The following is a 72,089-nucleotide window of genomic DNA, read 5'->3' on the forward strand; positions in this document are numbered from 1 at the left end:
ACTTTTCAGAACACTTGGACCTCACCTCTGCCTGTGACCAAAGTTGTTAAGGTTAGACGGTACCATCATGATCATTTAGTCCAGGGATAGGCAACCTTTGGCACATGGCCGGTCAGGGAAAGCCGCTGGCAGGCTGGGACGGTTTGTTTACCTGCAGTGTCTGCAGGTTCAGCCCATTGCAGCTACCACTGGCTGCGGTTCACCATTCCAGGCCAATGGGGGCTGCAGGAAGCGGCGTGGGTTGAGGGATGTGCTGTCCGCCGCTTCCTGCAGCCCCCATTGACCTGGAACGGTGAACTGTGGCCAGTGGGAGCTGCAATTGGCCAAACCTGATCTAGTCTGACCTCCTGCATGTTGCAGGCCACAGAATCTTGCCTGCTCACTCCTGTAATAGATCCATAACTTCTGGCTGAGTTCCTGAAGTCCTCAAATCATGTTTTAAAGACTTCAAATTACAGAGAATCTGTCATTTACATTAGTTGAAACCTACAAGTGATCCATACCCTGTGCTGCAGAGGAAGGCAAAAAAAAAAACAAAACCCCAAACCCAGGATCTCTGCCAATCTGACCTGATGGAAAATTCCTTCCCAACCCGAAATATGGTGATCAGTTAGACCCTGAGTATGTAAGAGAGACCCACCAGCCAGACACCTGGGAAAGAATTCTCTGTAGTAACTCAGGCCCTCCCCATCTAGTGTCCCATCACCTTGGCAACCCTTCTTCAGCAATCAGCATCCCATGTAGGGAGGCAATTGACAGCCTCCTGCATGTCCTGTGCTTTGCACTCAAGCTATTACGTAATAGCTTGATGCTGCTTTCCCTGAAGTCAGACATGAGGCTCTTCCCAACGAGCCTGTGGGCCCTGTGTCCACTGCATGCTAATCACAGGTGATGCAGTTGCAGGTTAGTCAATGTGTGGCAGCCCAACCTCCATATTGTCAAAGTAAGCACAAAGTCCGTCATGCCCTGGCTCCTTATCTGGCCCTTATAGGTACTACGGCTAATGGGGAATATATCCTGAGATTCATTGTACTACTCCCTGCGTCGCTCTGTGCTCATGTTCATAGGGTGTTGTGGAGCAGCTTGTCTGCCCAGTGTGAATCAAGAACCTCTGGATGCCCATGGGAAGAGGGCACGAGGATGTATAGTGGTACAGGAGTCCCCTGGGTTCATCAAAAGAATGTCATGTAAGGTCTCTACTGAAAGTCTGTGTCACACTGGTCATAACCAGTATGTATGGTGCATATGTGCAAACTTATGTATATATACTTAAAAAAATTGTTCTCTAGGGCTGTGGTTAAAGGCAGGTCATTCAAAGATAGCGTATCTTGAGACAACTCCTCTCGGCAGCGAGATTGGAGACTCTTAGCTCCAGGGTGGACCATTGTGTATTGTATGTCATACAATAGGAGTCTATTGGCATTCTGCATCAAATGCTAATGAAGAACTGGACTTGAGAAGGAAAGTAACAGGAAGCGGTAAGATGCAGGGGAGGAAACTTATCTTGATGTGAACAACAAAGGGCTGTTCTGGTATATTTGGGGGGTGACATCCTTCACCTAGGAAGTCAGTTGAATCTGTGAAAAAGGGATCTCAGTCAGGCTTGGCTGAAACCACTGGAGAGAACTTTGGGTCAGATAAACATCTTCAGACAGGAGGACAACTGGTTAGTTAAATTTAGGCTTTGAATGCATATTATGGTGGTGGTGTGTGTCACCATTTGTGTCCATCTCTCACACTGGTTTTTACTTGCATCTCTATTGTTCCTTAAATTAATTCTCTTTTATACTTGAATTCAAGTGCTGTGTGTGATACAGGAGGAGTGGACTAAGGTAAAACTGGTAAACTGTGGGGAATGCTGTTCCAATGCTGTCCGTTGGGGAACAGAGGATCTGGGATTTCTTGGAGTATGCAGTGATCTGGGGCTGGATACCACAGTGGGACATGTTCAAGGGACTCAGGGCTGGGTGCATCTGTTGTCAACCTGCAAGGGAAGGCCAGGGTTGCTATAGTAGCCCTGAGGAGAATGCTTGAGTGGCTGACAGGCTGGTTGCGTTTGGGAGCTAGCACCCTGCTAGAACAGGCAAAACTCCCTTGCGCTGGAGGCAGGTGGTAACAAGGTGACTCATAGCCATGGTGGGGATTGTGGCTGGATTATGGATGTGGCCTACCCCTGGGAAATTTATTTTCTGGCAGGACCCAAAGTGGGTGTGGTGGTGTGGTGTTCTGTGCCAGAGGTCTGGATCCCGCTTGCCCTAATATCCGAGACCAACAGCTGCTGCTTTTTATGGAGCAAATGTTTCTTTTTCACACCTCTGCCGAAGCTGCTACCAAGAGACAGTGGTGGGTGTTTCAGAGGCTGCTTTTGGCCCATAGAAGACAGACAGAAGCTTACAAGCAGAAGCCTAACAACCAAATGACAGAGCTGACCCTGTTTTTCATAGCAGACCTCACCCAGACAGGTGGCTGCTTCTGGACCAGGACCACAAGCACAGAGTGGTAGGATCACGTCCTGATGGAAATTGGGTGACTAGCAGTAGGCCCAGAACTTTTGAATGAGAAAAGCCACATTCCTGGAGCTGTGTGAGGAGCTCACCCTGGCCCTTGGCACAGAACACCCAGATGAGGTGCAATAATGGTCCAGAAGCGCATTGCTATCACCATGTGGAAGCTGGCAATAACAGACTTTTACAAATCTGTTGGTAATCAATTCAGGGTAGGCAAATCCATGGTTGGCACAGTGGCCATAGAAGTTTGCAAGGCAATTAATGCTGTGCAGACCCCCACTGTTGTAAAAATTGGAAGTATTCCCAAAATTACTGCAGAGTTTGCACAGATGTGCCCCCTCGATTTGTCCCTCTGGTTCTCGAGCCTGAATAAGTTTCTGAAAGATATCCCTGTGAAACTCAGTTTATCACGTCCCTGTCTCATGATCATAGCATAGATACTCTGCTAGTGGGTTCTCCTCACATTCTTTCTCCTCCTACCTTTGCTTCTCCTTACACTCTATGTGCTTTCCTAGTCTGATGGAGTAGTCCATAGGCAACTCAATGATTGAGTCATTTGCTATCCTCTGTCATTCTGACCTCAAATTCGGAGACCTTCCAATGATATTGAGTGCTCTCCTAGTTGGCCTCCCATCCCTGGAGCAGTCTAACACAGCCTCACTTGGTCCTGACAGATAGAGGAAAAAGACATTGGTGAATGCCCATGACTTCCTATAATTTCATACTCATTGCTGGCAGCTGCAACTAATTAAGTAGCAATTATCTCATAAGAATGCCATTCTCTTGGCTGACTCCTTTGCCCAGCAAACTTTGGCCTGTGGTGAACCTCTGTAAAGGCGTTTTCTCAGGAAAAGAAATGGTGAGATGATTTTACTTTTCAGCTGTCCAGAAAATGTCTTTTTGGGAAAGGCTTGTGGGCATGTGGTAGGGGCAAGCCCTGGGAGAGACAGCTGCAATCATGATTATGTTGAACCCAACTCAGGCTGCTGTAACCCTATTACATAGTCAAATTCCAAAATGGAATAGGGACCAGTTATTCCAGGCCTGAGAAGGAGCTTTTCCATGTATACAAGAGAAATCGTACCGTGTCTTGTGGCAGAAGAACTGATAAGTGACTGAAGAGGGACTGCAAGTTACAACAGTGGCAGAGGGAGGCTTGCCTTACCAAGGACTCTCAGAGACTGCCTGGAACGTTTACTGAGTGAGAACTCTATATTTTATTACTTTCCAGGAATGGCCAAAAATAAGCTCAGCAATAAACTGTCGTCTGCACTAGTGGGAGGGGGCCTTAGCAGGGGTATTTGGCTGGATAGTGCCTCTAAGGACTATGTTATGGCAAGTTACATTTTGTCTGGGCTATGACCAAAAAGGTTTTTACTTTTGGATTAATGCTTTTCCATTTTAAACTTTTTTACTGCATTCAGCCACTGTAAACAGCCAGTTTGCAGGGTTTTTTTTTCCTCTACTTGTCTGCCATTTAAAGCAGCATGGTCAGGGTATAGGGAATTGGATCAGTGTAACGGCACAGCATATGCCCTCGACTTAAGTGCCACTGAGAATTATAATGTAAAACCCATCCAAATAGGTCACGGTATCCTTCATAATAATATCAAAGATGGCTGTGCCCACATTACCTGGCTGAGATGCTGTGTCCTCCCCAATGCTTCTGTTTGGGGCCCCTCAATCCCACTGCACTCTCACTGTTCCAGATTAAAGAAGAGTTCCTGACATGACTAGGAGCTGGTGTCCTTTTTGAGGATGGTGTCTCCCCCCATGCCTGAGCTGTCTGTCTGGTGTGTGTGTGTGGGTGTCTTCACAGACATCCAAGTTCTGAATTTACACCTGTCCTGGCTCCAAAGGTGAGTCCATGCTGGAATGGGGCTTTGTGTTTGGAGCACTGCTCAAAAAACACTCCATTTCATCATAAAACAGACAGGTAGCCAGGCCAGCAAGATTTCTTATGGTTATCTTTGGCCTTTTGGTACCTCACCTTGAGCCCCTTTATCTTCTCCCTGTACCACTGCCTGGTCCGCTTGATCCCGTGGTCGGCCAGCAGCTGCTGAAAGGTACCATCATATAGTTGGAAATTCCTCTTTGAGGAATCAAAGTCACTGGTTTTGTACAAAGCTTCACCAAGACTCTGGTGTGATCCTTCAGCTGGTGGTTGCACTCTGATACATGGGCTTATTACTGCTGTAGGTATTCTTCTGCTGTAGCAAACACTGGAGATAACTGAAGCAGGAGAAACCACCAGCAGGGTGGAGCTAAGGACCCTAAGCAGAGGCATGTGAAGGTGGGTGACTTCCACTGAAGGGTCAGAGCACAGAGAGATGGGAAGGTGGTACACAGGAGTGGGTGCAAAGGGGCTTGTGGGAAAGGACTGGTGGACCATCATATTAATTCAGGTGATTAGCTATTGCTGCTCGTTTTCACGACACTTACCTTAGGTCAGAAACATGCTGGGCAGGCTAACCTCGGGGTCGACCTCATGCCTCCGGGCATGGCGGATACCTCATGGGGCAGCACAGATAAACGCATGTGGCTGTGTGAACGCAGAGCGTGTGAAAGCGAAAACCGGTGGTTGAACCCGAGTTAAGTCTGCAGTGAAGACTAGGCTCCAACTAACAGTCCCAACAGTCCTCTGAGTAGCAACTATCTCATAAGAATGCCATTCTCTTGGCTGACTCCTTTGCCCAGCAAACTTTGGCCTGTGGTGAATCTCTGTAAAGGCGTTTTCTCAGGAAAAGAAATGGTGAGATGATTTTACTTTTCAGCTGTCCAGAAAATGGGTATTGTTAAGAAAATATTTTATGGACAATGGTACAGTTAAAAAGAAAATAATAAAATAAAAGATACCCACAGATAAATACACTTGAGGCAAAACACTAGAGAAAGCATCTCTAGTCTGGCACTAAGTTTGGGTTACAGAGTATTGAAATGTAAAACATCTGAGAAAAAAATCTTTGTCTTGTCTCCAGCTCCCTAGCTATCTACCCTCTCTCAGTCCAGGTTACATGCCCTTGCTACCCATGTGCAAGTGTAACCAGAATGCCCTTTCTTTACAGCCCAGGTTGGTTGTGTGAATAAGCATTATAGCTAAATTACCATTGTGCTATTACATCATTCCCCAACCTCATTCCTTTCTGAATACCAGCTTCAGCTCTTTCGTCTTTCTTTCTATGCTGCTACATTTTAATGTCAGTCCAGCTGCTCTCAGGGATTCTCATCCGCCATGTTCTCAAAGGCTTCCCTCAGTTGAGTTAATTGGGCAGTGCCTCCAGGGTAACTAGCAATGTTGAATAGCTCACAGCTAAAGTAAACAGCTAGTTGAACAAATAATACCAGAGAAATTACTTAGCTAAGAGACAGCAATTATAATTTGAGATCAGACATAGGTTTATACACAGATCAGAGGTAAGTAAGATACTTGCCCACTCCATTGGGGTTCGTGAGACTAATTAACCTTTGCAAAGAGCTATGAGGTTCTCTGTTGAAAGGTATAAAGTATTATTTAAAGAATGGTCAAAATAACTTAGTGCACACATTGGTAGCATGTGTTGATTTGTTTTCTGGTTTTGAGTCATTCTTAGCATCTATGCCAAGAATGCTTCAGGTAGCTGCAACACCTCCAATTAAATGAACTAGATGTATTTCTTAACAAAAACTTCTTAGGTGTAGTCTCCTATTATTATGATCACATTTTTTCTATACTCTACAGAAGGGCTAGATCCATGTTAAGGATTATTTTCTTAATATAGTGAGAAGACTAGGTAGAATTCACCCTCAGTGACATACCCTCTATTTAACAATCCACCCTGTTAAAAAACAAACTGGGAAACTGACAAGCCCAAAACCCAGATGGGAAATAGAGTAAAGAGTCCTAACATGGGTAGGAGTCATCCTTTGGAAAGTGTTTTCTCTTGTAAGCCTTCATGAGCTTCCCCCACCTCCCAGGAGGTCTTCAGACTCTGCTCCCAGCTGGGAGCTGAATCCTGGGCAGTTTCGGACCCCGCTCCCAGCTCGGAGCCAAGGTGAGAAGCCACAGCAGCCCCCTGCCCACTCCCTGCTGGGAGCCGGGCAGCCTTCTCAATTTCACAGTTTGGCCATGAATTGACAAGGCTGCTCAACTCCAGGCAGGGAGTGGGCAGTGGGGGCCTAGAAGCCAGGGCAGCTGGACCCTGCTCTCTGGTGGTGAGACGCCCCAGGCAACTTCCCCCCCGCTCCCAGCAGGAAACAGGAGGGGCAAGAAGCCCTGGACAGCTTCTCCCACTCCCTGTGGGGAACAGGGAGCAGAGGTGGGGGCAGCCCTCTGGGAGCCCAGGAGCCTTTGGGGCAGCAAGGCTCCTGGAAGGGAGCTGCCAGTGGAGTTGAGAGACCGGGCTCTCAGCTCCCCACACTGCCGTCTTTGGTTGGAGGAAGCGCTCCTGGTGAGGACACACATCACCAACTCAAGGAGGGTAGTGTGGACATGCACTATCACAGTAATTACTGCAGTGGCTGTAAGTTGACCTAATATAGGTTTTTAGTGTAGACATACCCTTAGTTAAGCTAAATAGATTGACTCAAAGACATCAATCAGTACAATGTATGTTTTCTAATCCTTTAATCATTCTCATGGCTCTTCTCTAAACCCTCTCCAATTGATCAACACCCTTTTTGAATTGTGGACACCAGAACTGGACACAGTATTCCAGCAATGGCTGCACCAGTGCCAAGTACAGAGATAAAATAACTTTTCTACTCCTATTTCATATTCCTATTTATGCATCCCAGAATCACATTACCTCTTTTGGCCACAGGATCACACTAGGAGCTCATGTTCAGCTGATTATCCACCGTGACTCCCAAATCTTTTTCAGAGTCACTGCTTCCCAAGATAGAGTCCCCCATCCTGTAAGCATGTTCTTTGTTCTTTGGTGTGCTCAAAAGAGTGGGGACCATGAGGCACCGTGTGCCTGGCAAAGTGTGAGACTTCCCAGAGCCACTTTGAATTGTAGGGTGTCACTACTAGGGAAGCCCCATGGAGTGACAACAGCTGTGGGCTCACAGCTGAAGAACAGGGGAGAAAGAAGAACTAGGTGGAAGAAGAAGTAGGCAACCAAAGGAGTCCTGGACTTATAAAAGCGTTTGGTTTGAGGGATGGGTGAAGGTTCATGCTTCTGGTTGTATAAGTTTTCCCATCTTTAATAGCAAATGGATTCCCTATGCTCATATCTTCCTTAAGGGCACATTTTCAGAGCATTGCACAAGGCTTTAGTTATGTGACCCCTGTAATAAGCAGCAGAACAGCTTACACAACCCTTGGAAATCTTGTCGCTCATGGTCATACTCGTCTACAGGAAGGTAGATGGGCCCCTAGCTCTCTTATGCAGGCAAAATTTTCATTGAAGTCAATGGGCAGTTTGCCTGAGGAAGGACTGCAAGGTTTCCCTATGAAGGTTTACCTCTAAGGCCAGCTCCCACCCCTTGAGCAACACGTTGCAAGTGGATACTCCTTCCACGCTTGCACAGAAGAAGCCACGATGGGGACACTGAAGAAGCCACTGCTGCTGTTAGCCATGAAGACCCAGTGTATTACTGACATGATGTCATGGAGGTTTAAACTCATGTAGGAGACTAAAGTCTGGATTCTCTGATGTATCCAGTTCCACTGGTGCAATTGTGGGCAGTGGGATGGGGAACGAACCACAAAGTTGAGGCTCCTTGATCCTGAGGCTGGTTCTATACGAGACCCAGCCGTGGTCAGCCTGAGTGCTGCTCTAATCTACATTGACTGGATATGGCCCCCAAACTGGGGCTTGCTGAAGTGCAATCCCACTCTGCCCCAATACTGTGGGATACAGAGGGGTGACATATTTGCCCACCCAGACCACACCAGCTCTACACCCAGTGGGGCTTCCTATACACTTGGGGAATCCTCAGATGAGAAATCCCACCAGAATTTGCAGTGACGGGGGATGGAGTGGGGCAGAAAATCTGGCCCCAAACAGACAATGCAGCAATGGAGGCTGGAGGCTGGGCTGTAACAAAAAGGAGTGCATAAGGCTGCCCAGCAATTTAGCTTAAATTCTCACCTATTTGCTCCTTTCCAGGCTTCATAACAGAGGGAGCACTGGCTGCTGAATAAGGATGATATTGGAAGTCAGTGGGCGTTTGGGGGGCTAATAACCAACTGTGCCTTTGAAAATCTCCCCCTTAGCTTCTGGTGACAATGGGATTTAAGTGCGCATCTCCCCCTTGCTGCATGAAGGAAGCTAAGCTACGCAGAGGAGTGTGAACCAGCTGGAGGGAAGCAGTAATGCACCATATGAGCAAGTTATCACTGTACCCCATCCTTGCCTGTTCCCCTGTTATTCTTGGTCACCCCTTTGCTGGGGCAGGTATCTAACATGGTATGAAAACAACACAAATAATAATGGATTCCACTGGTTCAAGGAGACACACAACAGTCTGTAAGAACATAGTTCACAGTCCTAGGCATGAGAGTAACCAAGGCCCCTCTCTCAAGGCTGAGCTGGAGTTTTCCAGCATATCACAATTGTCAAAGCTTAGATTTTGCCGGGAAGGCCTGGGAATTTTTCTGAGCTTTGGAAGCAGATAGTCCTCTGGCCCATAGAGACTGGATTTGATGTAGGAATGACTGGATGAAATTCTATTGCGTATGCTATGCAAGAGCAGATTGTGACATTGATTCCTTCTGGCCTTACAATTTATGCATGTCATAAATTTCCCAAGATGGGATCTCCAGCCTGGGCCAGCTGCCTCTTAACCTGCTCTTGCCTCCTAGGAACACAGCACTGTTTGGGTAACAGCCCTCAAATTCCAAAGAGGTGCATTAGATATAACTAAAATCATTTGTTGTGCTATGTGGGTTTCAGTTGCATCTATAGGGTGTCAGTGTGAACTGTCAGCCTTCTGTGGTTTCCATTAGCAGACCATCCTCCGTTTCACGTATAGGAAAGTGACTGCTTGGCACCATGGCTCAGGGGTAGGGTGACCAGACCTCCCAATTTTATAGGGACAGTCCCGATTCTGGGGGCTTTTTCTTATATAGGCATCTATTACCCCCTACCCCCGTCCCGATTTTTCACACTTGCCCTCTGGTCACCCCTCTCAGGGGTCCTTTGTGACCCCTTGCTGGTGCAGTAGCTACACAGTAACTGAACTCCTTTCAAGGGACTGAAAAGGGTGAGGGACAGTCCCATTTCCCCAACGCAGTCATCCACTGAGCTTCTGCAAAAGACGCGTGTATTCTTATACTCTGCCAACTCTTGGTTAACTCAGCCGTCCTTGGCAGCTCACCTCCCTGCAGCCGAACAACCATGGCTTGGCTCAGAGAATTAATTAAAGGGAGTCCCCATGGCTGCTTGTGTTATTTGGAAGAAGTTATCCTGTATCTTGGCAGCAGAAACCTCCACTGTCTCCCTGGCTTAAATAGTGGCTCTGGTGCTAGTACACTACAGCCCCTGCTGGGCTGCTACAGTGCACTGACATTACAATGAAAGGACTGCAATGTTAGCCTGCACCTGATATAATGAGAAGCCTAACAGGTGTTTTTCCTACCGGCAAGCCAGGAGTTAAAGCAGCAGTCCAATGTAGGATGCAAAGTCAAGGGTAGACCTTGCCTGATGTTAATGACTCAGCTTTACAGTCAGTATCTAATTGTAAAGGACTTGAACCGCAGGCAGGCAGGCAGCTGGCTGGCAGAGTGAAAAAGGGCCATTTAACTTGCCCATTTGTGTATTCATAGCTTAAATACTAATGTGATGTAACAGCTACAGCCGTCAATCACTCGTGGGCCTGCCAACAATCCACAGATCATTAAATATAAATGCTTGTTAAGGTAAAAGTAGTTTGGGAGTGGGTAGAGACATATATCATGTCTGAAATAAGCCCTAACACTTTCCCTGGTAAAGAAAAAAGGTTCTAAAATGATTTTAAACAGTACTTGAGTTTAATCTGATAATTAATGTTGGCAGGATATAACCACACGGGGTTTTGCTACTCAGGAGCAGCAGTGGCTGTGCTGTGGAAGGCTCCAGAAATAAGGACAATTTTCTCCAGCTGATTCAGCAAGAGCATTCAAGAGCCCATTCAATTTTTAATTAATGACCCAAATAAAGTCACTAGATGCAATGCCAAGCTCCAGAAAGTCATGAAGAAAATGGGAAGGTGGCAAGCGCAGGCAAAAAAAGATTTCTCTCTTCTCATCAACACCTGGCTTCACTTGATTCCATAGTTTTCAACTCACTCTTTCTCCCATCCACTAAAAACATCAAAAACCTATGGTGCAACCATCTAGGTCTATAGCTACAACCACAAATGCAAGGATAGGGTCAACAGCCTGTCTTCAAATGTGACATTTTGTTTAGGTATCCGTTTTCCCTATGTGGAAAGATTCCCACCATCTGTCAAAATTCTTTATGCTGTCACTGGCCTCTATCATGGTATTTTCAATCTTCAAGCTGTTATCCCTCCTCCTCCCTTTTAAAATAATTGAAACAGTTTTGTCTATTACATAGGGCCCTCATTTGGGAGTCCGGAGACCTGGATTCTCCCACTGATCTGCTTTCTGACTTAAGGCAAGTCAGATCACCTCTCTCTGCCTGTCAAACCTTTCCACCCTTCATTTGTCTTCCTATTTAGGTGCCGTTGTGGGACAAGGAGCATCTCTCACTATGTTTGTATGAGGCTTAGTACAATGGGGTCATAATCTTCAGGCTTCTAGACACTACGATATCATAAATAGTAAGGTAAACTGCTCATGACAGGAACTCAGTTTTTGCACAGCACCTATGACAATGCAGACCAATTCTGGCTGGGGCTGTTGGGCACTATATTTTTAGAAAGACCCAAATACTTAATGGAAATGGAGGCACAGAGAGGTTAAGCAGCTTGCTTCAGGTAGCACAGGAAATCTGTGTCAGGAACTGAACCTAGACCTCTTAAGTCCGAGTCCTGTGCTGCAAACACAAAGCCATACTTCTTGAACCTAATCCACCCATCTGCCTTGACATTTATACCACACTCATTACTTTGGTCTGTAAAAATGAATGTGTCTCAACCATGTTTTCCAGGTATGATGAAGGAATCCAACCATTTTGGGGATATGGACTCCTGTACATGTGAATACCTGCCTGATGCCACAAAATCATTTCACATAATCCACTGAGCAGCCATCAGCTGGGTAAGGATTTGCTGGGTGCAGGTAGGATGCTGATGGAAAGGAAAGTGGTTTGGAAAGCACAGTGGGCATTCTATGGTCATCAAACAGGGAAGATACATTTGTCCAGGTCAATTTGGATTAGCTTTCAGAGATGCAAGGCTATAAAGCTTCTGCAGCTTAGCAGCCATTAAGCCAGTAGGTTAATTATTTGATCACTTGAGGAGCAAGCCCACTGAAGTACAGCTACTTTGTAAAATAAAATAAACAAATCCTTTAGAAAATTCAAGTTGAACTGATCTCACTTTTCATATAAAAGTGGCTTAGCCCAGATTCAGTGGCTTTTGATTTTACTGTAGCACCAGTCCCTGCAAGAGATGCTTGGTACGTATTGGTGAGTCTATGGTTAGACTAGGCTACAGTTGAGCTGTCTCCTACCTCTCTGCAGGTTTTCACGTACTCCACTGAAAAGCATGCAGAAATAAGTAGTAATCAAATCCAATCGGATGAAACAGAGCCATCTGCTCTGTATCTCAGGGATCAGAAGTTAGAGAATACACTACATTTACAAAACAAGTGTCACTGAGGTTGCATGTTTGGTTTTTTAAATAAATTTCTCAGGAACGCTGATGTCAGTGCTGCAGCAGAAAGCCTGGAGATAAATGTTAACTGAATTATGAGAAACAGGTCTGTCATCTTATTGATGAAAACCATAAGCAGTAAAAAGCAAGTAAAAACACTGTACCATCCAGTTAATTGATTGTGATTACTGTGGTTTTCCATTTACTGGAATATTTGGCTTTTGATCAGAAATGTCACTGTCGCATCAGAAAAGAGCCTTCATTGTCCACTCCCGAGATGGGCATTTTAACATCATCTCTGGCACTTAAGATGCCAATCTTCTTAAATAACTTGTAGTAACATTGCCCCATTGCCTCTCAATCTGTGCCTGCTAGGTAGGATAACCTTTTCTCACATATGCAACTGGAAGGCGTAGCAGGTATTGGAGGATACCACTAAGTAACATCCCAGCTGATATTTCATTATGAAGCTTCATAGAAGCCCTAGGAAACCATTCTGTTCATATTCTTGAAATTTTTGGCGTCCCCCTTTCCTTCACTACATTTTGAGGTAGATCTTTGTTCTACATAGAAATACCCCACCCATCTGCCTAACACTAGTGCTGTAATGGTCATCCACACAAGCCAGGGGGAGGCAGATGTGGTCTTTGCTTCTGACCACTTTTCACACTCTCTACTGCGAAGGGAGACTACAGAGCATGACCCCTTTTTGGTGAAAGTTCAGGGTGAGGCATGTTCTACTCCACTGTTCCCTGACAGGCCATGGATACAATGCATTGGGTCTGAGGCAGGAAGTGAAAGATCTTGATAGGATCTCCCTTGAAATTAAACAGCAACAAAAGGAAGCTAACTTTACTATTCAGTGCTTAAGCCACACAGCTGGACTTGGGGGTGATGTCTTAAGCAGTAGGGTTAAAACATCTGTTGCAATAAGAAAGTATCAGCATTCGAAGAATTGGCCAGAAGGGTGTATCTGCATGGCTCCCTTTGCAGGATCGGGGTCTTAGAGACCAAGATTGGGCTTTTACTCCTATGGTACGTCCCTCATTTTAAAAAGTGAGGATTTTTTCCAACAGAAATAGGCCTCAGTCAAAAACCTGGATTCAAAAACCCCACACTCTACCCAAGGGTGAGAGAGAAATCTGGATCAGCCTCTAAAAAAATAATGGAAAAGAAAAGCCAGGCTGTAACAGGTAAAGCTCCAACTGTTTCAATATGCAAAGTATCTGGGATTTCCCTCTGCTGTTTGGGCTGGAACAGCTTGCCAGTGGATTGCATCAGCTTGCAATATGTTGCCTTTAATTTCACTTTTAATTATAAAAAAACTGCTTTAGGGACACTATATATATATAAGATTACAAATGGAAGTTCAGGTTACTGTGTTTGCAATGTAAAGGTAAATAAAACACTATTAGCGAGAGAAGTGATTCCCCAGTTTATCATACATTAAAGAGAAACATTACCTTCTATATGTTAAAAATAATTTTAAACTTTATGAAATATAATGGCAAGGAGAAAGATAACAGTGGTCTGGGGATCAGACTATCTGGGGTTGATTCTGGCTCCACCGCTTACCATATTTCCTATGTGTCTTCAGTCAACCTTCCCCTGCCCTCCACTTTCCTGTCTGGAATACTGGGGTGGACAAACTTTTTGGCCTGAGGGCCACATCTGGGAATAGAAATTGGGTCTGAGGCAGGAAGTGAAAGATCTTGATAGGATCTCCCAGGATTGCTCACAAAATTGGGGTTGGGGTGGGGAGGGGTTTGGGGTGCAGGAGGGTGCTCCAGGCTGGGATCGAGGGGTTCAGAGGGCAGGAGGGGGATCAGGCCTGGGGCAGGGGATTGGGGCACAGGGAGAGGTGCAGGGTCTGGGGCAGCGTTTACTTCAAGTGGCTCCCAGAAGCAGCAGCATGTCCCTTTTCCGGTTCCTAGATGGAAGTGCGGCCAGGTGGGAAATAAGAAACCACAAGTAATTTTCAGCATTGCTATTATGCCAGGCTATTGCCACCATGCTGACCTGCTTTTGATCAACTGGCACTCAACCTTTCTTAATGCCCTTTGAGGCATTTGTTATAAATCAATCCTGATAATGCCTGTTTGTCAGGTGCTGCTGCTGATAAGGACAGCACCTGCACAAATCACTAAGGTAAATGAGAATTGATTCTGGCACTGTGAAAGTCACTGTGTGAGTCATGCTGGTGAACTATTCCTTTCTCAAGCTGCCATTGGACGGCAGAGTCGGTAGTATCTTTGACCTTGATGAATGAGTGGTTGTAACTTTCACAAGGGAATAATTAACAGCCTGCCCCAAGTCAGATTTATGCTACTAGAACTTCTAGTCTTTGAGGGATGGAGGATCTTACACAGCTATTGGTAAGCAGTTCCAATTGTTAAAAAAATTGTACTCTAATTCCAGTTTTAATATTTCTAGCTTCAACTTCCAGCCACTGGACCCTGGTCTATACTTAAAATTTAGATCAACCTAGCTAGGTCACTCGGGAATGTGAAAAATTCCCCCTCCCCCGAGAGTTGCAGTTCAGCTGAGCTAACCCCCAGTGTAGACACAGCTAGGCCAACAGAAGAATTCTTCCGTCAACCTAGCTACAGGTGCTCGGGAATGTGGATTACCTACAGAGATGGAAAAACCCCTTTCATCACTGTTGGAAGTGTATACGCTACGGCATTACAGTGGCATAATTGCAGTACCATCTCTGTGCCACTGAAGTGCCTGTAGCAGAGACATGCCCTGGGTCTTGTTATGCTTTCATCTACTCCTCTATTATAATGGTATCGTCTCCAGATGTTGGTACTTATGGACCAGGATCAAGTCACCCCTTAGCCTTCTCTTCAGTAAGGCCCAAGGCCTTATTCAGGACATCCCTATTCAATACAGTACATAAGCACAGGCTTAACTTTTAAGATTTACCTTGAATTCAGTAGGACTTCAGTATGTGCTTTAGTGCTGCCCTGTATAGGGATGAACTTAAGCACATGCATTCCCAGTTTAGGTGATGTGGTCTTTTATTGTAAGGTGTGTTTTCCAGACCTTGAAATCATTCTTGTACCTCTTTTTTAACCCTTTCTAACTTTTCAATATCCAGTTTGAAATGTGGATGCCAGAAGTGGACACTATTCTCATAAATGGTTTCACCAACGCTGAATGCAGAAGCAACAGCACCTGCTTACTCCTATTTAATGTTCCCCGCTTATCTGTCTGAGGAATGCATTGATTTTTTTAATCTACTACATTTCACTCGGCGCTCCTATTCAGTTAGTTAACTCCAGTGACTCCCTGTAGCTGGAACTAGGCTTTCACGTGAAAGTCTTTATTTTGTTGCTGATTATTTTGGCTTGATAAAAGTACCTAGCCTATTTTAATAAGATTGATTTAGGGTAATTAGAATGTTTAAGGGTAATATATGCACTTTCCTTGAAGATGTTAAAAGTGTCACCAATAATTTACTGCTACTGCATTGACAGAGATTGGTGCAGCGACTGGGCATGGGTGGTCAGGCAATAACAATATTTCTGTTTTTCCACCTTGGTTTAGATTGTAAACATTTTGGTGTAGGGACCCTCTTTTACTAAGTATCAGTACAACATTAATGCAATGGGGCCCAAATCTCATTTGGGGCCTCTAAGAGCTTCTATAATATTTAATGACTACTGTAGATAATGTTTCTTCAAAAACAATATACAGTGGAAGTTGTTAATTCCCACAAAAAATTGGCCTTTTCTCCCCACCTCTCAGTAAGATTTTATAGTAGAGGCTGTAATGAGTTTATTAAAGCTTGATCCAATTCCCAAGGAAGCCTACAGCAGTCTCTCAAGCGACTTCAGTGGGGGCTGGACTGGGCCTTTAAATAAGTCTACTTATTTTACCAAAATATGTGAAAGAACTTTCCCCTGTAAATCTGACATGGCCCTTAGAATTCTTGTGGCAGAAAATGCCTCAGGTTCTTTCTCTGCTTCCTTCCTATTTTTTAATGATTTAATTCAGTGCATAGTGAGAAAATCTTCCTAACATTCGCTAAAAATAATTGTTTTCAAGCACAGATAATTTGTTTTAAATGTGCATAGCACAAAGAAGACACCAGAATAATCCTTATAGAGCATCCACTTTACAATACAAGTCTTCAAAAATATGACAACATAGCAGAGATTAGATCATTCCAGTACAAATCCAGCCTCGAGGCTAAATCAAGCCATGATTTGGATGAAATAAATACCTTTTGAAGGTATAAACAACAATTTACATTTAACATTTTAAGATCTTGAAGGAAGACTGTTCAGTCTTCCATTTTTACATGCAATCCCCATTGCTCCTTGAATTGCAGGAGATACGGTTCTTGGTTTTCTGATGGCTCATCAGACGCCTGGCTCTCATAGAGTTTGGACAAAAGCCCCTCTTTAGCAGGCTGATCACACACTTCATGCTCAAATACTTCTTCACGTGTATCACTCTCAAAACTGGACAAAGTAGGTATATAAAGTCTTCCAGTATGAGGATCCCAATCTACTAATATGGTCTGTTCATCCTCCTCTTCTACCTCTGTTGTCCTAGTTTGGTCTTGGAGGCTCTGTGTTATGGTTTTTAACTGGGGACAGTAAGACTGTCCTATTTTTTCAGTACCCAAATCCGTCTGTGGATCATCTAGTAGTTCCTCTGATGCAGCAGCCTCCTCCTTCCAATTGAGTTCTTTTAGTTTCTGCACCGAACACATGTCTGTAACCTGCACATCAAGCTGCGGACAGTATGGCTGTCCCATTTTATTGTCAGTGAAATCCCTCAAAGTGATCTGTGGCTCATCTAGCAGTTCTCTTGGTGCAGACTTCTCTGTCAAACCACATTCTGTTAGGTTTTGCACAGGAAAAAGGTCTGCAGGCCTCACATCAAGTTCATACTCTACAACCCCTTCATTCCTTTGACCCAAAGCATAGTGGAATCCATGTTGGCATATACCATATTGCTCCAAGACAGGTAAAATGTTCACATCTTCAGAAGTATCAACCGAGTCTTTCACTTCCAATGCTCTTTTCAGAGGCTTATCATCAACTCTGCTTTCGTCATGAATGGAATTGCAACTGTGGCTGGTCCTGCCTATTAAATTAATGGTTTCCTGGGAAGTCTTGTACTCACCCATCATATTAATAGTGATGCAGTTAACCACTATTTTTTCAGAAGGGATAAAAATCCTTTCATCACGTTTATCCGTGTAGTGCAATACCTGTAATGGAAAGATATTTTGATTAAAAAAAAAAAAAAGAGATACCATCTAACTGCAACTTATTTGGCATCTACTTTTAAAATGTGCAGTTAGGTCCCATCTGGTCAGGGTTCAGGAGGAGAGGAAGGGAGAAGTGTAAAATGGCCCATTCTCTTTAAGCAGTGACAAGAGGAGCTGTAAGTCCATTGGTAGGATCATTCAGAAAGCTTCTACCTTAAGGCAAAGTTCACAGTGCATTCAGTAATCAGGCTTAACTTCACATTGGAAGTTGTGGGTTCAAACACAGGACTGAGAGTCCAGAGATTTGTGTTCTACTTTCAGTTATGCCACAGAGTGCATTTGTGACCCTGGGGCAAGTTACTTCACCATCTATGCACTCCATCTCTCCATTTGTAAAATGGGGATATCACTAGTTACCTACTCCTCACAGAAGTTGTGTGTGTCATAACTTGCTCATTAGCATTTGCAAGGTGATCCAAGATCTTCCAATGGAAAATGTTACAGGATTGCAAAGTACTAGTTAAATTACAGCTGTACTTAGGTTTCTTCCAGTTTGAGAGATATTACTGGTGTCTACCAGCAATCCTCATTTAAGTACAAAGAGCCTCTCTCCAATCAGCAGACCCTTTCAAATGCATTAAGTGCAGCCACTGTAAATAAAATATACCCGGGGGGAAAAAAAACCCCAAACCAGAAACCATGAAGCTGTCTTTTTTATTGTAAGTGTAGTGCTTTAATGCTCAGTAAAATGAGAGACTAAATACCACTAATCTGAGAAAGGTGTAGTGTAGCACGAAAGCTATTTCAGAAAGTTCTCCTAATGCTCTTCAGTTCTGACTTGAAACATCTTGGGTATTCCACCTCCCCATGGCTGGAGACTCCCAACCTGGGGAGGAGGTTTGCAGATGTGGCCAAATGGTGGTTGGGATATGGACTAATTTTCACTTGTTACTTAAGTCATGATTTTAACCCAGATGTCAAAAGCGGGAGGTTGCAGAAGATGTACCTTCATGGGGTCTGGCCACAGCAGCAACCCTAAACTCCCCTGAGTGCAACGGCTGCCCTATGCTAGTGACACTGCCAGGTCCAGTCTCCCCAGATGAAGCTGGCTCCATATAAGACGGAAGGAGTGGCACAGTGGTGGTCCAAAAAATAGCACAATGGTTGCACTGCCCCATGGTTTTTGAAAGTATTGCACCCTCCTGAGGCACAATCACTGCAAGAACTCTTGTAAGATGCTGCACCTACAGCACTAACCCTGCTATGGGCTGGCTTCTTTCGGATTTAATCCCATCATTCTCTCTACCTTCTTCAAACCCTCCATGCCATCCTCTGTCACAGAGAGTGAATTAACATCACAAATGAGAACCTACAAAAGTAGGTTGGCTTAACTATATGGCTCAGGCCTGTGAAAAATTTCCCACCCTGTGAGATGCAGTTAAGACAATCTCAGTCCTGTGTAGACACTGCTAGTTGATGGAAGAATTCTGCTGTTGACCTAGTTACCATCTCTCGAAGAGGTGGATTTACTACAGCAATGGAAGAACCTGCCTGTCGCTGTAGTACGTCTACACTACAGTGCTACTGCAGCTGTGCTGCCATGGCATTTCTAGGGTAGACATACTCTGAGTAAGGTATTTTTTTTTATGATGGGGCATCAGTGTTTGTGCAACTTGCTGTGCAATACCCAGAAGACAAAGTTACGCTTTTAGGGATTAAAAATGAAACCTCCCACATCCCACCCTATTCTTTTAAAGATATTTTCTTTAAAAAATTGTTAACATAATAAAAAGAAAGAGGAAAAACTTGTAAATGCTTTTACATACATCTGTGGGCTATCTAATTAGTAGTACAGTTGGATGCTAGTACAATAATATACAAAAACAGACCTAACTGAGACTGTACTGTTTTTAAAATACACTAAAATTGAAAGTTAAGTAATCTGCCCAGTGCAGACATGCTAAATCCTCCAGAAACATAATTAAACAGTGAACTGGAGTAATATCTAGTCATAGTCCAAGAGAGCATCACTATTTAATTTGGTCTTGACTTTTTCCATTTTTAATTCTCTCCTCTATTTGGTGATGAATTAATCCAATTAATAATTTTTGCTAATTGAATCCTCTCCATAGGGCTCCCTGGGTAAATATAGAAATCGTGCCAGCTTACTAATGGCATTTGCCTCAGTGCACCTTAGTCCTTGCTTATAGCAATGACCCTTTCCAAGACTAAGAGAATAGTTCCATTTTGATGTTCAGTAACTTTGGGCATCTTTTTAGCAAAGACTGCCAGGCAGTCATGCCTAACACAGGCACAGCTGTTAATATAAGAAAAACAGAAGAATTTACAACTATTTACAAAAATTATTTACAACAATTTACAAAAATTAACAACCAGCACGTGAATACTATGTACAGATGTGGTCCCCTCATCTCAAAAAAGATATACTGGCATTAGAAAAGGTTCAGAAAAGGGCAACTAAAATGATTAGGGGTTTGGAATGGGTCCCGTATGAGGAGAGATTAAAGAGGCTAGGACTTTTCAGCTTGGAAAAGAGGCGACTAAGGGGGGATATGATAGAGGTATATAAAATCATGAGTGGTGTGGAGAAAGTGAATAAGGAAAAGTTATTTACTTGTTCCCATAATAGAAGAACTAGGGGCCACCAAATGAAATGAATGGGTAGCAGGTTTAAAACAAATAAAAGGAAGTTCTTCTTCACTCAGCGCACAGTCAACCTGTGGAACTCCTTGCCTGAGGCGGTTGTGAAGGCTAGGACTATACCAGGGTTTAAAAGAGAACTGGATAAATTTATGGAGGTTAAGACCATTACTGGCTATTAGCCAGGATGAGTAAGGAATGGTGTCCCTAGCCTCTGTTTGTCAGAGGGTGGAGATGGATGGCAGGAGAGAGATCACTAGATCATTACCTATTAAGTTCACTCCTTCTGGGGCACCTGGCATTGGCCACTGTCGGTAGACAGGATACTGGGCTGGATGGACCTTTGGTCTGACCCAGTATGGCCATTCTTATGTTCTTATGTTCTTTTCTTGAGATGAGTGGGACTTAAGGCACTGATCCTGCAATATATGGCATGCAGGCAGGCTGTAGCGCCCACATGGAGTCTTAGTGAATTCAATGGGGCTCCGCACAGGTGCAGTGTAAATGGCAGGAATGGGGCCTTAGTGAGTAATGAGGAGCACTTACCAGGTTAGCTGGATGCTTTTGCTTGCTGACATGAATATACCTGTGCACATAATAGCCTGCCATAGAGATAATGACGCCTGTTAAAATGATGGGTAGAATACATCCATATACGATTGTTATAGTCTGCTCTACTGTTGGGTCTGTTAATAAAACAGAAGTTATTGAATTATGTAATTTACTTCTTAATATTATGAGCTGTCACAGGCACCTGTCACACTGCTGTCTGGATGGATGATGTGAGTGTGATGCATTCAGGGATTTTTGGCATCTCTAGGGGATGAAAATGGTGACATTTGATCCGGAGCCCAAATTTGGATAATTCCACTTGTCTTTGCAGGTGGAACTAGTTAACCTGGTGGAACTAGCTCACCCTCACTGTGAGAAAAATGCTTACTGAAAGAACAGTTTTAATTCTGATTTCTCTCAGATACAGAACCCCTTTTCTTCCGATAAAGCATTGTTTTACCCAAAGACCCCAGCTACACGTAGCAGAGCTGAACAGTTTGCTGTGTTTCCTGCTGCTACTGGTGTCAGGCATATTCCTGTATGCTCTGGATTTGAAGACTGGGTGGGTGGGTAAGGAGGGAGAAAGAGAGAACGTGCATGCACACAAACGTATTCCAGAATCCATTAAACTGCAACAAAGACCATAGGGCTACCGGGGGGAAAGAGAATAGAAGGTGATGAGCTTTATGCCCTGAGGAACAGCCTGTTCACAGATGAAATTATTTCATGTGAGCCCCAGTGAGTAGGACCACGTGTATTTTGCAGCCAGGGAAAAACATTTTGGGAGATTCTTCATCAGTACAATAGATCAAAATCTGGTGGGGGAAGAGAGAAGGGGAAACTTTCCAAAATCAGAATTGCCCCTTTCATTTGGCACCCTAGGCAGTTCTTACCTGCACCTATTCTTAGAACTGTCCCTGTTTTAACAAGACATATAACTGTGATAGTTTCAAACTCTGATCTAAGTTTCATTCTCTGCACATGTTGCAGATTTGTACATACCTTTCAGAGTAGCAATGCAATGTTCTTTGGAAAATCCACTGAGCAAAAGTGGTGTTGTAACATATGTCTGTACACTGACACAGTAAACTGTATTGGATTCCAACCGGGGCACAAGCAGTGTATTGTTTTTAATGGAGAAGACCCACTAGAAAAAAAGAACATGGTAACTTTTATTTAGCACCTACCCTAAAACACAGATGATGGATTTTATTAAAAACAAACAAAAACAACTTGGAAAGAGCACTATTCTAACCATTATCATGAGCGAGAGCATGAATCCTAAATTATTCCATTTTTCTGAACACTAATGAAAACAGAATTAGTTTTACATTACCTCATCTGAGCATGTTACCTTCTATTTAACGTAATATTCTGTAACATTACTGACCAATTCCCCCTTTACAGAAAGGAGAGAAAATGGAACACTACTAGCATATACTCAGATGGATAGCGTGATATACCAGAAACATCTCTCTGGTCTTTCTGTAGGGCATCCTAACAAGGTCCAATAAAGTTACATTTAGTTTTCATTTTAGGTAAACTCACTGAGGCCAACCCTTCTTCTACCAGAGTTAATGAGAATTTTAACTTTGACTTAAATAGGAACAGAATTAAGCCCTCTCACTTCTCTATTGGCTTGGAAAGCCAGACCATTATTGAACAGCACTGGTGGAGTCCCACTGCTTTAAAAAAGCAAACTGACATCAGAGCAAAAAAGGCTGCTAAGAATGTCTCTCCATAGTTCATCTGTGAAATAATTGTAGCTTTTAGGCATTTTAAAGAAACAGCATAATATTAATATGGCGCAGCTGATAGGGTAGTGTAAAGAGTCATGATAGGGTAGTATAAAGAGTGTAGATTGGTAATAGTAGTCATGAATGGTGAATTATGCAGGACAGCTCAAATGAGTATTAATCGAACCTTCACACTACACCCTTTATTCTCTACGTGCCACATGTTACAGGAAGACTGCTTAAGACACGTATTCAACTTTTACAATACTTTTTTTAAAATTAGAATAAGAGTTTGTTAAACTCCGCTTGTTAAACTAGGTGCCTGATGTTGGAGGCAAATTAAAAATAGCGATTACATTTAAAACAGGGGCAAAGAGATCTAAAAATAACTTTCCTATATATAAAATTGTTATAGCATCATTGGCCAATATTTTGGCATTTTGCAGAGCTTGCAGCTAGATATGTCCCCTTTGAAAGTTGGGCATCTCTCCTCTCCAATGATATAATGCACCTGTTTCTAGCCCTGCAAAACTGTGAGAAATTGGACCTTGCCAGTGACTACATTTGCTTATCCTGCACTTCATGGCATTGTAATTTGGAAGAGGTATGTGTGTGTGTACATGTTGGGGGTGGGGGAGTGGTAGAAATATTTTTATAGCAAGTCATTGTTTTTTCTTTTCTCATGTGCCTGATTGAAGCTGCTCCATGATTTGGAATGTTAGATTGAATCAGGTGAGATGGATTGGTGGGCAGTGTTCAGATGTGGTGGTCAAAGGATGTTGTTTATCACATAAGTTTTACAGCCAGATGTGTGGCATTGTGATGGGGTAAACTAGGCCCAGAGGGAGGCCTCAGGGTCCCGCCACACTCGTCCCAGGAAAAGAACAGTGGAGAGGTCCTCCAAGCAGGCTAGAGTGGCTGCAGGGAAAGCAGCCAATCATGGCTCAGGAGGGCCCTATAAAAAGGAGCTGCAGTGGCAGAGACAAGACAGTTCCTGGCTGGAGTTAGAGGAGTGTAGATGGTGCTCCTGGCTGGTCAAAGGAAACTGCAGGACAACAGACAGCTCAGTGGTAGCATGGACTGGAGGAGCAAGGAAGAGCTGGCTGGCTGCTGGGCCTGAGCTTAGAAGAGTAAGGGTAAGGCACTGGTGAAGGGTGGGGCTCCAAGGAACTGAAGGCAGTTTTGCTAAGGGGACATGGTAGTGCACAGCTGCTATTCTTAGGGTCCTTGGGCTGGGACCTGGAGTAGTGGGTGGTCCCCCCCCCCCACCATAGGCCTCTGGGGAAAGGCCTACAACTGGACAGCAGTAAGTCCCCAGAAGGAACTCAACTGTCAGGAGGCCCATCTGGAGAGCTAGGGCCAGAACAGATTAAGAGGGAAAAGCAATTGTCTCTGAGGAGGAAGCCCTGGGGGTATGGCCCGATACCAGGACTGGGACTGGTTTAAAAAAAATGCAGATGCACCTAGCCAGAAAGGGGTGCTAGTGAGAGGTGGGTGCCATGCCTTTACAGGCATGTACAAAATTATATTTAAATAAATGTGTTAGCATATAAGCCTGAGATAGAATTTTGGGTTTGACTTTTTGATATTCTTATATCTTATACTACTATTTGTGAAGAACAAAGACACCGTGTGTTGCACTTCCCATAACCAGATGGGACTTTTAGTACAACGAGAAGAAATAAGGGATAGAGCAGTTAAAGTGTTATGGTGGGAGTGTAACACATGAGCATACACTGGAAGGCTGCCTGGCTCTTCTCTCAAGGCAAGGTCAAGCAACCAGTTGGGAGGGGCAAGGGGGGCTTGGGGAGAGAAGGTATAAAATACTAAAAGACCAAAGAAATGCCTGTCCCTGACCGAAGCACAACCTCACTCCTTACCCCTCCCACGGGGTACGAAAGGGGTGGGACTGTGGGCGAGCCTTGCAGGTATATTTGGGCCTCCGGAGGAGGAGGAGGTGGGAATGGGGAACTGGAACATAAGCAAGACTCTGTGGCATCAGAGCTGGGAAGGGGGACATGGGGCAAATGCTCTGCGGTGTCACAGCTGAGAACGGACCATTGGGAAACAGACTCTGCTGGTGTGTCGAGCTATGGATATGTTTGCTTGGAACTAACCCCATAAACATTGCATTGCCTGCACTTCGGACTTCCGCTTTCTGTCTGTGTGACAAGAACCAGGAGAGAGGATGAACGAAAAGCCCTGTAACAAAATGAAGTAAACCGGCTATGCTATTACTTACAGTGCAAGTTCCATAAACACGTGAAAAGATTTAACATGTACTCTTCTATGGCCTTTTCAAGCTTACCTTTTTCTTTGTTTTTTTGTTGAGTACAGACACGTTATATTGCAGGCCAGAGTAGACTTGATACAAAGATATAGATTCCTCTACAGGGGTTCTTTTCCATTTCTCAGGAGCAGTCAAAACTATTGATATAGATTTTTCAGTAGAAGACACAGTAACTGCTGGTGGATCAATTTTAGCTGGAAAGATACATTTATACACTTACATAAAGCAATTTCAGACAGCAAAGGTACATTTGATATGACTACTATGATATTAAAATTTTCCAAACAGTGGATAAGTTTCATTATAGATTTTTGGGACTTAATATAAAAGGAATTACTCTAAGTTACAGTTATCTGGATAAGCAACCAAGCCTTAATATCAACAGTGTGGATACTACTGGATGGGGAGTTTGGGTTAGGAATCCTTGTGCCTAGCAGACTAAAAAGCCTTGAAATTTACATGACTTGACTTATGTCAATGTGCATAAGATTTCAGCTTACTAAAATGAGCTAGATAACTGGGAATTTCTGGAGAGCACGCAGATTGGCTGTCTGGCACAGATGAGAAACATGGCACTATATGTTATTATTCTGGCTGCTGCCTGGTTAGTAGGAGCTATAATGGAAAAGTATTATTATGGATGCAGAACATTTTTGCTTCTTAATAGGTGTTCTCCAAACACTACATGCACTGCTGCAAGCTTTTCAAGTAGAGTGAAATATTACCATACCCTCAAACACTGGCCACCTATTATTCAGCACACAGATATTTCCAAACATACTCAATATGCAATTGGCATAGAAACTCAAATTCTTATCAGATACACTCCAACTAGTTCTGCCAATAGCAAAAACAATTTTGACATGCTATGAAATTTCCTTCGTTTGCGCTCGATGGCGAGCATGCAATGTTAATAAATGTTTCACGATATAATCACAGCTATGAACCCCTAACTTTATTGTCTTTCCTTACTATCAGTGAGAGGATTGAACCGTGCAGTTTCTGTCCATCTGGAACAGTTGCCATTGAAAAAGGCTTTTACACTTGCATAGTATTGGTCCTCGTGGTTATACGTTTCATTGGAGAGGTCACACGATGTTCTACTGATGTTCTTGCATTCTGACTTTTTAATCCATTTACCTATGCCGTATCTGCGTGAGAGAGAGAGAAAAGAGAGAGCTGAACAAGAACCATGGCCAGAAACATAGTAGTCACCTGGTAAACTGCACACATGAAGAACAGAACTCGGAACCTTCTGCTCCCAAACCTCAGGCAGCTACCACTTGTATGGAGATTTCCCAGTAGCTGGTTGTAATTACTAAGGGTTTACATCTTCTTAATAAATCAGTGCAATATAATTGCTTACCCGGCATCCAACAGAGAGCAGTAGTGAACATACACACTAGCTTACGAACTATACTCCAGAGATGTAATTAAGGGTATGTTATTGCTCCCCTGACAAAATCCCTATTTTAAGGGGTTATCATTTGGATGCAAAACACAGAAAAGAGATCTGTTTACAGGACTACAAAGTTCTGCTCCTTGGGTCCTGTTTGTCAGTCTGGTTGGGCCATTTTGTTCCTGAAACCCAGCTTAGCCAACCACTTGAGGATCTCACTACACTGAGGGAATCCTGAAACTACAAAGGCCCAGACTCAAAAAGGTACTTAGGTGTCTAAATGCCAGATTTAGGTGCCAAAGTCTGTTTTAGGCTAAGATTCACAGAACTCCCACCAAACCCTGTAGCTGCCTAAACTGACTCAGTGCCTCAATTTTCAGGGTAAAAGTTCCCTGGGTACCTAAGTTTTTGCCTTTAAGCACACACGCTGTCACATTCCTCTAGGCATCTAGACGCCCATTTGAGAGGCTGCCTACCGGATTGGGTCCCATTCAAAAATCTGGCTGCTGGAGGAGCTTATGGTGCCTGCCTTGCAACTTTTAGCCCAGTGGTTAGTACACCCAGCTGGGATGTGGGAGACCCAGGTAAGGTTCAATTCCCCGCCTCAGGCAGAGGGGGAAAAAGGATTTGAATTTGGGTCTCCCATCTCTCTAACCACTGAGCTCTGGCATATTCTGATAGGGATCTCTGTAAGTCTCTCCTGTTGAAGCTCTTCCTCTTTGGAATTGTATTTAAAGAGCCATTGGGCCAGAGAGAGAGAGAGACAGAGAGAATGACTGTAGTCTGGTGAGCATCACAACACCTAAATACCGAAGGGTGTGTCTACACTACAAAATTAGGTCAAATTTATAGAAGTCGGTTTTTAGAAATTGTTTTTATATAGTCAATTGTGTGTCCCCACATAAAATGCTCTAAGTGCATTAACTCGGTGGAGTGCTTCCACAGTACCGAGGCTAGCATCGACTTCCGGAGTTTTGCACTGTGGGTAGCTAGCCCACAGTTCCTGCAGTCTCCGCTGCCCACTGGAATTCTGGGTTGAGATCCCAATGCCTGATGGGGCAAAAAACATTATCGCAGGTGGTTCTGGGTACGTCATCAGGCCCTCCCTCCCTCTGTGAAAGCAACGGCAGACAATCGTTTCATGCCTTTTTTCCTGAGTTACCTGTGCAGACTCCATACTATGGCAAGCATGGAGCCCGCTCAGCTCACTGTCACCGTATGTCTCCTGGGTGCTGGCAGACGCGGTACCGCATTGGTACACAGCAGCAGCAACCCATTGCCTTGTGGCAGCAGACGGTGCAATAGGCCTGAAAAACCATCCTCACTGTGTCCAAGGTGCTCCTGGCCGCCTCGGTAAGGTCGGCCAGGAGCGCCTGGGCAGACATGGGCGCAGGGACTAAATTAGGAGTGATTCGACCAGATCATTCTCTTTAGTCCTGCAGGCAATCCTATTGTACCATCTTATGGTGAGCAGGCAGGAGATGAGGATGACTAGCAGTCCTACTGCACTGTCTGCTGCCAGCCAAAGATGTAAAAGATAGATGGAGTGGATCAAAACAAGAAATACACCAGATTTGTTTTATATTCATTTGCTCTTCCCTCCCTCCCTCCATGAAATCAATGGCCGATAATCATTTTGGTGAGGTCTGTTAGGGGCACCTTGAAAACTTTAATGGCGATTCAGTCCTGCCCGAAATACCAGAGGGAGGAATAGCTTAGTGTGTTGAGCACTGGCCTGCTAAACCCAGGGTTTTGAGTTCAATCCTTAAGGGGGCCATTCTGTGTGACAGTTGTTTTTATTTCTCCTTGATGTAAAGCCACCCCCTTTGCTGATTTTAATTCCCTGTAAGCCATGTCGTCAGTCGCCCCTCCCTCCGTCAGAGCAACGGCAGACAATCGTTCCTCGCCTTTTTTCTGTGCAGATGCCATACCACGGCAAGCATGGAGCCCGCTCAGATCACTTTGGCAATTAGGAGCACATTAAACACCACACACATTATCCAGCAGTATATGCAGCACCAGAACCTGGCAAAGTGAAACTGGGCGAGTAGGCGACGTCAGCGTGGTGACGAGAGTGATGAGGACATGGACACAGACTTCTCTAAGTGCGGGCCCTGGCCATGCAGACATCATGGTGCTAATGGGGCAGGTTCATGCGGTGGAACGCTGATTCTGGGTCTGGGAAACAAGCACAGACTGGTGGGACCGCATAGTGCTGCGGGTCTGGGACGATTCCCAGTGGTTGCGAAACTTTCGCATGTGTAAGGACACTTTCATGGAACTTTGTGAGTTGCTTTCCCCTGCCCTGAGGTGCAAGAACACCAAGATGAGAGCAGGCCTCACAGTTCACAAGCGAGTGGCAATAGCCCTGTGGAAGCTTGCAACGCCAGACAGCTACCGGTCAGTTGGGAATCAATTTGGAGTGGGCAAATCTACTGTTGGGGCTGCTGTGATGCAAGTAGCCAACACAATCAAAGATCTGTTGATGTCAAGGGTAGTGACCCTGGGAAATGTGCAGGGTCATAGTGGACAGCTTTGCTGCAGTGGGATTCCCTAACTGTGGTGGGGCCACTGACTCGGTTAGACCTCAGCGAAACCAATATTCCCACTGTTATTACTGCTTGCTGTGCGCTCCACAATATCTGTGAGAGTAAGGGGGAGATGTTTATGGCGGGGCGGGAGGTTGAGGCAAATCGCCTGGCTGCTAGTTACGCGCAGCCAGACACCAGGGCGGTTAGAAGAGCACAGGAGGGTGCAGTGCGCATCAGAGAAGCTTTGAAAACCAGTTTTCATGACTGGCCAGGCTACAGTGTGAAAGTTCTGTTTGTTTCTCCTTCATGAAACCCCCTGCCCCTTGGTTCACTCTACTTCCCTGTAAGCTAACCACCCTCCCATTGCTTGCAGAGGCAATAAAGTCATTGTTGCTTCACATTCATGCATTCTTTATTCATTCATCACACAAATAGGGGGATAAATGCCAAGGTAGCCCAGGAGGGATGGTGGAGGAGGGAAGCACCGGGACGGGTGGTGGAGGAGGGAAGGATAAGGCCACACAGCACTTTAAAAGTTTAAAACTTTAAAACTTATTGAATGCCAGCCTTCTGTTGCTTGGGCAATCCTCTGGCATCTGGGTGAGGAGGCTATGGAACTTGGGGAGGAGGGCGGTTGGTTACACAGGGGCTGTAGTGGCAGTCTGTGCTCCTGCTGCCTTTCCTGCAGCTCAACCATACGCTGGAGCATATTGGTTTGATCCTCCAGAAGCCTCAGCATTGAATCCTGCCTCCTCTCATCACGCTGCCACCACATTTGAGCTTCAGCCCTCTCTTCAGCCCCCCACTTCTCCTCCCGGTCATACTGTGCTTTCCTGCACTCTGACACTGTCTGCCTCCACGCAGTCGTCTGTGCTATGTCAGTGTGGGAGGACACCATGAGCTCAGAGAACATTTCATCGCAAGTGCGTTTTTTTCGCCTTCTAATCTTCACTAATCTCTGGGAAGGGGAAGATCCTGTGATCCTTGAAACACATGCAGCTGGTGGAGGAAAAAAAAGGGACAGTGGTATTTAAAAAGTCACATTTTATAGAACAATGGGTACATTCTTTCACTGTAAACCTTGCTATTAACATTACATACATAGCACATGTGCTTTCGTTCCAAGGTCGCATTTTGCCTCCCCCGACCACATGGCTAGTCCCTCCTTCCTCCCCGTGGCTAACAGCGGGGAACATTTCTGTTCAGCCACAGGCAAACAGCCCAGCAGGAACGGGCACCTCTGAATGTCCCCTTAAGAAAAGCACCGTATTTCAACCAGGTGACCACGAATGATATCACTCTCCTGAGGATAACACAGAGAGATAAAGAACGGATGTTGTTTGAATGCCAGCAAACATACACTGCAATGCTTTGTTCTACAATGATTCCCGAGTACGTGCTACTGGCCTGGAGTGGTAAAGTGTCCTACCATGGTGGACGGTACAAGGCTGCCCTCCCCAGAAACCTTTTGCAAAGGCTTTGGGAGTACATCCAGGAGAGCCGCAAATGCCAGGGCAAATTAATTATTCAACATGCTTGCTTTTAAACCATGTACACTATTTTAAAAAGGTACACTCACCAGAGGTCCCTTCTCCACCTGGCGGGTCTGGGAGGGAGCCTTGGGTGGGTTTGGGGGGTACTGGCTCCAGGTCCAGGGTGAGAAACAGTTCCTGGCTGTCGGGAAAACCGGTTTCTCCGCTTGCTTGCTGTGAGCTATCTTCTTCTTCGTCCCCAAAACCTGCTTCCGTATTGCCTCCATCTCCATTGAAGAAGTCAAACAACACGGCTGGGGTAGTGGTGGCTGAATCCCCTAAAATGGCATGCAGCTCATCATAGAAGTGGCATGTTTGGGGCTCTGACCCGGAGCAGCCGTTTGCCTCTCTGGTTTTCTGGTAGGCTTGCCTCAGCTCCTTAAGTTTCACGTGGCATGCTTCGGATCCCTGTTACGGCCTCTGTCCTTCATGCCCTGGGAGATTTTGACAAATGTTTTGGCATTTCAAAAACTGGAATGGAGTTCTGATAGCATGGATTCCTCTCCCCATACAGCGATCAGATCCCGTACCTCCCGTTCTGTTCATGTTGGAGCTCTTTTGCGATTCTGGGACTCCATCATGGTCACCTCTGCTGATGAGCTCTGCATGGTCACCTGCAGCTTGCCACGCTGGCCAAACAGGAAAATTGAAATTCAAAAGTTCGCGGGCGTTTTCCTGTCTACCTGGCTAGTGCATCTGAGTTGAGAGTGCTGTCCAGATCGGTCACAATGGAGGACTCTGGGGTAGCTCCCGGAGGCCAATACCGTCTAATTGCGTCCACAGTACCCCAAATTCGACCCGGCAAGGCTGATTTCAGCGCTAATCCCCTTGTCGGGGGTGGAGTCAGGAGATCGATTTTAAGAGCCCTTTAAGTTGAAAAAAAGGGTTTCGTCGTGTGGACGGGTGCACGGTTAAATCGATTTAACGCTCAACTCCTAGTGTAGACCAGGGCTTAGTGACTCGAGGACAAGGAGCCTATGCTATCCCTCCTGCTAGCACAGAAAGTCAGGCCAATGAAAAAGGGGCATGGCGTGGATTCTCCTATGCCTGGTTGCCAGAACAACTCCTGGAGGCCTTTAGCAAAAGGCTTAAGTACAGCAACTTGTAGGTGGTCTGAATTTGGCTTCATGTTATGACAAAGTTATTACAGTAAGGAACAGGTAAAGTCACCTAGTAGCAGGGGCTAAGACAGAAGTACTGTGACCATCATCAATACTATTCAAGGGCCAAATTCTTCCACCATCATTCACATTGAATAGTATCTTAATACACAAATGGTAACGGTGCTTCTTAATGTGGGTAAGGGTAACCAGAGTGTGGCCCTAACCAACATTCTTATTCATTCTGGGTCAGATATAATCCTTCACAGATAAAAGCCTGATTCTGATCTCACATATATTGATTTTACACCAGCATAATTCCATTAATTTCAATAGAGTTACCTTTAATTTCCAAGTGTATAGATCAAATTTGGACCCTTAGAAAATTCTGAAGAACAGGCACATTCTACCTTCCATCAACTATCACATCCTATGCACAAATGTTAAGAATTTACATAGTTCTTCTATGATTTGGAGCCAGCCTCTCTATGGCACAATCTCCCTTCATCTCATATCTCCACAATGCCCCCATAAGCTCTTATTTTATATCCTTCACATATTCCGTCCTCACACTTCCTTTAACTGCATCTAAACTAAGTAATAACAAAAAAAAGTTTCAACCATTTATTTTTATTTACGTCTTCAAGCCCTGATTCATTCTCAAAATTAGTTTTCCATCCCTGGCTTTGCATAAAGGTGCCTTTACTTAAACTACTAGAATGGGGAAAGAGACAATGAGCAAACTTACATCAAATACTTCACCTTATAGAGTACTCCCTCTCCTAGTTCTTCTGGTGACGACCAGTGCAGGATATTCTTCAGGTTTTTAGATTCAAAATGGACATTTCTAGGACTGGGCAAAGAACAGTACAGATCTGCTGGAAAAGAAAATTAAAAAGGAACAATATACACTAAGAATCCCAAAAGACATTTGCTTCAAAGCAAATTTATTTTTTAAAGAAACCCTAAAATGTGCAACACTTTTTTTTTCTTGCCAAAAAGCAGAGCTGTATTGGTCATGAAACCTGGATTATTTTCTGACATTGTCTCATAGGAATTGCCCTACTGGATCACACAAGAGGTCCACCTAGTCCAGTATCCTGTCTCTGATAGTGGACAGCACCAGACATTCAAAGGAAAGTGTAAGAACAACACAGTATGCACATGTGGGATAACCTGCCTCTCCTATTAGGTCTCACTCTAATCTTTAATAGTTAAAAGATGGCTTAAACTCTGAAGCAATTATTTCAACCTATTTGCCAGGAAGGCTTACTGTTCTGTAATCCTCTGGAGCCATTTTAAACCCCCTGGATCCTTTTTAAAAATATGGGTTACAACTCATTCTGGCTCATTGAAAAATTCAGGTTAGAGAGGCTTTTTTTAATCTGCAGTCAGCTATTTCCCAAAATATTGTGTGTGTGTAAGAGCTCTGTGTAATCCCAAAGCTAGTCTCTCTCATCAACAGAGGCTGGTCCAATAAAATATATTATCTCATCCACCTTCTCTCTCTAATTGTTTGCTTTTGTGAAACAAAACTATTCTGCGTGAAGCCTGTGTGGAGAGTTCCTATGCAATAGCAGCCTTTCTTGGTTAAAAACATTGTGTTGAGTGATGCTGCTGCATACCCTTATTATAATACTGCTGTAGACTACGATCTCTTATTAATTATTATTATTATTATTATTACTGAGACAGGCGTGATCCAGAATAGTAGGCTTCTACTGTACAGTTGTTGTGATAGTAATAATTTTGTTACGTTACTGTTTAAAATGGGATATTACCTTTAACGTTACTCGCTGACACTTTGTCTACACTGGAACTTCAGTAGCAAAACTTCAGGTGTTTTACCGCCCCCCGCCCCAGCCGAATGACAAAAGTTTTGCCTATGAAAAATTTTTGCTCTTCTGCCGACAAACAGCAGCTACACAGCCGTGTCGCTAAAAGCTGCGTAGTGTAGACACAGCCTGAGGTTACAGTCAAGATTCTGATCTTACTTACACAGGTGTATATCTGTATATCTCCATTGACGTCACTGTCTGTATTCACCCAGACATAAATGAGATCAGAATCCAACTCTATGTTAGCTACAGGAGTGTTACTCAGCTAAATTACTACTCATTGAGCCAGTTCTTGAAATAAAGGATTAAACATGGAATTTAGTTTTGGTCTAATATGGGCCTCAGTTCAGCAAAGTACTTAAGTAAGTGCCTAACTTATGTCATATTTCCATGTCAATGGGAAAGCTCAAATGCTTACATTCCTTGCTGAATTGGGGCCTTAATAAGGCTATCATAACCAGGGGCCAAACCGTGCACCCTTTACTTACAACTCAATCCCATGTGCCTCCTGCCAGGAGTATTGTTTGACATCACTGGAAGCTGAGGGCACTCAGCAACACTTAGGATCAGGCCTGAAATTTCTGAAGTTGAACAACAGCACAACTGTTTGCATTATCTCTTGTCATAAGTATGAGGCTATGAGAACATAAGAGGAAATTAAAAAAGGGAATCTGTGGCCACTCTGGACTTTTCAAGGCCCCCTAAACTCATCCTCTAGCAATATAGTTGTAGTTCTTCTTTAGCTGAACAAAGAACCAGAGGAATGAGGAAGTAAAACATTATAATGTAACGAACAACAGGAACCTAACAGAAGGGTTAGTCCTTGTGGTGAAACCCGACCTTGTTACTGCCTTAAATGGCCTTAAAGAATTATTTGAAGTTTATTTCAGTATCATTTAAATATTTATTCTCTGGATGTGTAACTCTGAAACCATTAATTACACTTGTGGATACTGGTCTATAAATCAAATCAATGTCACCACTGCTCCCTTAACAGACTTCTCTCTCCTAAGGATATCCTAAGGCCAAACTGTAAAAATGAAAAGAAGGAAATATTCTCAGATTGATTTTTAGAAAGTATTATATTGTTGCAATTCTGCTGGGGCAGAGTTAAGGTTACTGCTTTTATTTGAAAGAGACTTTCTGGTTTAGGGTGGAAATATAATCTTAACTCTGAATTTTCCATTCTTCAAAATATATATAAACATTTTTGAAAGGTAATATACAGTCAAAACACTGGTATGTACCTACGTGCTTAACTTCAGCTTATAAATATCCTCCACAAATCTCTTGATTAATGTTGCCCTTTTTGGCCTGAGCGGTAAGCCAATATTTGGGGCCTTGCAAGATTGTCGCAGTTAGGTAGAGAAATTAATGATATGAGTTATGTATTTCTTTGGTGCAATCCTGTATATTTACAAAGAATGTACACAAAAGCCAAGTACCCTTAATGCAGTAGAGACAAACCAACAGCAGGCAGTTTCTTTGCTCTCTCTTTCCAAGTCTGCCTTCCTAGTGATTTCTGTGCCCAAGAAGCAGTGCCTCTCTGCTCCCTCTCAGGGCCACATTAGGGTTGCCAGGTGCCCAGATTTTCACCAGAAAGTCTAGTCGAAAAGGGGACCTGGCAGCATCTGGTTAGATGTACTGACTGGACACCTAAAGTCTGGTTACTGAGGGTGGGAGGTGCCGAGTCACCGACCTGCACCAGCCCATGCTCAGCTGGAGCTGCCTCCTACCTGCATCTCGTGGGCAGGCAGGCAGGCAGGCTCTGCATCAGGCAGCAGCTCTGGAGCAGAGGGAGCCTGGCAGGGTGGGGAGAGGGAGGTGGAGAGGATCCAGCTATGGGGAAAGGGGAGAGCAGCAAGTGACAGGGGGAAGGGAGGGAGGGAGTGAGCTGGTGCGAGGCCTTGATGGAAGAGGTAGAGCACGGGTGGGGTCTCAGGGGAAGAGGCAGGGCAGGAACAGGGCTTCAAGGGGAAGATGCAGGGCAGGGCGTGGTTGTCATCAATTAGAAAGCTGCCAACCCTATATTACACTCCTGACTGCTTAGCTTGCTTTCTGCTGGCTTCTTCTTGCTTTTTTGTCTCTCACACACATCTTACAGATACATGAGCTATAGGATTATTAGGCAACCACTCCCATAGAAACCCCTCTTAATCTTCTAGGGTTACCTTTTGCTCAGACCTTGCCAGGTGGCCCACTGCCTTGTGTGGTTGCTTCTAATGTTTCCAGTGATCTCACAACATAAAGAGGCAATTAATTGCTCCTTCCATTTAGCCTGAAAGAAAGGTGCTTAGGATACCCACTTGTATTAAGCAGCTCTGTGATTTTATAGATTAAAGACCTGCTTGATGGTTGCCATTAACACCTTCCAGCATAATAAGAACAATCAGGGATGACCTGGTTTGGACAAAATAATCATCAGGTAGATTTCCGAAGATACTTAGGTGCCTTACTCTCATTGAAAATCTACCTCTCAGTCACAGGTCTCAGTGGTAGCCGTGTTAGTCTGTATCAGCAAAAAAACTGAGGAGTCCTTGTGGCACCTTAGAGACTAACAAATTTATCTGGGCATAAGCTTTTGTGCGCTAGAACTCACTTCATCAGAAGTAGAAGATACAGGAGCATGTATAAATACATGAAAGGATGGGGGTTGCTTTACCAAGTGTTAGGTCAGTCTAATGAGATAAATCAATTAACAGCAGGATACCACGGGAGGAGAAATAGCTTTTGAAGTGGTAAGAGAGTGGCCCATTACAGGCAGTTGACAAAAAGGTGTGAGTAACAGTAGGGAGAAATTAGTATCGGGGAAATTAAATTTAGGTTTTGTAATGACCCAACCACTCCCAGTCTTTATTCAGGCCTAATCTGATGGTATCTAGTTTGCAAATTAATTCCAGTTCTGCAGCTTCATGTTGGAGTCTGTTTTTGAAGTTTTTTTGTTGAAGAATTGCCACTTTGAGATCTGTTATTGAGTGACCAGAGAGATTGAAGTGTTCTCCTACTGGTTTTTGAATGTTATGATTCCTGATGTCAGATTTGTGTCCATTTATTCTTTTGCGTAGAGACTGTCCGGTTTGGGCAATGTACATGGCAGAGGGGCATTGCTGCTCTGTGACTGTGCTCTAAGTCACAATTGGCCCTGACCCTCTTATTGAAAATGCCCATTTCCACCCTCCACCTTCCCTCCATTGTCTGTCTGGTGCTCAAACCCCAAAGTCCCCAGCTTCTCTCTATCTTTGAAGATCATAGTGGAGCCCATCAGGCATGATAACATCATAGGCCAGGTCTACACTATAAATGTACATGGGTAGAACTACATCGCTCAAAAGGTGTGAAAAATCTACACCCCTTCAGCAACGCAGTTCTACTGACCTAGCCTTTGGTGTAGACAGCCCTATGTCTATGGGAGGGCTTCTCACCTGAACATAGCTACTGCCTCCCATGGAGACAGATGAACTATGCCAACAGGAGGAGCTTTCCCTTTAGCAGAGTAGCGTCTTCACTGAAATGTTACAGGGGCGCTGCAGTGTTTTAAGTGTAGACCTGCCCCTAGCCGTGCTGTGCTACTGTGTCTTTCACATTTCCCAGCACTCTGATGCATTCTCGTTAGGTGTCTGATGTCGAAGCTCCACAGCACACAAGATTCCAACAATCAAATGCTACTTGCCCTAGATCACCTTGTCAGAGGCACAAAATGCACTCTGGCATGGGTGGCGCGTCCAATAGGCTGAGGAAGGCTGTGCCTCCCCAAACAGCCCCACGTGGTCCTGCCCACGCTCCCCCAAAACCCCTTCCTGCTTGCCCTTTCCCCCTTGGCCCCAGCCCAGGCAGGCTGCTCCTCTTCAGTGCTGATGGGGCTGGGGCTAGGGCGGCCAGGACTTGAGGGGCTGGGGCTGCCCAGCGCTGGGGGGCCCCTGGGTGCTGGGGCTGTGTCGCCCAGTGCGGGGGCTGGGGGGGCAGGGGCTGGGGTGGCGCACACCCTGCACTTAGGGGGTTAAGTTTGGTTAACGGTAAGCCTAATGCTTACCAGTTAACCGTTTAACATTTTACATCCCTACAGAGGATCAGTAATTATATCCAGATGAAAAGGTGAAACTTCCTGACCAAGGGAACCAACTAAGCTGCACAAAGCTGGAAAGAATGATTAATATGCGAGAGCTGCATCTAAAACACCAATATACATATCACTGCAAAGAAAAAACAAAGCCAGCAATAAACTAGTCTGCTAAAGACGTATGCCCACAACCATCACAAGCAGGCTACCTCACTGCAGTGAAATGTATAAAGCGAAGGCAAACTCTCAGCAAAAACAGAACCAGTGACCACAAACAAGAGCTGAAAATTGGGAGCAATCTTACAAAAGAGCGATTGTGCAATCTATGTAACAAAGGACAGATTGAGAGACAGAGGCACTTTTCATGACAATGCTCAAAATACGAGGAAGAGCAAGAAAGGGATTTTCTCAAATTACCCGGAATCAGAAGAGACTTCTCACTAAAAAGCTATGAGGAAAAACTGTGCCTGACTCCCGGAGAAAGATGGTAGACATGGCATCAGACTGCGAATCAACCTGCCACCAGATCATGAATGGATGCCACTGACAAACAGACCCCAGGGATCAAACTCCAAACATGGCGTTAAGACCTATTCTAGGTGGGTTGTAAACAAGTTTGACATATCCCAAGGGGTCAACTAGTCTTTTAAATAGCATATTTTGGCAACACTTGTATACTAGTCAGGCCAATAAAGTCTCATTGAATTGCACCAGATAGAGAGAATCAGCTCTTGTTGCAGACACAGGTGATACCAAAACCTATGGAAGTAGAGCATCTGAATTTTATTTGCCTACCTGAACCTTTTGAAAGTTCATCACTACATGAAAGTATGTACATTTTCCCAGCATATTTATGCAGCAGATCTGAGTCACGTATTTGTTTACTACACTAAAATATCTTAAATATACTAAGTGTCAAGGTGGGGGTTTCATTTCATGTTTTGCTTCCCTCCGATGTGGTTTCTGTAAATTGAGGAGTACTCAAGACAGAGCCATCGCCTCATCTGCTGCAGGCGATCTCCGTGAGCAAAACACCCAGAACTTGCAAGAGAAAGGCTTTTCTTTAAAGAAAGTCACACTCCCGCTCCCCTTGAAGTCAATGAGAATTATACCATTGACTTGTAAGATGGAAAGAGTAACTTTAACTTACACACTAAGGTAATGCAACTGGATTGGGATTCAGGAGATCTGGTTTCTATTCCTGTTCTTGGCTCTGTCTATATTTGCCATCTAAATCAATACAACAGTGCCATTGGAAAGCCTATGGTAATCTAATTTACAATTATATTCCAAGATTTCTATTGAAGTTAATTAGCATATATAACTCATTTACTAGCTGCTTATTTCAGTTCCTGTCTTCTCTCACACACACACACACATACTTTGAGCTCATTTACACCAATGAGAATCGGGAGTAAATCCACATATTTCAATGGGGTTGCCTGCATAACCGAGATCAGAAGTTGGTCATATACTCAACTTGGCAAGATTCAATACATACATTAAAATGTTCTATTTCATAGGAAATGTTTGCAATGACCTTTATCACTCCCCATCATAATGAAGCCACTTTCTGTATTGTCAGCAGCCCCGTGCATCAGCTCCCCCACCCGCTCCCAGCGCCTCCCTCCCACTGGCAGCCTCACCAATCAGTGCCTCCCGCTCCCTCCCTGCACTTCCTGATCAGCTGTTTCATGGCATGCAGGAGGCTCTGGTGGGGAAGCAGGAGGAGCAAGGGCAGGGCAGGCTCAGGGGAGGGGGCGGGAAGGGGTCGAGTGAGGGCAGGGCCTGTGGCAGAGCCAGGGGTTGAGCAGTGAGTGCCTTTAGCTCCAGCCCCGGAGTCAGTGTCTATACAAGGAGCCGCATATTAACTTCTGAACAGGCTGGCCACCCCTGATTTAAGGCATAACTGAATTAGAAGGGAAGAACAAATACAGAATAATAAATTTAACCACATCAAATAACAGTCAAACAATGACCTTAGAGTAAGCTACTGCAGAATTAAAATATAGATACTAAGCCAGAAACCTCCCTTTCTCAGGTGTGCAGTCCTTAAACAAACCCATTGAAGTCAAGGAGACTACTCCCATGAGCAAGGGTTTGCAGAGCAGGCATATAGATTTGAAGTTGCCTTTCTTTACATAAGATTTTGTTTGGTCTAGAAAGCTGGTTAGCTTTAATTACAGGTCACCACCATTTCTGCACTGTGCTAGAATCATATCTTTTTATAGTGCAGTTATGGTTAGAACAGCGATCAGGTAAAATGTTGCTTGTTCAATAGATCAGATCCTCGTGCATAGTTAGAGTCACGTCTTTTATTTTAGTGAAAAGTAGCAAGCGTTTAGTGCCTTTTGTTCCTATTAGTGCTGCAAAGCCAAGACAGTCATGAGAGACTATGGGATTTTATCTGGGCATGCGCCTCATCAAGAGGATTGATAAAGTTCCTATTACAGATTTATTATTGCTGATGTGTGAGCCAGGAGAAAATCAGTTTGACATTCATATTTTAAGCTGAGGTTGAAGAACTGGCATTTAGAAGACATTTGTTTCCATGTGAGCAAAGAAAATTTGACCTGGACACCACTGAAAGCTACCCCAAAAATTGAATTACCTGTGACAACCAATGGCAGCAAGAACCAAAGCCTTCTTGAAAGCTGGCCTAGAGTCAGAAAGTTGCCTTCTGAAAGAGCTAAGAACCATTACAGATTTCTCTGCCTTCAAAACAAAATAATTTATTGTTTGTATTACAGAATCATAGAATCGTAGGACTGGAAGGGACCTTGAGAGATCATCTAGACCAGTCCCCTGCACTCATACCAGGACTAAGTATTATCTAGACCAGCCTTGACAGATGTTTGTCTAACCTGCTCTTAAAAATCTCCAATAACTGAGATTCCACAACCTCTCTGGGCAATTTATTCCAGTGCTTAACCACCCTGACAGTTAGGAAGTTTTCCCTAATGTCCAACGTAAACCGCCCTTGCTGCAATTTAAGCTTCTTGTCGTGTCCTCAGAGGTTAAGAAGAACAATTTTTCTCCATCCTCCTTGTGACATTTTATGTATTTGAAAACTGTAATCACGTACCCTCTCAGTCTTCTCCAGACTAAACAAACCCAACTTTTTCAATCTTCCCTCAGATCATGTTTTCTAGATCTTTAAATAATCGTTGTTCTTCTCTGGACTTTCTCCAGTTTGTCCACATCTTACCTGAAATGTGGCACCCAGCACTAGACACAATACTTCAGTTGAAGCCTAATCAGCACGGAGTAGAGCGGATTACTTCTTGTGTCTTGCTTACAACACACCTGCTAACTAATACATCCCAGAATGATGATGTTTTTTTTGGCAAGTGTTTCACTGTTGACTCATATTTAGCTTGTGGTCCACTATGACCCTCAGATCCCTCTCTACAGTACTCCTTCCTAGGCAGTCATTTCCCATTTTGTATGTGGGCAAATGATTGTTCCTTCCTAAGTGGAGTACTTTGCATTTGTCCTTATTGAATTTCATCCTATTTACTTCAAACTATTTCTCCAGTTTGTCCAGATCATTCTGAGTTTTAATCCTTTCCTCCAAAGCACTTGCAACTCCTCCCAGCTTGGTATCATCCGCAAACTTTATGAGTGTACTCTCTATGCCATTATCTAAATCAGTGATGAAGATATTGAACAGAACTGGACCCACAACTGATCCTTGTAGGACCCTTCTCCATATGCTCTTCCAGCTTGACTGTGAGCCACTGATAACTACTCTCTGGGAATGGTTTTTCAAACAGTTATGCACCTGCCTTATAGTAGCTCCATATAAGTTACAGTCCCCTAGTTTGTTTATGAGAAGGTCATGCGAGACAGTATCAAAATCCTTGGTAAATTCAAGGTATACCACATCTATTGCTCCCCCTCTACCCACAAGGCTTGTTACCCTATGAAAGAAAGCTATTAGGTTGGTATGACACAATTTGTTCTTGACAAATCCATGCTGTTACTTATCACCTCATTATCTTCTAGGTGTTTACAAATTGATTGCTTAATTATTTGCTCCATTATCTTTCTGGGTACTGAAGTTAAGCTGACCAGTCCAATTCCCCGGGTTGTCCTTATTTCCCTTTTTATAGATTGGCACTATATTTGCTCTTTTCCAGGCCAATGGAATCTCTTCCGTCTTCCATAACTTTTCAAAGATTAATTGCTAATGCGTCAGCTAAGTCTTCAGTCAGCTCCTCAAATATTCTAGGAGGATGTATTTCATCAGGCCCTGATGATTTGAAGACATCTAACTTGTCTAAGTAATTTTTAACTTGTTCTCTCCCTATTTTAGCCTCTGATCCCACCTCATTTTCACTGGAGTTCACTCTGTTAGACATCCAATCACTACTAACCTTTTTGGTGAAAACCAAAACTCATTTAGCACTTCTGCCATTTCCACATTTTCTGTTTTGTCCCCCTCCTCCCATTGAGTAGAGAGAGTAGCCAATGAACGACTTGACAGGGGGCGCAACAGAAACTGCTACCCAGGCAGATCTGAACTTGTGATCCTTGGTTTACTAGGCCAATTCGCTAACCCCTGAGCTATGGCACCTAAAACTATGTTTAGGCATTTAAAAAAGTGACCTGATTTCCAATGGAGTGGAGTTGGTCTCCTCTATGTACTAATGTGGCACTGCCAGACCAGGCACCAGCTCATGCCAAGGTTCCCATGTCTCAACTGGACAGTGACAACTACACAGTTGGAATCTGGCTGGCTCACTTGTAGGTTAATATAGAAAAATAGGCATTAGAATGATAAGGATGTGTTCAGTATTTAGACTCTATTGCATGCTTTAATCTTACTCATAATATTTGTGTTCCATATTGTTATGTAATACTTAAGCGATTGTATTGTGAGCCTCTGTAATTGTATGCATCGCCATACAGGAGAGGGACATTAATTAGTGTGAAGAGCTGCTTTTCTACATAAATTGTTATGCCCCTCCCAAAAGAGGAGGCCAATCAATAACAGGCAGGTGATGGCTGGATCTTACAACTGGAAACTCTCCACATCTGGATAGAGGAATCATCAAAAAAAGAACTCAGACTCTTTTTGTTCTGCTCACCTCCCCGTGAAGATGAGTCATGCTAGTGGACTCCTTCCATCAGCTGAGTTTGCAGCTCAGAGCACATGGAAGGAGGGGGATATAAAACCCCATACAAAAGTAACTAGGGATCTAAATGCCGCTTGGACTCTGGATGGAAGGCAAGGTGTTTCTAGGCATAAGCAAGAGATCCCCAGCTGCTTAGCCTGTCTTAGCCCTAAAGGTCAAACAGCACTTGCTGATTATAGAAGCCTATATATAGTAGCTTTTGAAACCTAGGACTGTAACTCATTTGTGTGTCTAGGTTCACTTGTTTTAACCTTTAAATAACTCTCTAATTTCCTTTTCCTATTTAATACATCTTCATATAGCTTATTATAGGATTGGCTACAAGCGTGGTCTTTGGTATGAGACCTAAAGTGCAATTGACCTGGGCTAAGTGACTAGTCCTTTGGAATCAGGAGTAAACTGAATATTTCTGTGATTCTTGGTGTATGGAGCAATCCTATCACAGAGATACGCTCATGTGGATGGCAAGACAGACCGGAATATCCAAGGGGACTGTCTGAGACTCCTTGTTAAAACTGCTAAAGAGCCTGCAGAGCTTGCAGGTGGTGGGTGAAATCTCAGCTTACAACTCACAACCAATTAGGGGTTTATGCCCTGTTTTTTTAATCAATCTGCCCTGAGATTGGTTCTCATGCTTTTGTGTCACCATCGGGAGCATTACAAGTGGCACTCTCAAAAGAATCCAGTACAGGACGGGAGGAAGAGAATGATATGTAGCTTGTAGAAGTCATAGCGCAGCTATATCTTCTCTCATGTGCTGCTACAGTTCTGTGGCTGGTAAATGAGAAGGCAGGGACCAAAACAGAGTTATAAGGCCAAAGACCGAGGCCAGGTCTACACTACAGACCTATACTGGTATAACTATGTCGCTCAAGGGTGTGAGAAACACATCTCCCTGAGCAATTCAGTTATTCTGACTTAACCCCCCTCGGAGACAGCGCTTTGTTAAATGGAGAGCTTCTCCCCGTCGACACAGCTACCGCTTCTTAGGCGGGTGGATTAACTACACAGATGGGAGAAGCTCTCTCATCAGCATAGTAGCATCTTCCCCAAAGCGCTGCAGCGGCACCGTTACTGTAGCACTGTATGTGAAGACAAGACTGAGCAGCGGGAGGAGGCACTGAAGCAATAGCAGGAAAAGAGCTGGTGTAAAGGGAGAGAGATGTTGGAAATCAGAGAGAGAGGGGAAAGGTGTGATGCGGCAGAAGGCCTAGAAGGGGGAAGACAAGCACAGGATTTGTGATGAGAAAGTGGAAGAAGGCAGAGGAGGGCTCAAAGTTCTTTGCTTCAGCAGGGCTCCAAGATATGGAGACACATGCTGGGGAAAGGCAGCATTAGTTGAGGGGCTGCTGACAGACTCCAGGGCAGTGTGGGGTCATCCACAGGCCAGAGGAGAGAAGAAGCCAATGCATCCAGCCCTCTGGAAGGGTTGCTGGGACTGGCTCCTGGGGAGGTGGTGGTGGAGGCAGACATCTTGGAACCGAGGCATGACTATTCTTTTTGGCTAACTTTGCTGACAGGGTGAAACAAGCCGATTGTTTGTCACTGCACTTGTCATGTTTGCTCCAACTCACTGGCAGGGTTGGTTCAACCAAACCCTAGGCTGCCTGCAAAGTCATTTGCTTGAGGCACACTCGGTAATTAAGGGGTAATTAAGGGGAAAGTTGTTATGGTCAGTCTCTATTGCTTTATTTTGAATTCAAGTGATGGAAAGTCAGTACTGGCTTCAGACTAGTTGTTGTAAAATGTAAAGGGTGTTTGTGTGATATTAAATACAATGCTCTTTTCAGATTTGAGCAGTTTCACATTCAATGTTGGCAAAAATGACTTTTTGCAATGGAAAGAGCTAAAACTGAATTTCTGTATGTTTTAAAAGCAAAACTATTTTTGCCTAAAGATAAATAAAAATGGCCCATTCCTAAAAAAATAAGTCTTATACACCAGCAGTTTTTCAGAAAAAGGTTTATTTTGAATTTATAACAAAATGTGAAAAAAAAACAACCCCATGTAAGTAACCATTTATGAATATTTTTCATACCTCTCTCAACTACACTTAGCATTGCCCCTTTATCACCACTAACAACATCCAAAAACATGAGCTTCCAGTGCCCCAATACAGGACACCACCTTCTGCTACCAAAAACACAGATTCAGCCAGGAAACAGAAAGGTTTTGTGTGAGGATGTCTGAACTTGGAATAATATTTTTCAAAATTCTCAAGGCTGGAACGAAGGTGTGCTTCAGGAATTAGCTTGTGTTTTGCACTTTTAGTGAGCAAAGAGTTCGAGTCTTCATGAAAGTTATAATCTGATTTTTGAACATGGATCTGCTGGACCACCTCCTAAATTATACATATGGGGCACTAGAATGAGCCTCTCTTTGCACATGTCCTCAGCAAAGAATGGTTATGATGCTCACGCTGCAGAGCACTATTATCCATTTAGCAACAATGGTCCAGTTAAAATTGATAACTTTGTATTTATTGCCTGAAGGATGTTTCTGACCTTATTATTTGACCTATTAACAAAGCTTTCTCTGGACTAGAGTTTTTGCTCCTGTGAAATTAGAGTTAATTTATCGAGTTAAACTTCTATGCCTGAATCTCCACCTGTTCCTCGACCTAGGATCAAGCTTCTGGATGGTACGTGAGACCTTGCTCCCCACCCCCCACAATTCTCCAGGCTCATTGCTCCTCCAAGGTGTCAGTTCAATACTCCTCTCTAGCTTAGAATCCCAGAGACAAAAATGGCCCATAAGCCTAACTAAGGCTTCTCCATCTCCTGACCTATTGCAGGCAGCAAAACTATCAGGTCAGTCTGGTATGCCAGGTTGAAAGACAGCAAAACAATCTCCTTGAGCATCTATCTCCAGCCTCTAGCTAGGCTTGCAAATGGCAGGATACTATTCTGGGAGACAGCAACTCCCTCCCTCTGATCCAGCCCAGCAGAGCAGAGCACTCTCAATTCAGCGTCTGCAGGGAACATATACGAGCTAAACATCTATCAATTCTCCTAAGGCCAGCAGCCAAATAGCAGGTAGTGCAAGAGGAACCACTGCTCTGTGTCATTTTCAACCCAGAGAATTAGTCCCAACACCTTCCTATCTCCCCGTCTGTCCCAGAAGAGCACTACAGTTTTTTCCTACACGGTGAGCTCAACAACTTTGTTATGTTGTGATCTCTCACATGAAATTAGAGGCCAGCTGGAAGTATCCCAGTAGATTTGAAAGCATCATCCTTCAGTTCATAACATCAGGGTGCTTTTCACTGTTCGATATGCACACAACTCCTTTCTCCTCCTTGTGCCTGACATTCAAGCTTCCAGACACATGGAGCATGTGACACAATCACATCTGGCAAACCTGGTCCCCTCACCCTCAAATCCAAGTCCCCCTGATGCCTCAGGTTTGTCAACTTGTCTGAACTAGCCTTGCTCACTGGTGCGGTGAAAGGTAATTGTGTGAGAAGAACCTGGGTTGCCACATAAGCCTCAAGGAAAGGAGTACTGAATTCTCAGGTTAAGCAATTGCTCTCTGATAACACGCAGGAAAAAACTGTTGAGGTGTCCAAACATTCATTTCATTCTGCTGCAGGGAGGAGTCCAGGGTGATCTGAGACACTAAATGCTTCTGTCCCTGCTGCTTTATATAGCAATATAACGAGCCATCTATTTATAGCTGAAGCATTGTTTTTAGCAATGTATATGAAAAGTGGATATTAAAAGTGCTTTACGATTATTTTTATAATCTGCTGCTGTTTTTAATTAGCCCACAGTTTTAAGTGACTGTTGCTGAACATGGAATCATAAACGGGGAGGTATTTAGCCTAAACCATCTGCTTCTGTTACATACAGATACTAGAGTAACAGCAGCAAAAAAATACCTTTAATAAAATAAATCTATACAGTAGGAGCAGAGAGAATGTTTTACACTGACCGGGGGTGGTCTGAGGGCAGGGTACACATATTTCAGTTACTTTCCAGACAAAACCTTAACTACTGTACTTGCTATGATCAGTAAAAGGCTACGATTCTTGGATGGTGAAACCTGAAATACTGCCAAGTCTTGTCTATAAAGCTATCCAAGGTTGAATTAAATTTGGAGAGTTGAACAGCTTCATCCCCACTTTGGTCTGCCACCTTTTTATCCAGGGACGGCAGGTTTGTATAATTTTTGGCGGTGCCCAGAATAGGTCCACGTCTCCTCCCCCCCCCCCCCCACACCTGCCTTGTAAGCCAATATATTTTTTTTAAATAATGTAAAAATGTGTGGGCTCTGGGGTGGGGCTGGTGATGAAGGTTTCAGGGCATAGGAGGGGCTCAGGCAGAGGGTTGGGGTGCAGGGGTGAGGACTGCAGGTGGGGCTGGGGATGAGGGGTTCATGGTACAGGAGGGGGCTCAGGGCTGGGGCAGAGGGTTGGGGTGTGGGGCGATGAGGGCTCTGGCTGGGGGTGTGGGCTCTGGGGTGGGGCCAGGGATTGAGGAGTTTGGGGTGCAGGCAGGCTTCCCCCAGTCTGGGGCCCGAGAGGACTCCCCCCGAGCAGCAGCGAGGTCCGGGGGAAGGGCCCCCTCTCCCCTCCCGGAAGCACATTCACCTCACACCACTGTCAGTGCATGTGCTCCCAGGGCCCCTCTCAGGTCCAGGAAGCCCCCTCGCCCCCCCTGTGGTGGGTGCCGGGGGGGAGGGGAGGGGCTGCCATCACATGTGTGCCTCCTCTCCTGCTGCTGCTCCTCACTGTAGCCTCACTGGGGATAGGGCTGCCCCTTGCCCAGAGTGGGGCAGGACTGGTGACTGTGGGCAGGGGGACCCCTGTGCTGGTGGAGGGTCCTGCCAGAAAAGGGAAGGGTCCATCCGTCCAAGGTGGAAGGGCAGGGGCAGGGTCAGCCTGCCCTGGCACTAGTGGATGGGGGGCACTAGGACCCTGCGGCGGCAGTTGATGCCAGGAGCCGGCAGAGTGGAGCACAGCGCAGAGCTGCAGGGGGCAGTTGCCCAATGCCCAGGGTGCAGGCAGGGACGCTCGGGGCAGGTGTGCGGGGGTGGCAGGCAGGGCCAGGGGAGAGACCTGGCCCCGAACATTGCTGGAGCCGGGCCCCCGTGCCCTGAATATTGCTGGAGCATGGGCACCACGGGCCCATATAACTCACCGCCCCTGTTTATGTCCAAACCTCCATGAGCAACCACACGTGCCTCCGCCTTCCTAGAGCATAGCCGCTTTTAAACATTTCTGATCTACATCCTGTACATCATCAGTTCAAACATTATACACTGCAAAAACAGGATACTGCTGTACTTTCAGATGAGACAGCGAACGATAAGTTAAGAACAGTTAAGTCTTATGCAAACCACAGGCAAGAACACTTACTACCTTCACAGTGTCTGACAGTTCTTGGAATCCCCTGAGAATCTAATAGAAAAATGATCTCCTTTTATCTAAATGCTCAGATCCCCATTCCTTGATGTCTATATTTTCACGTTGTACTCAAGCTGAAATATAGAGATCGCTGTAAGCGGATTCAAGGTTCTATACACCCAGCAAAGTAACACTCTACCAGTCTGATCTCTCTTATGCCATTCCTATGCTCAGCCTGGGAACAGAGGAGGAAAACGGAGGGGGCAAATAGGGCTTTATGTCACCTCTGTGCTTCTTATAGTCCAAGTTCATCCAAGGGCTTGCCTGTGGCCCCTGGTCAGAGTAGCCTCAGGAGCTGTGGGTAGCAGAGAAGAACAGGAGTCCAGTGTGCTCTGGTCATGCCCCCTACGCTAAGGGCTGGGAGAAGCGTTGGGGTAGAGCCATTCTATCAGTCGGGAAGTGCTTTGTGCAGGCCAGGCAGATTGGATAAAGCCCCTTTACATTGCTGGAGCAGCTAGTTCAACACAGAATCTGACCTATATATCTTCTAAACAAAAATCTTCAAACAAAGGCTTATTTAAATCTAGAAATATATACACTGAAGTGTAAAATCCAGATACAAATCTGAGCTTCTTCAGTTTGGTCTGGATCTGGAGCTTTGTTTTGGATTCCCATCTTTACTTAAAACAGGTGTTTTTCTCTCTCTTAATCATTGGTCACATATTATTAGTAGGAGTTCCCCAAAAGTAACAAAATCTCCAACAGCAATGACATAGTTTGTAAGTTTTCAATATTCTCTTGTAGAGGAACAATAAAAATGAAGTTCCACACAAGTCACAATCATAAAAACAAACAGAACTGAAACCACTACAGAAAAACAAACAAACAAACAAACAAACAACTCAAATACCATATGATCATGCTTGTCTTGGAATTAAGAAAAGCCATCACATTAGAGAGCAATACTCCAGGGAGAGTAAAGTTAGCAACTGAAACTGAATGTTGACACGTGAAGCTGCAATACAAATCCAGCTTTCTTATTTATTCCACACCTCACTGCTATTTTATGTTTCTATGCCTTCTATGCTCAGCTACTTCTATTTCAAATGAACAGAGTAGTTTGTGTGTTTAGTTCTGGAAATCAGAGTCAAAAGCATGAATCACACCATGAACTGAAACAGTTTCATATGAGAAATATATAGATTAGAAGGTAACAGAGAACAGCTTGATTGTATTCAGAGAGCATTTCTTTCTTACATAGTTTCCCTTATGCCTACACCTCTTTACTTCTTGAACCCAGCTCTTTTCTTCTTTCTGAATGAAATTTGTCTTCCTCCACAACCCACTGCACAAAGCTTGAGAATACCATGTAATTATAGACCAAATAGTCATGCCAGACCCCCCACCCTTGGGTTCCCCTGAGTATTGGCTGATCTATGGCTGGTTCGGAGTCCCTTTCCCTAATATACAGGGGGTATGGATGTTCCCATAGCAGCCATAATTCAACCCTGCTGCATGAATGCACTATGTACACTTAAGAGTAATACAAAATATTACATGTCCAGAAAGGGGTCAAATTTCTGATGCTGTGAAAGCTTTAATCTAGAATTTACTGAGTTTTCCCCACTGAAAATCTCACTTATTAAGTCATCAACATAATTTTTCCACCTTGAATGATATACCTAAATCAAACAAATCATTCTTTCACAATTTACGGTAACCCATGTCTTCTCTCAACCCATTAAGACCCACTGATCCATGCCCCCAGGTGACTTACACCTATTTTGAGGTTAACTCCGTTTTTATCAATGGATTGCAAAGACTTGTGCATATACACTGTATGTCTACACAATGGCCTGTTTTTTAGATGAATGTTGCATGCATTAAATTGGAGATTCTCTATTTGACACTGTTATTAGGTTAGCTAATAAATATTCTGCTCCTTTATCCTCTTGCTCTTCTCTATTTCTCAGACAACAATTACAGAGTGCTATTTTGTGTATTTCAATGCTCCAGTGACTGTAAAAGGAAAACATATCCTCAAGTTTACTTAATGAGATGGCTAGGGTTGCTTCTTGGTGCTAACAGATTCTGGTTACTTTCCAAATCATGAAAAACGTGTCTTGATAGCAACAAAGCAGCAGATTAACCACAAAGAAAATAAAATCAGATTTGGCAGCCCATACACCTTTGGGAGCCTTAATTACAATCAAAAATATCAGAAGGAATTTTGAGAAGGCACCTTTGAAGGTCTCATCTGGTATTCCCAAACTACAATTACAGTGCTATTTAAGCACTAATAAATAAATACATCAAAGAATTTGCACTTTGAAGATACAACCCTTCTAATTTTTGTTTCCTATAATGAAAAAAATATGGGTTGGGGGTTTTTCTGGAGAGGGGTGGGGTGGGGAAGATGTTGGTAGGAGGATTTACAGAGCTGTTCATGAAAAGAGCTGAGTGCTCTCACATGGTCAAGAAGAACTTATTAAATTCTCCTGACTTTTTTTGCCGATTCAACAATGAAATCAGTGAGTGGGAGAAAAGGTCCTAAATCCTCCTCTTTCCAGAGGACAGATTTTTAAGAGGAGATTAAAGATGGATTTACAAATATCTCTTCCCACCCTCCACCAAAAAGCCTTCATTAACATAGCATTAAAATGTATTACATATGCGATTTCTCCCTTTAACAGACACCCAGATAATTGTGAGATCACGCCCAGAACATCAGATAATGGGACTTCAGAACTGGGATGTCTAAAATTTCAGACATGTCTAAAATATCACAGCACAATCCAACTACTATATGAACCATGCACTAAAAAACCCAGACCAAACCAAACCAACAAAAAACACAAAACACAAAAACACCCCCCGCTACCCCAACACACTAGGTGATCAGTGAATTTGAAAGTTAAAAATCCAGATTAAGGTTGAATGCTGCTGCTCCTCTGTTGTACAGAAGGTTGCTAAACAACAGAAAATCCAAAGTAGAGGAATTATGGGACAGCTCTTGGACCAGGCCAGAACTGAGTTTGTGCAGCTCAGTTGCAAAGTTTTCTTTCAACCACATTTATGCCTCTAACAACAATCCCAGCCTGTTCCAGTTCCAGACTAGGCCCTCAGGACAACTCAAGTAGTTTTAGGACTATAGTATGCCCATCTGTCCAGGTCTGACAGCAGGGGCTCTCTACAGCAAGAAAGGTGCTGCGGGCACAACCCCTCTGCTGAGAGTTAAGAGGAGGACGGAATAGCTCAGCTGGCTCTACACCACATGGGGATTCCTTTACAGAAGCATAATGTTGAGAGAGGCCAATTAAAATAGCTTTCCAGTTGTCTTGTGCTGCCAGAGTGTAGGGAAGGACTGAGGCTATGGCTCTACCCCTGAAGCTAAATGCACAGCTTCTCTGTTATTCCTTCGTGTGGTTGACTGCACACGGGACATTTGAGGGCATGCTTAAAGCAAATGAAGATGAGATTTTGGGGCAACATGCTCTCAGCCAGTGGCTGTTCTCGTGTTCTGCTGGAGGAGAACACTGAGGAGCCATTTCCCGCAACCAACAGAACTCTTCACTTTTTAAAAAAACAAACAAACCTTCCTCAAACAATAAAAAGCAAAAACAATTTTCTATTAATCAAAAAAGCAATTCTATGTCAATTTTATAAAAGAATTGTTCCAGGACTTTTGTGCTAGCTTTTGACCAGGAGCAATATTCACTACCCTCCTGAATACCCGGGGATTTCTGACTGATTTATATTGACAGCATCACTGCCCTAATTTCATGAATAACTGGAAGTTAGTCCTGCTGCCATAACGCCATCAAAACAATGCATGGTAATTAAGGCCACAATTAAGAAGAGCCAAATCAAACCAGGGCTCTCTCTGCTTGTCTCTAGAAGACAAGTAGATCCTATGGATGCATTTAAATGGGTGAGGACCCTGCATTCCATTTACTGAAATGTCAGGGTTAATGGATTAAAGTTGATGAAGAACAGACAATTAATTACCCAAAAGGAAATGAGCTGTGTCAAATAGAGTGCACACTGTGAACTCTTATTAAAAAAGAATTTCAAAACCATAGATGCAGGGGACTGGACTAGATGACCTCTCGAGGTCCCTTCCAGTTCTATGATTCTATAACAAAATAGAACAGAGGTAACAGACACCATCACAAAACATATTCAAAAGCATCCAGGATAAACACACTTATGGGCAATTCTGTTTCTCTTGGAACCAACAGGAGTTTGGCTATGGATTGAAATGGGAGCAGAATCAAGCCCTTTGGGTTTAGGCCCAGATCCTCAAAGGTGCTTAACTTCCAAGGAAATCAATGCAAATTAGGTATCGAAATACATTGGAGCATCTGGGCGTTAGTGTTGTGGAGACTGGCAGTAGTGAAATGGAGCAAGATGAACTAGGTTTCCAAAGGTTCACTTCCAGTCCTAACATCTAGAATTCTTTGAGCTATTTTAGCTTAGAGGTGCAAAAAGATTCTTGTCATATGCTAAGCAGCATGGGCCCAATTTCCCTCTCAGAGCATTTAGCTCACTGACTTCAAGGGAATTACTCTTGATGTACACCAGTGCGAGATGAGGATCAGGCTCTCATAGATCCTCAGCACTGTGCAGTCGAAGGGCCCAATCCTGCTATCCTTACACAGGCAAGGCTCCCAGTGACCTCAGTCTGAGTAAGGACTGAGCATGCACTGCAGGCCTTGGCACTAAGGGTACGTCTGCACAGCAGCTGAGAGGTGTGATTCCCATCATGGGCAGACAGACTCACACTAGTTCTGATTGAGCTAGGATGCTAAACATAGCAGTGTGGATATTGCTACATTAGTGGCAGCTTGGACTAGCGGCCTGAGTCCAAGCCTGCCTGACCCCTGCTGAGTCCGGGCTCTGGTGGCCAGCCCAAGCCGCCACCAGTGCAGCAACTTCTACTCTGCTATTTTTAGCACGCTAACTCAACTCTGTCAATCCATGCTAGGAATCACACCTCCAAGGCATGCCCTAGGTAACATCACCTGCAAATAGAAAAGCTAAAGTCACCAGTACTCTTAGAAACAATTCTGGGTGTTTTCTATCTAAGTGGTTTTTATTGCTTCCTTCACTGTGGTTCCTTTTGACTTGGGCAAAAGAAGGGTGATTCTCAGCAGGGAGATATGGGAACGGTTCAGGGTGAGAGGCTGGGGTTGCTGTGTTGAGGGAGGATCCAGGAGAATACTGGCATAGGTTAGCCAGGGTTTTACGGTTTATTTGTTTGTTTTCTATAACACCACAATGTAGATGAGAGCTGAGTCAGGAACCAATAATGGTTTGGGGAAGAAGGGGTTGGGGATAGTTTAAAACAAAACAGGAACTAATGTGTGTAACTATCACTGACCTGACCAGTTTGTCTATATGTTGTCTCCGTTCCCTTTATCTCTCTCTTGTGCATTCAGCGTGAATACTCTTTGGGACTGTCTTCTTCTATGATTGGCAAGTACCTGGAATATTTTGGGCACCAACCCATCTAAATAATATTTCAAAGGGGCTCCATGAATTTACCTTTGGCTCAAAATTTACATTTGGTAAACATACACTTTTAATCAAACCTGAAACCAATAAATTAAAAAAAAAAATCCAGTGAAAACAGTTCTTTTAAAATACTACTATCCCCTGTAGCATTTGAAATCCTGCAGGCTAGAGAACCTGAAAGTGAAACTAACTATAAACAAAAGAGAAATTTATTTTATTGTCTCATATGAAAGGTATGCTAAAGGTAAACAAAGAGCCCAGAGAAGTGCTTAGGGTACTGTAGTTTAAAAATCTTTACATTCAGTCTACAGTGTTATTAGTAACACTAGTAAGGAAATTTGTTTACATATGATATTTAAACTGTAAGTGTCCCTTTATTCGTTGGTTTAGTGGCACTTCCAATTTTTTGTAAAACTAAAAAAAACAAAAAAACAAAAAACAAGTTATGCTTTATGCCAATGATTATTTTTAGATAAGAGAGGCTTAGGTGAGTGATCTATCTGCCCTTTTGTTACCTAGTCATCTTTCCCCCCCTTCATTATTGTCAGACAAGGGTTTGAAATAAAAGCCTGGATACGAACTTCAAATAGGAAGTTCATAGGTATAATGGACAGCATCAAAATCATCATTCCAAACACTCTCAAACTCCCAGGGCTGAATCCCCAAGCCTACCCAAAGTTCAGGATGTTTGGATTCATTTATGTCCATTACAGAAAGCAAGCTGCAACTTGCAAAACATAGGTCCAGATGCTGCTGCTGAATCCAAATGGACAGACCTCTGCTGCTGCACAGCTCCAGGATTGGGACCACAGGGGCTACTCCTGTGAACACCTAGCCAGTGAGTAAGTTCACTTTTGTGAGCTGTCCCATTTGGCTCAAGTGCTTCCCATGAGCAAAGCTACTCAGACCCCTAAACATTTACAGGATCAAGCCCTTGGATCTGGGGATTTCATCTAATAATTAATATGATAATATGGGCGGTCTCATGGAGCCACTAATTAGATGGGATCTGGAGAGCCACTCCACTAAAACGTGCTTAGCTGCAACTGGATCCCACGGGACAAAACCCTCCAAGAGCTGAAACCTAAAAGGAGCGAGTTCAGGTCCCCAGCCCGAGAGAGGGGGAGACGCGCACACCCGGGCCCCAGCCTGCACGTGCCCAGGGAACGGGGCAGAGAGCGGAGGGGGAAAGAGCGGCTCCAGCCTACCTTGCGCCCCGGGAGAAGGCAGGAGCAGCTGCAGCATGAAGAGCCAGGGTGCTCCCGCCCGCCTCCAGGACCTGGGGGCGCACATGGGGCGGGAAGGTCTGGCCACCTCAGCAGCGAGCGCAGGCTGCAGCTCCCCCGGCAACACTTGGGTCCCTCCCGCTCCGGGCGCGCCGCCGCCGCCGCCGAGGCTGCTGCTGCTCGGTGCAGGTGGAGAGCCGTAAACACTCGGCGGCAGGGGCGGAGCCGCCGTGCGCCTGCCTCCTGCTCGCTCCCCCGCGCAGCCCCGGCCCCCCGCAGAGCTGGAGCAGGGCAGGCAGGCAGGCAAGGGGCCTGGCTGCCCCGCCGGGCCGCGGGAGAGACTAGCGGGGGCAGGCGTCCCGCGGCTGGGAGCGGGGGCAAGCGCGTGCGGCCCGTAAAGACGCTGCGAAACTCGGTGGAATTTGGATCTGAAGGAGGCTGGTCAGGTGGGGCTGCTCGATGAAGCGCAATTCAGGACCCCATGGGGCTGTTGAGGAAATTGCATCAGAGGCCTGGTGGGGGGTTTTTTTAATAGGGGGTCTCACAATAATCGGTGGTGCTGTTTAAGAAGGCCAAACAGGGCAAACTGTTTAATGACACACACAACAGCTACTTTGAAAGAGTCTTAGTAAGGTCGTAAAATCAAGCACTGACCGTGTGCAACCTCAGTTCAATCCCTTATGCCTATCCATTATCATAGCCTATGTGTATACATGAGACATTTATCCATTACAGTAGCCTATATTTATACACTCATCGTTTATTTATTTTATTTTTTTTGCCACAGGCAACCTTAATTCTGGCCTTTCCTAACTTCTGAGTGTTTGACTTTCCAACCTTACAGGGCGCTGGAACAATGTTTATAGTGGGGGTGGCTCAGAGACATTGAACCAAACTGTAAACCCTATAGATAATGGAATCCACTTCAAGACAGGGGGGTGTGGTAGCACTCCTAGTTCCACCACCTATGCAACCTTAATAATGTTCTTTTAACATAGTTTTTTGTGTGTGTAATTTCCTAGGTTTTTTTTTAAAGCAATCTGAAAAAAAAATCCATCATATGGCACCATATTGACCCCCCACATGGGTCATCAGAAGGGTTACATACATTAGATCCACTGCACAGACGACTGCCACTTGAGCTAATGGAGTAACTGAAAGCAGTGTGTTGTCATTCTCTATGTGTACCAGCATTAGAGGGGGATGGGACACTTTGCCAGTTGGTTTTCTAGATATTTGCTGACAGTGAGTGGTGGAGAGAGCCGGGAATGTTGGTTCTGTTGCAAGTTCTGGAGGGGAGTGTGCTCTAGTGGGCACAGACTCTTTTGCCCATTCCCTCCAACCTGTCCTTGTCTCAGTCCTCTCTCTTCCCCATCCCTTGCTATTCATTCTAGGCACGTTTTCCTCACTTAGCCAGTCCCAGTCTTCACTCCTTAGGTTTTTCATCACAGTCCCAGTCTCCTTTCTTGGCCATGCTAGACTCCCCATCCCAGTCTCCCCCACTTCCAGTCCCAGTCTCCTGGTGCAGCCATACCCAGTTCCCCACTGCCAGTGTGCCATCCAACCTATAGAGCCCTGCAAATCAGTGGGTATCCGCTTTATATCCGCAGATATCCGGAGCCAGGTCAGGGAGCGCCGTTGGCAGCTGTGGGGAGCCTGGGTCTCTCCACCTGCCTGTGGTGTGTGGCCGGGGGGGTGGGGGGGGGGGGCAGAAAGCCGCCCCCGGCCGTGTCCCTGCCTGCAGGCTCCCCGCCCGGCTGAGGGCAGGTGGAGGGTCCGCAACTCTCCGCGGGCTCCCCACAGCTGCCTGCGTGATTCTCCCCGACCAGGCTCCAGCAGCGGGAGCCTCAGCCCGGCCATGGTAAGTAGAGCCCTGCAAATCCACGGATATCTGCTGCTATCCGCATCCGCGGATGTGGATATCCACAAACAATTTTTGCGGCTCGGATGCGGATTCACATTTTTGTATCCACGCACGGCTCTACCAATCTACCTCTTTCCCCAAATTGAACCTCCACTTGCTCTCCCACCCACGTTCCCCATGGGCTCTCAGTCCCAATCTCTCTACCTAAACTCCCTGTTGAATCTGATTTTTTCACTGCTGGTGTCTTCTTCTAGTCTCCTTGCCCAGCCAGTCCCAGACTCCCACTCCAGCTCCCAGTCTCAGTTCCTTCTCCTTCACCCCCAGGCTTTTACATGTCTCAATCGGTATTTCTCCCCCTTGCAAATCTGGTTCTTGTCTTCTTTGCATTTAAATCAGACAGATTCTTCCTCCATACTTTCTGGGCCCAGGATATATGTGTGTGTGTGTGGGGGGGGGGTGTCACTGAAAGCATGGGAGACACGCTTCCTGCTCACAATTCAGGTTCCTGGACCTGGAGTGGGCATGGCTCACAGCAGCCCACAGCTGCAATTGCAGGGAAAATCCTGCTGAGCCCCAGGCTGGAGCATGGCCATAGTGGATGGAGTCTTCGGGGAGTTTAGTTGTTAAAATCTAAGAAGCCTGTACTGAGCACATGCAAACTGCAGTTTTTCAAGACTTAGAACGTGGCCAGATTTGAGCAGATGTTCATATGGATGGCAAAAGGATATTTCCTTGCCACAATTTAAATCCAATCTCCAAATCATGAGGGCACTAGAGCAGTGGTTCTCAAACTTTTGTACTGGTGACCCCTTTCACATAGCAAGACTCTGAGTGCGACCCCCCCATATAAATTAAAAACACCTTTTTATATATTTAACATTATTATAAATGCTGGAGGCAAAGCGGGGTTTGGGGTGGAGGCTGACAGCTTGCGATCCCCCATGTAATGACCTCATGACCCCCGGTGTGGTCTCGACCCCCAGTTTGAGAACTCCTGCACTAGAACTAGTCAAAGAAAAGATAGCCCTTTTTAAAAAAAATTCTAGCAAAAGCAACATATTTTCCCCTGGCTTTCTTCTTGGAAATGCCTGAGTCATTTTGGCTAAAATCCAAAAAAGTTCAGCCTCCGGCAGACACCCAACAAAGAAAATTTCAGCCCAAACAGTTAATATTTGGCTAGGTTATAAAGAACTGAAAACAGAATCTTTTAATGGGAAGTGTCAGCCAACTTTAATAGTAGGCTATGCTGCTTATAATAAGGTTAATCTGGAACTTGCCTTAGGCACAAGTGACACAAGCATGCACATTGGGGTCTCACACCTTTTAAGGGCCAAACTCTGTAATCTTGCCTCGCAGAAAGTTTGGACTGTGAGGAAACTCCCTGCCATTTGAGAATCCCCCATCCAGGAGTCTGCATCATGGTGCCCCTACAAATCACACAGCTAGTCATGTGTCTGAATGCAAAATGAACAGTCTCCTCTCTTGCTCTGGGTGTTCTTACTATGTGTCCCTTCTCAAAGGCTGACAATTTCATTGTTGTCAAATTACTTATCTGACTGCACAGCCCCAAATGAGAGGACAATTGTGATGAAAACACCAATAAAAAGCAATTTCATTTGTGATTTTTCTTCATTTATTCTCTCCTTTCTATACAGTGTGGTGCATATGCACACAATCAAATGGTGATCTGTCAAACTTTGTGCACTCTGACTACCAGTTTAGCATAAGAACATAGGAGCTGCCCTACCAGAATAGAAAAATGGTCTCTGCTGCTGACAACGGTCAATGCCAGATGCTTTAGGGCAGGGGTGGGGAACCTTTATTCTTTCAGGGGTCACTGATGCACAGAAAAAATCAGTCGCGGGCCACACACAGCCCCAGGGCTTTCCCTAGGCTCCAGGGTGGGGCCAGAAATGAGGGATTCAGGGTGCAGGAGGGGGTGCTGACCTGGGGCAGGAGATTGGGGTGCAGGCAAGGGTGCGGGGTCTGGGAGGGAGTTAGGGTGTGGGAGGGGGTTCTCACCTGGGGCAGGGGGCTTGGGGTGTGGTCTCCTGCTGGGCGGTGCTTACCTCAGGCAGCTCCTGGTCAGCGGCGCAGTGGAGCTAAGGCAGGCTCCCTGCCTGCCCTGGCTCTGCGCTGCTCCAAGAAGCAGCCACCATGTCCGGCTCCTAGGTGGAGGGGCCAGGGGGCTCTGCACCGTGCACGCTGCCCACGCCCACAGGCACTGCCTCTGCAGCTCCCATTGGCCGCGGTTCCTGGACAATGGGAGCTGCGGAGCTGGCGCAGTGGACAGGGGAAGCACGTGGAGCTTCCCTGACTGCCCCCCTGCTCCTAGGGGCTGCAGGGACATGCCGGTCACTTCCGGGAGCTGTGTGGCGCCAACTGGACTTTTAATGGCCTGGTAACCCCAGCTTCCCCCTGCAGAGGGGCGAGTTGGCGCTCTTGCCACAGGCCGGATGAAATGAAGCAGCGGGCCAGATCTGGCCCGCGGGCTATAGGTTGTTCACCCCTACCTTAGAGAAAGGGGGAAAACACAATCTGCCCTATTAGAATTGCCCCTTGAGACATTATACATTTTGCAATTACTCCCAGGAGGCAAAAGAAATTAAGGTAGCTTTTTAGAACATTAAAGCAGATTTCCCTATTGCATTTGACTTTCCTTTAATTTTTCTTCAGTTATGTTGGCTGCTGTTTTATATGGAGGATAGGTCCATCAGTGGCTATTAGCCAAGAGGGTCGGATCAATGATGGGGTCTAAATTAGCTGTTTTAGCACTCAAGAGAGAGATCTTTGAGTCATTGTGGATAGTTCTCTGAAAACATTAACTCAATGTGCAATGGCAGTGAAAAAAGCTAACAGAATGTTGGGAACCATTAAGAAAGGGATAGATAATAAGAAAGAAAATATCATATTGCCTCTATATAAATCCATTGTATGCCCACATCTTAAATACTGTGTGCAGATGTGGTTGCGCCATCTCCAAAACCCTGAAAAGGTTCAGAAAAGGGCCACAAAAATGATTAGGGGTATGGAACCACTTCCATATGAGGAGAGATTAACAAGTTGAAGACCTTTCATCTGGGAAAAGAGATGACTAAGGGGGATGCATCTGATGAAATGGGTTTTAGTCCACGAAAGCTTATGCCCAAATACATTTGTTAGTCTCTAAAGTGCCACAAGGACTCCTCGTTGTTTTTATCAGAAGACAGGATATTGGACTTGATGGACCATTGGTCTGACTCAGTATGGCGATTTTTATGTTATGTTTCAGCTATGTTTTTTTTTCCAAGTAATCCCTTCGTCCTTCCGCATCCTTATCATGAAAGCAAGTGCCAGTGCCACTCAGAATGGCTGTTATGCAAATTTTGAAATCCAGGAACTTGATAGTAGCAACATTAAAAAAAAGCACTAAGGGAATCTCTGTTAGTTAATTTGAACTACAGTGGAAGTCAAATGGAGTCCAGACTAGAGAGGATTTAGCCAGCAGGAGGAGTTGATATCAGTGCTAATCTTATATATATATAAAAGAACTGCCTAGACAGCAATGTTTTATTTTTTCCAATCTTCCTCCTCCCGTTCATTCACTGGGAAGCTCCAGCCACTAACCAACAACCCCTCACTACAAGGGGTCCGTTTTCTTCCTACTTAAGAAAAACAACTATTTTATACCTGTACTTCCAGCCCTAGCACTTTGTCTGGGAAAGGAATGCCAAGGATAAAGACCATGAGTGCTTGCATTGATCCTAGGATGTGTGGACAGCTTTGGCTGCTTCCATGCACCATGGAAAAATTGCAGTGCTGCCACTTTTAATTGTATTAGGATCGAAGAAGCATAATGCCTCGCATCCCAGAAACAGACAGTAGCGCTCCGAACAAGAGTCAGGTGAGTGACGAGCAGGAACCCCAATGGCTAGGGCCCTACCAAATTCAAGGTCCATTTTGGTCAATTTTATGGTCATAGGGTTTTAAAATTCATATATTTCATGATTTTAGCTATTTTAATCTGAAATTTTGTGGTGGTGTAATTGTAGGGGTCCTGACCCAAAAAGGCGTGGGGGTGGGGGGGCAGGAGTCGCAAGGTTATTGTAGCGGGAGGTTGCGGTACTTCTACCCTTACTTTTGCACTGTGGGTGGCGGGGCACTGGCTTCAGAGCTGGACGCCCAGCCAACAGCTGCTGCTCTCTGGCGGCCCAGCTCTGAAGATAGTGCAGAAGTAAGGGTGGCAATACCACAACCACCTTAAAATAACCTTGTAACCCTCTGGAACTCCCTTTTGGGTGAGGACCCCCAGTTTGAGAAACACTGGTCTCCCTGGTGAAATCTATGTTGCATACGGTAAAAGCACACAAAAGACCAGATTTCACAGTCTGTGATGCCTTTTTCATGGCTGCGAATTTGGTAGGACCCTACCAATGGTTTAGTGGAGGAGAGGGGAGAGTAGTGAGTCATTCAAGCAATTGCCTTGCAGAGGTGGAGAGAAGCCCAGAAAACCAAAATCGAGTGAGATGAAGCCCTCAACACATAGAATTGTTGTCTTTGGAAAAAGATGAGGCATTTATATATAAACAGAAACATCTACAGTTATGCTAGTTGGCATATTAATTAAGAGGGATGCCTAGCCCCTCTAGACCCCAGTATATCCCAATGTGGCATAGTCTGATGTCTGAATAGCTGCCTCTGAATTGTCCAGCATTGGCTATTTGTGGATGCATCTAACTGCGTGGACCAGTATAGACTAGATCAGTGGTTCCCAAACTTGTTCCACCACTTGTGCAGGGAAAGCCCCTGCTGGGCCGGGCCGGTTTGTTTACCTGCTGCGTCCGCAGGTTCGGCCGATCGCGGCTCCCACTGGCCGTGGTTTGCTGCTCCAGGCCAATGGGAGCTGCTGGAAGCAGCGGCCAGTACGTCCCTCAGCCCGCGCCATTATAGTCCTTCCTATATTTGCATGATAAGCACGTCTTTATTTCTCAAATCACTCTGTGCTGACCGTCACATTATTCCTGCTGAGTTAGATGCTTCTTTTCTTCCTCACCAGACTGTGATAAAAAACTGTTTTATTTGGATCGCAAGTAAATGCAGTCAAGTTGAAAGGTTGTGCAGTTATACTATGTTAAATTTAAATTGCTTAGCCCTGGTCTACACTAGGACTTTAGGTCGAATTTAGCAGCATTAAATCGATGTAAACCTGCACCCGTCCACACGATGAAGCCCTTTATTTCGACTTAAAGGGCTCTTAAAATCGATTTCCTTACTCCACCCCTGACAAGTGGATTAGCGCTTAAATCGGCCTTGCCGGGTCGAATTTGGGGTACTGTGGACACAATTCGACGGTATTGGCCTCCGGGAGCTATCGCAGAGTGCTCCATTTTGACCGCTCTGGACAGCACTCTCAACTCAGATGCACTGGCCAGGTAGACAGGAAAAGAACCGCGAACTTTTGAATCTCATTTCCTGTTTGGCCAGCGTGGCAAGCTGCAGGTGACCATGCAGAGCTCATCAGCAGAGGTGACCATGATGGAGTCTCAGAATCGCAAAAGAGCTCCAGCATGGACCGAACGGGAGGTACGGGATCTGATCGCTGTATGGGGAGAGGAATCCGTGCTATCAGAACTCCGTTCCAGTTTTCGAAATGCCAAAACCTTTGTCAAAATCTCCCAGGGCATGAAGGACAGAGGCCATAACAGGGACCCGAAGCAGTGCCGCGTGAAACTGAAGGAGCTGAGGCAAGCCTACCAGAAAACCAGAGAGGCGAACGGCCGCTCCGGGTCAGAGCCCCAAACATGCCGCTTCTATGATGAGCTGCATGCCATTTTAGGGGGTTCAGCCACCACTACCCCAGCCGTGTTGTTTGACTCCTTCAATGGAGATGGAGGCAATACGGAAGCAGGTTTTGGGGACGAAGGAGATGATGATGATGATGAGGTTGTAGATAGCTCACAGCAAGCAAGCGGAGAAACCGGTTTTCCCGACAGCCAGGAACTGTTTCTCACCCTGGACCTGGAGCCAGTACCCCTCGAACCCACCCAAGGCTGCCTCCTGGACCCAGCAGGCGGAGAAGGGACCTCCGGTGAGTGTACCTTTTAAAATACTATACATGGTTTAAAAGCAAGCATGTGAAAGGATTACTTTGCCCTGGCATTCGCGGCTCTCCTGGATATACTCCCAAAGCCTTTGCAAAAGGTTTCTGGGGAGGGCAGACTTATTGCGTCCTTCATGGTAGGACACTTTACCACTCCAGGCCAGTAACACGTACTCGGGAATCATTGTACAACAAAGCATTGCAGTGTATGTTTGCTGGCGTTCAAACAACATCCGTTCTTTATCTCTCTGTGTTATCCTCAGGAGAGTGAGATATAATCCATGGTCACCTGGTTGAAATAGGGTGCTTTTCTTCAGGGGACACTCAGAGGAGCCCATTCCTGCTGGGCTGTTTGCCTGCGGCTGAACAGAAATGTTCCCCGCTGTTAGCCACAGGGAGGGGGGAGGGTTGAGAGGGTAGCCACGTGGTGGGGGGAGGCAAAATGCGACCTTGTAACGAAAGCACATGTGCTATGTATGTAATGTTAACAGCAAGGTTTACCCTGAAAGAGTGTAGCCAGTGTTTTATAAAATGTGTCTTTTTAAATACCGCTGTCCCTTTTTTTTTCTCCACCAGCTGCATGTGTTTCAATGATCACAGGATCTTCTCCTTCCCAGAGGCTAGTGAAGATTAGAAAGAAAAAAAAACGCACTCGAGATGAAATGTTCTCCGAGCTCATGCTGTCCTCCCACACTGACAGAGCACAGACGAATGCGTGGAGGCAAATAATGTCAGACTGCAGGAAAGCACAAAACGACCGGGAGGAGAGGTGGCGGGCTGAAGAGAGTAAGTGGCGGGCTGAAGAGAGGGCTGAAGCTCGAATATGGCGGCAGCGTGATGAGAGGAGGCAGGATTCAATGCTGAGGCTGCTGGAGGATCAAACCAGTATGCTCCAGTGTATGGTTGAGCTGCAGCAAAGGCAGCTGGAGCACAGACTGCCACTACAGCCCCTGTGTAACCAACCGCCCTCCTCCCCAAGTTCCATAGCCTCCACACCCAGACGCCCAAGAACACGGTGGGGGGGCCACCGGCCAACCAGCCACTCCGCCACAGAGGATTGCCCAAAAAAAAGAAGGCTGTCATTCAATAAATTTTAAAGTTGTAAACTTTTAAAGTGCTGTGTGGCATTTTCCTTCCCTCCTCCACCACCCCTCCTGGGCTACCTTGGTAGTCATCCCCCTATTTGTGTGATGAATTAATAAAGAATGCATGAATGTGAAGCAACAATGACTTTATTGCCTCTGCAAGCGGTGATCGAAGGGAGGAGGAGAGGGTGGTTAGCTTACAGGGAAGTAGAGTGAACCAAGGGGCGGGGGTTTCATCAAGGAGAAACAAACAGAACTTTCACACCGTAGCCTGGCCAGTCATGAAACTGGTTTTCAAAGCTTCTCTGATGCGTACCGCGCCCTCCTGTGCTCTTCTAACCGCCCTGGTGTCTGGCTGCGCGTAACTAGCAGCCAGGCAATTTGCCTCAACCTCCCACCCCGCCATAAACGTCTCCCCCTTACTCTCACAGATATTGTGGAGCACACAGCAAGCAGTAATAACAGTGGGAATATTGGTTTCGCTGAGGTCTAAGCGAGTCAGTAAACTGCGCCAGCGCGCCTTTAAACGTCCACATGCACATTCTACCACCATTCTGCACTTGCTCAGCCTGTAGTTGAACAGCTCCTGACTACTGTCCAGGCTGCCTGTGTACGGCTTCATGAGCCATGGCATTAAGGGGTAGGCTGGGTCCCCAAGGATAACTATAGGCATTTCAACATCCCCAACAGTTATTTTCTGGTCTGGGAATAAAGTCCCTTCTTGCAGCTTTTGAAACAGACCAGAGTTCCTGAAGATGCGAGCGTCATGTACCTTTCCTGGCCATCCCACGTTGATGTTGGTGAAACGTCCCTTGTGATCCACCAGAGCTTGCAGCACTATTGAAAAGTACCCCTTGCGGTTTATGTACTCAGCGGCTTGGTGCTCCGGTGCTAAGATAGGGATATGGGTTCCGTCTATGGCCCCACCACAGTTAGGGAATCCCATTGCAGCAAAGCCATCCACTATGACCTGCACATTTCCCAGGGTCACTACCCTTGATATCAGCAGATCTTTGATTGCGTGGGCTACTTGCATCACAGCAGCCCCAACAGTAGATTTGCCCACTCCAAATTGATTCCCAACTGACCGGTAGCTGTCTGGTGTTGCAAGCTTCCATAGGGCTATTGCCACTTGCTTGTGAACTGTGAGGGCTGCTCTCATCTTGGTATTCATGCGCTTCAGGGCAGGGGAAAGCAAGTCACAAAGTTCCATGAAAGTGCCCTTATGCATGCGAAAGTTTCGCAGCCACTGGGAATCGTCCCAGACCTGCAACACTATGCGGTCCCACCAGTCTGTGCTTGTTTCCCGAGCCCAGAATCGGCGTTCCACAGCATGAACCTGCCCCATTAGCACCATGATGCATGCATTGGCAGGGCCCATGCTTTCAGAGAAATCTGTGTCCATGTCCTGATCACTCACGTGACCGCGCTGACGTCGCCTCCTCGCCCGGTAGTGCTTTGCCAGGTTCTGGTGCTGCATATACTGCTGGATAATGCGTGTGGTGTTTAATGTGCTCCTAATTGCCAAAGTGAGCTGAGCAGCCTCCATGCTTGCCTTGGTATGGCGTCCGCACAGAAAAAAGGCGCGGAATGATTGTCTGCCGTTGCTCTGACGGAGGGAGGGGCGACTGACGACACGGCTTACAGGGTTGGCTTCAGGGAGCTAAAATCAACAAAGGGGGTGGCTTTACATCAAGGAGTATTTCAGGCAGGACTTCACGGAGGGTTCCAATAAGAAATGGTGCACCTAAGTTATTGTTCTTATTGGAACAAGGAGGTTAGCCTGGCCTCTGATTGATACATGGCTAGATTTACCTCGCTGCACCTTCTCTGTGAGTGACTGCAGTGTGACCTAGAGGAATGAGTCCCCTAGACAGGGGAGGAGGCAAATGAGTACAAAACAAATCTGGTCTATTTCTTGTTTTGATCCACTCCATCTATCTTTTACATCTTTGGCTGGCAGCAGACGGTGCAGAAGGACTGCATGCCATCCACATCTCATGGCTGCTCGGCAGAAGACGGTACAATAGGACTGCTAGCAATCCATATTGCCTGCCTGCTCACCATAAGACGGTTCAATAGGACTGACTGCCGGACTTAAGAGAATGACCTGGTCAAGTCACTAAAAATTTAGTCCCTGCGCCCATGTCTGCCCAGGCGCTCCCAGCCGACGCGGCCAGGAGCACCTTGGACATGACGATGACGGCTACCAGTCGTATTGTACCGTCTGCTGCCACAAGGCAATGGGTTGCTGCTACTGTGTAGCAATGCAGTACCGCGTCTGCCAGCACCCAGGAGACATACGGTGATGGTTACCTGAGCGGGCTCCATGCTTGCGGTGGTATGGCGTCCGCACAGGTAACTCAGGAAAAAAGGCGCGAAACGATTGTCTGCCCTTGCTTTCACGGAGGGAGGGAGGGAGGGAAGGGGGGACTGACGATATGTACCCAGAACCACCTGCGACAATGTTTTAGCCCCATCAGGCATTGGGATCTCAACCCAGAATTCCAAAGGGCAGCGGAGACTGCGGGAACTGTGGGATAGCTACCCACAGTGCAACGCTCCGGAAGTCGACTCTAGCCTCGGTACTGTGGAAGCACTCCGCCGAGTTAATGCACTTAATGCACTTCTGTGGGGACACACACACTCGAATATATAAAACCGATTTCTAAAAAACCGACTTCTATAAATTCGACCTTATTCCGTAGTGTAGACATACCCTTAGTAATTCAGTTTTATTTTGTGTATCATGATGAATGCTATGTTGTATTCATAATCTGTTTTTTCCCCCCTTTGGAGTGGCTGTTATATATGTCTCAGTGCAAGAAGTGAGTCCAGGTTGCTGTTTAGGTTATTTATCTATCTATATAGGAATTAGATCACCTTCATCAATGCTGTAATTAAAAGTAATCCCACATAATTAAAAGTAACAATAACAATTATTTGTTTAAAAAAAGCTCACTCACTCTCCTTTCACCACTTGGAGGGAAAAATTGAATAGGTAGCTGATTTCTTTTCCTCTTTTTAAAAAAAGTGGTAGTTAAAAGGGGCGAGGTTGACTGTGTGTGTGCATGCTGGCAGAGCTGTTGAGGGAAAACTAAGCTGAAGAAATGGGTTTTGCATTTGGTTCTGATTGTCTAGAGGTATGTGATCAGTCTCATGTCTTGTGGGTCTGAGTTCCATAGTCTGGGTCCAGTACCCATTAAAGTTCAGTCTCCAGCTCTCACATGCCTCCCCATTGGACAGCAGTTTTTGTTCTAGTGAAATGTAGCTGTCGAAGGAGGTCATAGTCATAGCGGGCGAGCTGGTCCATTGAGTAACTTGAGCTGATCTCCTGGAGGGCTTTGAATGTTTAAAAGATTAGGCTCTGTATTAAAGAGGGAGGCAATGTAGAGAGACGAACACTTGGGTGGTGTGTTCAGAGGCACTCCTTTTACTAAGTAGATGGGCTGCTGTGTTTTATTCTAGTTGGAAGTATGCAGCTTCATTCTTAGGTATAATGAATCGCAGTAACTAAGCCTGGAGGAGGCAGGTCACAAAAGCATGGAGTGCTGTGACTAAATCAGTGCTGGTTAGGATGAGGGCTTAGCTTTCAGGCCAGCTGCAAGTGGGCATTTTCAGCAGCTATAGTTATTTGGGGACCAAAAGCACTAAGGAGTCCAAAAGGACATTGAGGCTGCAAACAGACTTTACATTCCATGGGCAATTGCCTTCAGTAGTGGAGGATGTTTCAGAGGTGGTGAGTTCTCTGAAATGTGCCGCTTTTCCTACCAGCATCACCCCATTCTCCCTGGGTTCAGCCTGAGCCAGTTGCTTGTCATCTAGGTGCTGATCTGTCCTTGGCACTGGGAAAGGTGGGAGAGAGTGGTATTTATCTGTGTTAAAAGAGATGTCGAGTTGGGAATAATCCGTGTGTTGCTGGCATATAAAACCATGTTTTCTAACCAGCTCCTCACCATGCCTTCACACAGACGTTGAATGAGATGAAGCACAGGAATGAACCTTGCTGTACGTGGTAGGGAGCCTTGTTGGATTTGTAGCAGAATAACTGCTCATCGTGACTCTCTGGGTACAGTCTGAGAGGAAGGACTTGAGCCATTTCAGGACAGGAGTATTTGGTGATCAGTGGTATCAAATGCCACAGAGAGGTCCTGCAAACTGTAGAAATGATGTAGCTCCCTTGCTTATGGATAGGTGAAGGTCCTCCAACACAGCAACATGCTGTAGACTGCAGTCTGGCTGAGAGGGTTCCAGGCTGACAAGTGGCTGGTGGCTGACAAGTGATGCTGGAGGCATTTTGAATTGGGGGAATGCCAGAAGGATAATCTCAACGAGTTTCTTCCCCCTGAGTCGTCTCCTACAGGTTTTACTCTTGCAAGGGAGTTAATTATACAAATCCCCATTTTAGACTAATTTGGAGTTTGGGGAAGGGGGAATTGGAATAAAATGGAGATGATCCCAAGCTGCAAAAAATTGGTTATGAACTGGAAATCTAAACTCTGCCAATATTTGGGGTTTGTGTGTTGGTTTGGCTCATCCCTAAAGTAAAATACACATATAAATTATTAGAGCAGCAGAAGAAAGGGAAAGTCTGGCCATCTCCACATTTTGAAATATTAAGGAGCTCAGCTAAATTTTTAGATTGGGAGACAGATTCATCAGAGACTGTGCAGTCACAAATAAAACAGTAATTTCCTATAACCTACCCAGCTATGATTTGATACATTAGTTTTGTAATAAGGGTGAGACACACAGGAGTAGTACTAATAGATTAATCCTTTTTTCCTGGCCCCAGTCACCTGACATGGCCAGGGCTACAAAAGACTATGGGTAAAACTTTCAAAAGCGCCTAAGTGTCTTAGGACCCTAAATCCCATTTTCAAAAGTGACTTAGGCCCCTATGTCCCATTGACTTCCAATGAGTCGTAGGATTCTGTGTCATTTTTTAAAATGAGGTGTAGGTTCATATGAAAATTTTACGCTGTACCCCTGTGACATAACGGGTCAGTATGCACTGTGTCCAGTGTTACATTTGTCATTCAAACTGAGAGATGAAATGTTTAAAACGCCTGGGCTGGGGAAAAAATCATTATTTTTGGAAGATGGCTTAAAATAATAAATATTTACAAATAAATCTATTACAGTCTAGCATTCTCACCAGGTTTTTCATGTGATGTTAAGAACAGGAACATAGGGGCTTATAGCTCTTGAGCAGTTATTTATTAATAAACTCATTTTGGGCACGACTGCACCATCAAGAATAACAACCACAATAAAATGGAATTGTTTTAATAATTGCGGGGACAATATAAGCGCCATAAAACAGACTTCTTTAAATACAGTACTTTCAGCTGACATCATTTTTATTTACTAACAAAAGAAAAGATTGACTCTGGCTGCAAGAACCACTATCTTCTCCAGAGATTTGAATGAAAGATTATAGGGAGCATAGACTTGTTGGTTATATGTTTATTTGTACTTTGGGTTAAATGAATATAATGATAAAACTTGCGATGGACAAAGAAATGCTGAAAAATATTTTCACAGTTATGACTTCCTAAAGCTGGCAGGGATATCAGTGGAATGTGTGTAAGCTTTGTATACAGGAGAAACAGAGTTGCTGGTAAGTCTGTAGGAATGAGGGGTGAAATTCTGGTTCCATTTAAGTCAATGGCAAAATGCCCATTTACTTCAGTTGAGTCAGGATTTCACCAGGGGTGTTTTAGTTCTGCTTACCTGCTTCTGGAAATTCCTCTCTGAACTAAATATTGACACTTTGACCTGCCTGCAATCATAGAATCATAAAAATGTGGGGCTGGAAGGGACCTCAAGAGGTCATCTAGTCCAGTCACCTGAGCTGAGGCAGAACCAAATAAATCTAGACCATCCAATCTGTTGTTAAAACCTCCACAACCTCCCTTCGAAGCCTATTCCAGATCTTGACTACCCTTATAGTTAGAAAGTTTTCCTAATATCTAACCCAGCGGTTCTCAAACTGTGGGTCAGGACCCCAAATTGAGTCGGGACCCCATTTTAATGGGGTTGCCAGGGCTGGCTGAGACTTCCTGAGGCCTGGCACTGAAGCATGAGCCCCACCACCTAGGGCCAAAGCTGAAACTCAAGGGCTTCACCCCTTGGCGGCGGGGCTCATGTTACAGGCCCCCTTGCCTGGGCCTGAAATCCTTGGGCTTCAGCTTTGCCCCCCCCCGCCTGGAGTGGTAGGACTCAAACTTTGGCCCCCAACGTGGGGCTTCGGTGGGCTCAGGCTTCGGTCCCCCGTCTTGGGGTTGTATAGAAATTTTTGTTGTCAGAAGGGGGTCACGGTGCAATGAAGTTTGAGCACCCCTGAATTTTTTCTAACCTAAATCTGCCTTGCTGCAGATTTAGCTATCACTTCTTGTCCTACTTTCAGTGGACATGGAGATCAATTGATCACCATCCTCTTTATAACAGCCCTTAACATATTTGAAGGCTGTTATCAGGTCCCCCCTCAGTCTTCTTTTCTTGAGACTAAATGTAATATTAAATGTAATATATATATACACACACATACCTCAGAGATGATGCAAGAGGAATTAACAGATATCTAACAGAAGAACCCATTGAAGTATTATGGGCCAGATTCCTTTCTCATTTACATCAGTGTAAACCTGAAGTAATTCCACTGACTTCTGTAGCCTTACTCCAGATTTATTGAGCAGCAAAGAGCTGAGATCATAACCTGGCCAATAACTGTAGTTGTTGCTGTTAAAAGATGATTTACACTAAACTGGCTGAATAACTCTCCTGTTCTCTCAAGGGAGTGGCTACAAATATGAAGGAGTTATTCATACACCGGAAGAAATTAAATCACAGTTTAGGATTATATACCATGTCATTTTTCAGTAGCTCCCAGCCCTAGATTTGTTGCTTAACATTCCATTCTTGCTGTTGTGTTTGTAAGATGTATCTAGCAAGTGCTCTTTTGCCTTCATTAAACAGATGTGGGAAAGAGTTTTCAATCTTTCCCAATAACATGCAGTTGGTACTGGTGGCTGAAGAAGTGAAAGATTAATTCTCTGCCTGTTCACAAAGGGCTAGACTGGATCTTTAACTAAAGGGGTGAGGAGAGCCGGACTGCCACAGATGGTACAGCCTGCTCCCCAGTGAGTCTGTTCTGTGGGTAGGTGTTAAGGAGTGTGTGACTTCCAGGGCTTTACCACTCTGAGCAGAGGATGGTGCTAATGAGCGGCCTGGCATTGGGACCACAGGAATGTGGAAGAGCAGCAAGCTTCTCATACCCTTCCTCCACTTGTGCAAGAGCCAATCAAAATCAGATCATGTTTCATATTATAGTGGGGTGGCAGTGCCCCTGTGGTTAAGGTTGCATCACAACATCTATTTCAAGCTCGACCTTTCGAAGGCCAGGTCTACACTACAGACCTATTGCTGGTATAACTATGTCGCTCGGGGGTGTGAAAATTCACTCAGGGTTGATGTGGGTCAAAATGGTCTCACCTGTCGAGAGCTTTACCTGTCGACGTAGCTACTGCTTATCGGGGAGGTGGATTAACTACGCTGACAGGATTGCTCTCTCCCATCGGTGTAGGAGCATCTTCACTAAAGCGCTACAGCAGCGCAGCTGTGCCAATGCAGTGTTTTAAGTTCCCTAAGTCCTCTAAAATCAACACACTTAGCGTTCTTTGAAATTTGGTGTGCCTCAGGAGGGTGCTGGGGAAAGTTATTGGCTCTGTTTTAGTCATTTGAGCCAAGGGTTCTAGAGATATAATCCCTGAAAAAAAATGCTGTTTTTCAAAAAGTTTCTAGGTTGTTGGTTGTTTTTTTTTTTGCTAGCCCAGAGCTAGAGGTCATGCTATTGATGTGATGTAGGTCAAAATGGTCTCACCTGTTGAGTTTTACCCAAAACAGTGCATGGCATCCACTAAATATTTGGGGGCTCCAACTGAGAATGGAATTTAAGAAAATGTACGCAGTACTCCTGTTGTGGCCTCACCATTGCCGAATCGAGGGGAGTAATCACTTCCCTCGGTCTGCTGGCAATGCTCCTACTAATTCAGCCCAATATGCCGTTAGCCTTCTTGGCAACAAGGACACACTGAAGGTAGTGAGCGGTGTTGAACTCAAGCAAACCATTTCCATCAGCTCTTCACGGAAAGTATTGGCATCCATGGTGACTGTAACCTTTGAGGACTTCAAATATGAGCCAAGTTTTGTTTGCTCAATTTTGGGTTTCTTTTCAGATGAAGCTCTGCAAAAATCTTTTCTCCAGGTGTTTTCAAAGAGCCAGATGAACGTCATTTAGCAGCGTCAGCTTTCTGTTTTGCCTCATCTTCCTGGTCCTTTTTTGTAACCAGAGCCGCATAGTTTTCAGGATGGTTACTTTTTACATGCCACCAAAGGTTGAAACTTTTCACGGCACTTGCTTCACTTGTCTTGAAGCTACATGGTTTGAGCTCGCCATTCACTTCCTTTTCCACCTTGCACGTTGCCGATTTCTTCTTTGCTTTTCCCAAAAGTCCAAATTTGGGCTTTTCAAATTCAAAAGTAAAGACATCGTTGAGATCCTTTTCCATAAATCGGCTGTCAATCATGGGGGGGGCAGATTTGATTTTTTTGCTGAAGCCATGGCCAAATCTTCTTGTGCCACTATCGC

At 45.0% G+C, this 72,089-nt stretch overlaps 1 protein-coding gene and 1 long non-coding RNA gene across 2 annotated transcripts; both read right to left on the reverse strand.

Annotated features, from left to right (window-relative positions):
• Positions 1 to 16,162: 16,162 nt before the first annotated feature.
• On the reverse strand, positions 16,163 to 54,537 carry IL20RA (interleukin 20 receptor subunit alpha). The gene is made up of 7 exons (XM_074946967.1): positions 54,391 to 54,537; positions 32,031 to 32,160; positions 25,693 to 25,871; positions 24,739 to 24,914; positions 21,697 to 21,841; positions 20,689 to 20,828; positions 16,163 to 17,481 (listed from the first exon to the last, which is right to left on the reverse strand). Exons 1-7 carry the CDS (start codon positions 54,473 to 54,475, stop codon positions 16,543 to 16,545), a joined length of 1,794 nt encoding a protein of 597 aa, XP_074803068.1. The 5' UTR covers positions 54,476 to 54,537; the 3' UTR covers positions 16,163 to 16,542.
• Positions 29,591 to 30,528, reverse strand: LOC141984017 (uncharacterized). Its single transcript, XR_012638614.1, has 3 exons — positions 30,230 to 30,528; positions 29,752 to 29,953; positions 29,591 to 29,649 (listed from the first exon to the last, which is right to left on the reverse strand). It is a non-coding gene; the product is annotated as an uncharacterized LOC141984017 (long non-coding RNA).
• Positions 54,538 to 72,089: the final 17,552 nt, after the last annotated feature.

Source organism: Natator depressus, chromosome 3 (assembly GCF_965152275.1).
Source record: "Natator depressus isolate rNatDep1 chromosome 3, rNatDep2.hap1, whole genome shotgun sequence".
NCBI lineage: Eukaryota > Metazoa > Chordata > Testudines > Cheloniidae > Natator > Natator depressus.

Coding starts and splice junctions, on each gene's coding strand:
- IL20RA (XM_074946967.1), bottom strand. CDS start 54,475: ATGTGCGCCCCCAGGTCCTGGAGGCGGGCGGGAGCACCCTGGCTCTTC. Junction 24,915..25,692: donor GTTCAATCCTCTCACTGATA/GTAAGGAAAGAC, acceptor GTATCTTTCCAG/CTAAAATTGATCCACCAGCA. Junction 21,842..24,738: donor ACAAAAAAACAAAGAAAAAG/GTAAGCTTGAAA, acceptor CTTTTTTTCTAG/TGGGTCTTCTCCATTAAAAA.